The 72,089-nt window shown below is 37.8% G+C and overlaps 4 protein-coding genes across 4 annotated transcripts; all 4 read left to right on the top strand.

Moving 5' to 3' along the window:
- Positions 1 to 25,344: 25,344 nt before the first annotated feature.
- On the top strand, positions 25,345 to 26,967 carry LOC134854860 (apolipoprotein D-like). Its single transcript, XM_063871219.1, has 3 exons — positions 25,345 to 25,716; positions 26,249 to 26,411; positions 26,763 to 26,967. Exons 1-3 carry the CDS (start codon positions 25,488 to 25,490, stop codon positions 26,965 to 26,967), a joined length of 597 nt encoding a protein of 198 aa, XP_063727289.1. The 5' UTR covers positions 25,345 to 25,487.
- A 3,526-nt stretch (positions 26,968 to 30,493) lies between these two features.
- On the top strand, positions 30,494 to 32,182 carry LOC134854587 (apolipoprotein D-like). Its single transcript, XM_063870895.1, has 3 exons — positions 30,494 to 30,865; positions 31,398 to 31,560; positions 31,912 to 32,182. Exons 1-3 carry the CDS (start codon positions 30,637 to 30,639, stop codon positions 32,114 to 32,116), a joined length of 597 nt encoding a protein of 198 aa, XP_063726965.1. The 5' UTR covers positions 30,494 to 30,636; the 3' UTR covers positions 32,117 to 32,182.
- Positions 32,183 to 36,153: 3,971 nt separating this feature from the next.
- Positions 36,154 to 38,900, top strand: LOC134854859 (uncharacterized). Its single transcript, XM_063871218.1, has 4 exons — positions 36,154 to 36,203; positions 37,326 to 37,507; positions 38,040 to 38,202; positions 38,533 to 38,900. Exons 1-4 carry the CDS (start codon positions 36,154 to 36,156, stop codon positions 38,735 to 38,737), a joined length of 600 nt encoding a protein of 199 aa, XP_063727288.1. The 3' UTR covers positions 38,738 to 38,900.
- Positions 38,901 to 42,275: 3,375 nt separating this feature from the next.
- Positions 42,276 to 44,024, top strand: LOC134854614 (uncharacterized). Its single transcript, XM_063870952.1, has 3 exons — positions 42,276 to 42,631; positions 43,164 to 43,326; positions 43,657 to 44,024. Exons 1-3 carry the CDS (start codon positions 42,403 to 42,405, stop codon positions 43,859 to 43,861), a joined length of 597 nt encoding a protein of 198 aa, XP_063727022.1. The 5' UTR covers positions 42,276 to 42,402; the 3' UTR covers positions 43,862 to 44,024.
- The last annotated feature ends 28,065 nt before the right edge of the window (positions 44,025 to 72,089 follow it).

Genomic DNA, 72,089 nt, shown 5'->3' with positions numbered 1-72,089 from the left:
AGGCCGGAGCTTCTCGGTAACGCGAAACGGACTGTGTGTCAGTGTGTTGTTGAACACACTGGACACCACGGTTTCAATCCAGCGTGGAAAGAAGCTTGGCTACGCCTTGCCGATGAGGACCGACTACGAGGAGACAGAAAACTTGAAGAAATATAGTGTGAAAGACTGTCCTTATCATGCAAATAAAGATAAAATCTTAAAGAGAATTAATGAATTAAAATCTATTCATAAATTGTTTTCAATGAAATCCGAAACGGACGACGGCTTATCAAGCTGCTCGAATTTTCCGGAACGCCCCTCGTCATATGAACTAGATTCTGACAAACCGGTTTTGCCAGAAATAGAACATTTAAAAGGAAAAATAGGTGAGGGAGATTTTGAAAAATTGCGGGACCTCCTAAATCGGAACGCCGAGGTATTTTCAAAACATAAGGCGGACATCGGTTGCTGTAATTTCGTCGAACACGAAATCGAACTAGAAGAGGGCGCCGTTCCCCATAGGGAAGGCGCAAGGCGAATGACGCCACATAAATCGGAAGCGTGCCGAGCGGAAATAGAAATGTTGCTTGAATACGACATGATAGAACCCTCGAAATCGCCATGGGCTTGCGGAGTAGTAATGGCGAAAAAGAAAGGGGGCAGCTTAGATTTTGTTGCGACTTTCGTTACTTGAACGCGGTAACGATAAAAGATGCGTACCCGATACCGCGAATAGACGAGAGCCTATCTAAACTTGGTGATGCCAAGTTCTTCACCACATTGGACTTAGGTTCTGCCTTCTGGCAGGTTCCCTTGCGGAAAAGGATAGGGAGAAAACCGGTTTCGCGTGCGAATTGGGGTTGTACCAGTGGAAGAGGATGCCCTTCGGCTTGTGCAATGCAACAGCAACTTTTCAAAGGCTGATGGCTCAGGCTTTGACAGGAGTGACCAAAAAGTACGGGAATCTCTTGATGTGCTACGTGGATGATGTAGTCATAGCGACACCGACCCTGGAGGATCACATTGATCGGCTCGATGAGGTCTTCGGATGTATGAAAAGAGCAGGCTTGAAATGCAAACCATCGAAATGTGAAATCCTTAGGGATTCGATCAAGTACCTGGGAAGAATGGTGGATAGGCATGGTGTGAGGCCAGATCCAGAAGCAGTAGAGGTTGTGCTGACATGGAAGGCTCCGAGGACGGACACACAGCTAATGAGCTTCCTGGGGTTTGCCAATTATTACCGTGAATTCATTAAAGGATATGCGGACAAGGTGTACCCGATGCAGAAGCTGATGCGCAACAAAGGGAAAAAGTTCGAATGGAACGATGAGGCACAGGTTGCTTTCGAGAACATAAAGCGGGAACTGTGCGAAGCGCCAGTGCTGAGCATGCCTACAGAAAAGGGCATGTATGTTCTCGACACAGACGCATCGGTGGTGGCAATCTCAGGAATCTTGCATCAAGAGCAAGAATGGAACGGAAGAACAGTTCTCCGTCCCATTGCATACGGCAGCAAAGTCTTGAGTGACACAGAGATGAAATATGGCGCACCAAAAGCAGAAATGTTTGCAGTAGTCACCTTTGTGGAGAAGTACCGTGCATACTTGGGGAGCGCTCCCTTCAAGTTACGCGTGGACAACAGAGCGTTATCCTGGTTGAAGACCTACTCGATGGATCAGAGTTATATTGGTAGATGGATAGTAAGACTGGATGGCTACCACATGATAATCGAACATAGGATGCGTGATAAACACCAGAATGCTGACAACCTCAGCAAGAAAACTGAGTTCTATGAAAGATTGGAGCAGAAGCAGGCCAATCAGGCGGAAATAAAAGAGGGATTCTCGTTTCTGGACAAAGAAACTTATGAAGCGCTTCCCTTAACGAGATGGTTGGATAAATCAGGACATCCAATTCCAGGGCACCCTGAGCTACCTGTAGAGAAAGCAGCCGAGATAAAGATCCTGTCCAAGGAGGACCCGGTCCCCTTGGATTTGTTGCTGCGCTCGAATCTGGTCCAGCAAGAACTCTCTCGCATGAATATAAACAGCCTCCCAGTATTGGATAAAACGGTGCAAGTCGCACCACAAGTAATGCGGATGCTGGGTGGATTGTTAGAAAGAGAAGTGACCAGAGATGACCCCGAGTGGACAGCAGCAGTGGCATCGCTAACAGTCAGAGAGAAAGTGAAGATCATGCCGTCCAGACGACAGCACGAAGAGAACACGAGGGATTGTAGGACAATAGTTCAGCAACTAGTATCCTCAATACCCCAAGAGATTTTAACCAGTACTTCATACGGACAGAAAGAACAGGAGAGCGGCAAGCAAAAGAAAACCGTCACCTTTGTGGACCGGGATAAAGAGGGTGAAGTTGTAGAACAAAATCTGCTGCAAGACTATTTGTCCGGGGAGAAGGATAAGGAGAAAAACCAGCGATCACAAGATCAACACCCGGGACAAGTGAATTTGTCCGGGGAGTCCGAGATAGACGAGAAAATTCCTGATGAGAAACAGGACCTAGAGAACAAGGTTTTGTCCGGGGAGTTTAGATGGATGCGAAGGAAATACAGACATGATCTGGAGGAGCGTGCAGTCTCCAGCACAACACCTTCGACGGATGATAAGTCAGAAAGCTCAAGAATGAACACCTATTCAGACAGGGATTCGACCTCGGGATCAGAACTGTCAGAACTGGCGATACACACGCTACTAGTGGAAACTCGGGCGAGAGACCTGGACAGAGAGGTGTACCAGGATCCGGACAGCGATCGCTACCTTATACCGAGCGGAAGAGTCTTTGACAACGCAGCGGATGACTTAGAAACGATAGCGGTATCGAAACGTTCGATAAGCCTGTTGCCGCAGAAAGAGGTAGTCAGGACTGATCTTCAGCCGTTTCAGCAAGAAACACAACCGTTGGCGAAGATTTGGTGCGTTAAGATGGAAGAAGACACACATCAACCCAACGAGCTGAATAGTCAGAAGAGGGTCATGAAGACGTACTTGAAGGCGAGATACAGACTCTCGGACCTTCTAAGGGCGCAGAGAAATGATCGCATGACAAGCAACCTAAAAAGGTGGATAGAAAACGGTGCACCTGATAAAGGTGACCTAGAAGAAGACAGCTATAGGATCCTGAGACAATACTTCATGCAGAAGGAGGAGAGATTATATCTGAACAAGGACGGGATCGTGGCTTGCAGGAGAAGAGAAGAAGACAAGGTTTTATACAAATATAACGCGATAGTGTTGCCGCAACTCTATCAGACAGAACTATTGTTCAGGTCGCATGATCAGATGGGCCATCAAGGGATCGACAAAGTGTATCAGAGGATCCTGAAGCGCTTTGAGTGGCCTGGAATGAAAAAGGCATGTGAGAAATGGGTAACAGCGTGCCTGTCATGCCAACAGGTCAAGGATCCAAGGAAATTACGATTTCCTTTACAATCGATTGAGTCGTTTGAATTCAACGAGGTGGTGCAGATAGATCACCAGAAGATATGCATGACAGACAGCGGTTACAACCAAGTCTTGGTCATGATAGATCACTTCACGAAGTATGCAGAGGCTGTGCCCTGCATAACTGCCTCGGCGGAAGAGACATGCGACCACCTGATCAACACGTGGATAGCAAGACATGGTTGTCCGATGACGTTTCAATCGGATAATGGAACGGCTTTCGTAGGCGAGCTTACGAAAGAGCTTATGAGACGCTCACAGGTCGCTCAGGCTCACTCCACGACATACCACCCTCAAACGAATGGCCTAGTGGAAAGACAGAATAGGACGTTAGTGTCGATGCTGAGGGTATATTGTTCCAGGTACATGACCGATTGGGACAGATACCTTCCACAGGTGATGGGAGCTTATAATAGCACGCAACACTCCACCACTGGGGTCAGTCCACACATGATGCTGACGGGACACGAGAAGTCTTTACCCTTGACATTCTTCTACCCAGAGTATGAGGGAAAGAAAACATCTCCACAGGTTTACGTAAGGGATATGATCAGACGTCAACAGGAGTTGAACGATCTGTGTAGACGAAACACTCAGCAGGCACAGGCAAGGCAGATGAAAAGATTCGACAAGAAAGCAGCTGGTGCAAAGGCTCACTCGGTGGGAGACTACGTATGGGTATTTCAGAACGTTATACCACCGAAAGGGACAAAGAAGCTTCTAAAGAAATGGAGGGGACCCTTCATGATTACAGAGGTGCACCAAGAGGGACGCTTTTATAGACTGAGTACTGGCCGAGCCGCCCACTACGAGAACATCAAGCCACACAATCCATCGACAGAAGACTGGTGTATACCTGCAGACATGGAAGAAGGGGATTATCTAATGATGGATCCTGCTTGTGAGGTCAATGAAAAAGGCACCAGGGAGAAGAACGATGGAAACGAAGTCGTAGAGGAAGGTACGGATACACCATTGGACATGGATCCAAACGAACAGATCGAAGCGGACGATGAAACCTTACCCTACGCAGAGGAAGATTGGCAGGATCCCGAACAGACAGAGGTTCCCAAGAACTTCGAACCGGACCTTCCGTTCACGATGCAGACTCGTCAGAAGGACGGGACGAGACCAAGAAAGAAATACAATCCTTACGGTGACGACTTTGTAGTGGATAGGATAGATCTAAAGAAAATAGTGGAGGAAGTAGTGGGTTTAGAGGAAATAACCGTGTCACAAGACATTGACATAGTCAATGATCACAACGATGAGTGGGTTGACGACTGGTCGAAACCCGAGGTAGAATTCGACATTGAGCAACAGCAGTCAAATGAACAGGACCTGACGAATCAGCGTGTCTTAGAGTGGCTGAACGAAATGACATCAGACCCTAAAAAGTCCAGCGTTACGATTCAAGACGTAGATCGTGAAAGCGCGAAATACATTAAGACCGAACGAGATGATCCTTCCTGGGCTGCCCAGGAAGGACAACTTCTCATTCCAGCTTCTAACCTTGACTTGATATCCGGTATGCGATCGACGGGGACGCCGATGGATATTTTTGTCCGGGGAGTGGGGGTAGGACTTACCCACACTGAAAACCTGATAATAAAAAAATTGAGAATAGCAAGAGAAACAGGAGAGTTAGAAGCAGAAACAGGCGAAGAACCTAAGAAACCTGACATAGGCAGGGTGGTTGAGTCATATTTTAACTTACCAAATGAATATTCAAGTAACATAATACTAACAGACAGTGATTTCATACTCACAAACAGAACATGTGCGATAACAATCACCGCAGACATGAGTTTTAGGACAGCGTTAGCGGCAGACTTTAAGAGAGAATACAAAAACGTGGAATTCCTTTGGAAGCAAAGACCAGGGATAGGGGGCGTAGCAGCTTCTCTGTCGCCCTCGTTACCAAGAAGCATAAGTACTTTCCCGGTATCTGCGACACCGCCGGAGGGGTGTCGCAGATACCGGGAAAGTACTTATGCTTCTTGGTAACGAGGGCGACAGAGAAGCAGCACGTGGACCCAGAAAACCTAGTCTTGTCTTTGACGAGGCTGAGGGACTTCCTTGTGGAAATGGACGTGAAGGAGCTCTCGCTTCCAGTGTACGATCCAAACAGAGGAAGACTGCATCCTCGGGAATTGTACGCGCTTGTACACGTGATATTCTCTGATACAAACATACAAGTATATCTACACAAGAAATATTACTTAAGTATAGGCTGAGTGATGTGCGAAAGAGTGTTAGGCCAAAGACCAAGTTATGTAGGCATATGTAGGACCGATGGTAGATGCGATCTATCGTCGGCTGATCGAACGAGACTTCGCTCTGGAGGACCCAGAGGTGGTCATGTTGCTGACCGCCCTGATCAACATCTTGGGGCACGACAACCGTGGGGACCGCCCCACGGAAGTCCTGTTGATGGCAGCATATGGAGAAAGAGGAGTACTAGACCGCCCGAACATGAGAGTGATGAGGTGGAGAAACGGGGCTCTCTCAGGGAGTGACTTGGCGAATGAGCCTGGGTTGGGAAGTTCTAGGACTTACCAACCAGGTGAGATGCCAATGCCCTCTAAGCCTAAACCTGGGCTGACGAGAATGCATCGGGAGATGAACAGCGAGGCGACCTCGTCTGGTTCACCACTGAGAGCAGCTGTGCCACCAAAAAGGGCGAAAGTAACGCAGAAGGTTCAGACGAACCAAACCATACAAGATCTGGACGAGATGAACGATCAACTGAGAAGTACGAAGAAGGAGTTAGACGATATGACGAAGACCATGCTGGCGATGGAGGAAGACCGGGACATGTGGAGAAAGTTGTTTGAAGACTGCAACAAAAAGCAGGGTCAAGAGATCGAACGCTTAAGGCAGGAATACAAAGAGCGATCGGAACAGGTGGCGTTGACAACGGCCATGGAGAAAGTGATACCTGCAAGGGATTTTCCTCGTGGACAGTCCCCGATGGAGCTCTTGACACCTCGAGAAATGAGTCAAACAACGGAGACACGGCTTCCAGCAGAGACGAACCGAGTAACGATCCCGGATCCTAGTGACACCTTGGGTGACCCCGTCGTAGAACAGACATTGAGGAAACTGATAGAGACAGCTGGACGACTGGTCGCTAACAAGAATGCGCCAGGTTCCGGGGTGACTGCACCCTATGGAACGATTGACGATACGGGCAGAGTACAACTCTCCCAGACCGTGATCAGACAAGGGATAAGTAACGTGACACCACTCATGGGGAGCTCGAGAATCCCAGAAAGGAAAGTACGAAAGATGCCAGCGAAGAAAGTGTCTCGTGTAATAGACGTGCAGAAGAATAATCAATTGAAGTATAACTTCACGGGAGTTCCGGAGACAGATCCGAGGGCCTGCTTCAATCGAGCTACCTGGAGCCCGGCTGTGAACCTGCAGCAACCACCACTCGGGACATCTCACCTGATATTGGGAGACAGTTTAGTCAGAGTGCTATCGAATTTGAGGACCTCGTGGGTCACCACGGTGATGGCCTTTGGAGGCGCGACGATTGCCCAATTATATCGGATGGTGGAACTGATGAATCCAGGGAAGATTCCCAATGTGATGATCTTAGTTGGGACGAATGATATCTCCAGAGGATCAGACGAGCAGGAAGCACTGTGGGAGTCAATGATGGTGTGTTTGTTCACTACCCTCTGGCAAAAGTTCAGTTGCGCGGTACTGACCGTTTGCACTGTGCCAATGAATACGAGAAGCCTGACAGCATCAGGAAGGAGGCACAACGAGGGAGTCATGAGATGGAACAACATCTTGAGGAACCTAGCAAATCGAAATGCCGGCAGGATGATCCTCATGGACATTGAGCATGAGTTGAGAGCCATGGATCAGGCCAGACTGACCACGGATGGCATCCACTTCGACAGTATCGAAGGACAAGCTTGGTTGAATCGAGTCTTCCAAGAACGGTTGGAGGAGCTGGAGGCAGAACTCTTTGACACAGGAGTGCTGAAGGAAGAGGGAACGGTGAGTGATGCGGTGATTACCACCTTTGTGCCTCCTAGCCTGGAGACACGCTTGGGTACGGTCCCAGCCGTCACAAATTACCGGCAACAAAGCTCCAGTGAACCAGGTCGAAGAACAGACGTGCAGGATCGGTTGGGAGAAGCACCGATGAGGAGGACAATTCATCCTAGGAGAAGGATAGGACCTGTCAACCAACCAATCGAAGAAGTAGCAGGCACATCTAGATCGGACACTAGATCGGAGACGACGAGTACCAGCCGAGAGGAGAGACCGAGCAGAGGTTCGTTGTTGTGGTCTCGATCCATACCGTCTCCCTGGCATATATACAAAGACGAACTGATGAAGCTGGACCTACAGAGAGTAAGCTTCATTGAAGATGCAAGGAGGATGCTGAATGGAGCGACGCTATCTGTCAGCAGATTATACTCAATAACCGGCGTAGACTGGTTGATAGCCGCTAGCATAAATTTCAGCTCCAAGACGGCCTTGAGATTTGCCGATTTGGAGGGACTGCCCTCCAACAACACAATGGGACCTGTGAATGCAAGACCGTTGCAAGATGTGAGATTGAACCATGATGAGAGGAATCGTGAAGAAAGACCAGGAAGATTCCTGACGGCGCGAGCGCCGATTGGACAACACGTGAAGATATTTAGGCAACTGACGACACCACCTGGTCATGTGAAGGAGAGAGTGTACCCAAAACTAGTGAACCAAGATGGTGATGCCCAGAGATATGGCGGATTGACAGCGATAAAGAAAGATGAGACCATCTTCGCCGCCTATGACAAAGCAGAGATGAGGAAGGCCAAAATCATGGTAGTAGCGAATTCAGAGTTCGTGTACACCTCCAAGTCTTTGTTTTGGCCGGACGTCATAATGCTGGCCGCAGTTGACCTAGACCTATTGCAATCAGTGTCATTGGCTATAGGGGTACAAAGGCAGACAGAAATGAACCCGATAACGATTGTGTTTGCTGGCATCAATGACCATCTACACAGTAGAGGTTTTCTGAGCAGGCTCAGAGATCCTGCAACAGCAGAAAACGCAGTATGGCCAGCTATAAAAGACATCCTGGAGTCGATGGGTGAAGTGGTGGATGCGACGAAGGAAGGGTCATTCAATAAAGTGGCGTTGAGAGTAGTATTTGCGTTGTCTCCGGGATATGCACATCTCCCGGATGGACTGAAATTTGTGTATGCAATGGTAGCCTTACTTTCGGAAGGAAAATATGATGTGATCATATCAGCCCCGAATCGCATGATAGAAATGGAGAACCTGAGGCCACTTAAGGCTGAACTGCCTGCAGTATGGTCAGATATCTCAAACGCGATGAGAGGATTCAAGGACCACGCGCTACACATGTTAGTGTTGGACGAAGTGCTGGGGTTGGAACTGTCCAACTTCAGTCGGCAACTCAAACTGAAACCGGGAATAGACGACGACCATCGAGTGATCACGGCAATGTCCAACGACTTATGGTTCCGAGCAAGGGAAGTGGCGAGTGAAGACACGAGAAGAAAAAACTCACTAGAGACGAGAGCTCATCTGGAGGCGATGGTTCTGAGAACCAAGCCGGAAGCCAACCAGTGGCTACACCTGAATCCTAGAGTAGCGGCATTGGGTGCAGATGCTTTTCAGCAAGGCCCCGTAATGATCACGAAGATACTTGCCTACTTGTTGAAGGAGGTGAACCTGGCGGAAAATGCCGGAGAAAAGACCGCTGAGTTTGTGAACAGAATGTGTCAGATTACTCTGGAAACCTTCTGGACCCAGGAAGTAAAGGGGCAGGAGGGATTTGAAAGGACAGACAGCATGCTAGAAGGGTTGGGAGCCGGATGGACCGCGTCCTTCTTGGCAAAAGTTTACCCAAAAGTCTCGCACTATTTGATAAAAGAATTCTCCAAGCAGTAGTGAGAGTATCGATAGTGGAATTAATAGCCTTGTTCGTGACATTCGGAGCGGGGAGTTTCGTGAAAGGACCGGTGATACTGCTTACGGATGGAATACAGAACCTGCGGCTAGACGGACTTCTGACATCCTCGGGAATTGTACGCGCTTGTACACCTGATATTCTCTGATACAAACATACAAGTATATCTACACAAGAAATATTACTTAAGTATAGGCTGAGTGATGTGCGAAAGAGTGTTAGGCCAAAGACCAAGTTGCATGTAATAGGTGTTATGTTATATTATGTTATGTGTTAGGTTATTAAGATCATGGGTAAGTAAGCGTTAGTGACCATGAACAACTAAATGACGATCTTGGGATTAGATCCAAAGTTTGGACTGTCCAATCTTAGGTCGAATTCCAAAATTTTAGAAACCAATTGATTTTAATAAATTTTAGGATAAATATCTTTTTATCTGAACTGTTTTAAGCAAATTTTAACGATATATGTTAAGGTGAAACTGACAGGTGTGACAGTCGTGATTCCTTTTCTAGATCCTGATTGATCATTTAATTGCTCATTTGAGTCAAAACTTGAAATCGAAATCAAATCAAACTTGGAAAGAACAGTATGGACAATTTCAACCTGGATGAATTGATGGACCAAGCAGAAGGCGTATGGAACTTTGGCGTCGTCTGACGTACAGGCGGAGACGATCGAGCAGTTAGTGAGCCTTCCATGGAAAGCAGTAGTATTGAGGTATTTCGAAGAAGAAATGAGGACTACGCCAAGAATACATGCTCTCGTGGCAGTGCCTTACGTAAGGACAGAGTTACAACTCAGGTTCGCCTGGTGCATGATGGGACTGACTCGCGAAGAATATGATTCAGAAGAAAGGAAGAGATCAAAGGAGGAAAAAGTTTTCCTTATGACGAATCTGAGGGATCTGATAGTCCAGGAGGGAGCAGCAGTAGCGTGTGCAAAGCGGAGAGACGCTCTCTGTTTCATTCGATTCCTGATAGAACAGATTTCAGTACCTGCATTAAGCACTTGTGTTAAAATGTTGAGGGAAGGCGATGAGCGAACGAAAGCCATGTTCTTGCTAGCACTACTGGACATGCAGCAAAGTAAACCGATGAGGGTGAACATGAAAGAACCTGAAGAATTGGAACCGATGAGAAAGATAGATGAGATCAGAAGATTCTCAAACAAGGAGCTGAGACTCACAAAAGAATCTATGGGAGCATTGCCGAAATCCAGTGAATACTGTGGACCGATCAAGAAGAAGTCATATAGCTACGTATCCGGGATCTTAGGGATAGCGTACAATCCTTTCCTGAGTGAAGACATAAGTGATTGCTTCTTTGATTATGAGCAGGCGGTGTTACTAAGATTCTGGACGTCCAGAATTGTAACGATTAAAAGCGTCAACAATTCACAGGCCAAATTGGGACTGGTCTTGGAAGAAGAGGTGACTGCACCTTCAGTACCAAAATCCGACAAGAGAGTGGAGTTTGGGTTGGGATTCTCAGATGAATTACTGAGAACGAGCTTGATGGCAGTGTGGGAATTGATGAGACCATCATGGTGTCCTAGTCCCAACGCTGACTCAATATTACGGGCGACACAAGACATACAGAGGGAACTGAATGCAGACTGTAACCTGCGTGACCTCAACATCATATATAATGTGATGATAACAGCCTCTAAGAGCAACGGAGAAGATAAAGTGGAGTTGCCTGGCTGGGGACCAGAAGACTGGGTCAAACCTGGTAGCTGTCTGGCGGAAGTCTGTGGACTAGAGGGTCACGTTTGTGGAAGTCTAGACTGTGTGCAAACCCTGGAGAAACAACACAAGCAGTTGACAGTATTGTTTGGAAATGTACTGATGAAAGCAAGAACGGAAACGGAACTGATAGCAGATTGCCATGGAGGAACCGATGTGAATCTAGTGACAGCACTAGGATTCTACAGCATGTTTGGTTCTTTAGAGTCACTATTGAATCTGGAACAGAAACATGAGATGGTCACAGCCATCAGCGTAGAAATATTTCCAGGAGTTCTGCAGACTGAGCAGAAATATCTAGGAAAATGGAGGGAAGCAATCGAAACAGAGATGAACATCAGACACAGCGAAACTTATTGTAGACCATCAGGAGCACGATATTTGGTGGGTTCAACGTTGGCTCCAATGTGCAAGAGCAGGTACCCTGTACATTTCGTAGCTGTGGACGTGAAGAGTACAAGAACGATTGTGGATCAAGCCTTCTCAGTGCCGAAGTGTGTGAGATTGGCGAGAATGTCTGAAAAGTCTTACGAGTTACTATGTAAGATGTTCTCAGCAATTCCAGAGAGAACCAAAGAAGAGTTGGAGTCAATACTAGGAAAGAAGTTCATGGGATGTGTGAGCGGGAACTTCAGTGACTTCGAAAAACAGAAACAGAGAGGATCAACTGTCTCAGATTATAATGCAGTAGATGAGAATGATGAAATCCACCGAGTGATGATGAAAGTGGAACCATTGCTGGAAGCTTCGGGAAAACGTAATTGGAGGAGCATCATGTTGACACATGACGAGTTTCCTTGCCACTGCTTGCTGCAGACCTGGTGGTATCCCAAGCGTAGTAATCTGATGTTGATCTGGGACTCTGGAGAGCTGCTCTCCATGGGTTTACCAGATTCATCACAGCCCATAACAATAGTGATAGTGGGAGTTATGATGGCGATACGATGGCTGGAAGCTCATGTGAGAGAAAATAATAGACAGAAGGCGCCGACGAGAGAACAATTGCGGAAATTAGATTGTCTAAAAGATTGAGATCTTTTTGAGACAATGTGCAAAGTTCTAAACATTCCGATGGAAGTGAAGAAGATATGGGCGAGAAAACGATTGATGCCATGGTTCAGAGCCAACATGACTGCATGGTTGTACGAGTATGCGAAAAAGCATATGTCGAAGCACGGCAGGGTGTACAGTGAATATCAGCTGGACATTGGGGCAGGAGCTTTCAAGCGAGCTCTCGTGACTCATCGGAATGCAGTGACCACCGCCGTGAAAAGGATTTCCAGGACGAGTGAGCGTAGTGGAAATGAGAAGGCAGAGATGCTGAAAGAAGATTTGGAGAGAAACGTGACGTTGTGTCTCCACAATAGTTTCTGCAGAAACAGAGAATCCAACGTGGATCCCCTACCTTGCTGTAAACAGAGGGTAGAAGAGCAGAAGTGTTGGAGGACGGCTTCCAACAGCGTCAGGATAGCCAATGATGTGCTACAGGACACGGAAACCGAAAGTGCGGAGTCAGTATCACAGAAGGAAGAAATGGAACATTGATGAATGGTCGAGAAAACAAGAGGCAACAAGAAAGAAAATTAAGAGAATTTAGAAGTTTTAGAACTTCTAAACGACGAAAAAAGAAGAGAACAAAGGAATGATGAAGAAAAGTCAAAACTCAGAATTGTTTTATGTGTGTGAAAAACTCAAGTGAGAAGCCAAGCAACCAAGTTGTAATTGAAAACTGAAACATTTAGTTGAGTTTTGAAATTGTTGCATTTATAAATTTGCATTTTGATTTTAGTTGAAGTGGCTTTAGAGACACTCACTTATTATTTATTTAGAAAGGCTTGAGGGAAGAGTATATTTAAATATTCCAGCCTGCATGATTGTTTTTAATCACTTAGGAAGACTGATCACTTTGTGGTGATGTGGAAGGCTTGAGTAATCTCTCGAAGAAAGAGATTGTTTCATTGTTCTTTCTAACCACAAAGTTTCTTAGTTTTAATATTCAGGACAATAAACAAGCAAGATTTCCGAAGGGAAGGAGCATAGTAGGATAATTTTAGCTTGTTGGTTGGCAGGACTGTCCTGCAAGCCAACACCTTTTAAATCTAGGAGAAAAAGTTCTAATCGGGACATTGACACTGGAAGTCAGAAAAAATGTTTTATCTTAAGTCATATCCTCAATGTGCAGATTAATGAAGGAATTTGAAGGCTACAGTGATGTAGTATGATGCCATTTATATTCTGCAGTGAGTCGATGTGACGTAGATAAAAGTAATTTCGTGCATTTTGTAAATTCTGTTCGATGACACTGTAACCATTTAGAACATTGCGCGATTCAATGAGGACATTGACCGGACTGTCCGGGGAGTATGTGACATTCGACCAGAATGTGAAAAATGCAATCTCTGCAAAATTCGGAATTTTAGCAGTAAGCCTTCCGGATTGGTGGTTTTTAAGAACTAAGGGCGTTATTGGAACGTTTAGCCAAACGGTGAGGGCTGGAATAATCTAGTATTTTAAAATTTCAAAAATTCGAATGATGACGTCACATTTCTGAGAAATGCTGAAACGGCCATTTTAACAAAAAATGAGTGAGAAAACACAACAACATTAGTTGCGCTGACGAGAACATTTTTATCGAAATTGAAGAAGTCGGAATTGAAGAAAAACAGCAGCAGATTGCAGAGAACGTTCCGAGTTGCAACTATTGTGCTGCTACAATAGTTGCAAGGTCGTTGCGAACAACGGTGAAGGGTAAGAAACCAGCCTTCCGTGTTGTCGTGAAATCGAACTTAAGGAGCTTGATTCACCGGATTCAAGAATCCGGAAGGGTCTCGGGACGGAAAACTTTTATTGACTCATATGAACTTTTAGCATCCTGTCATGTCCTGACTTGAATTTAATTGATATTTGGATTAGTTTTGACAAGGATGAGGTGCTAAGAGTTGGGGGGGGGGGGGAAGGGTTGATCCATCTTCGATGGAGATGATGATTTTTATCTACTGAACAAAAACAATAGTAATATAATAAGTAGTAGCCCTGTTTTTAGGAGTGACCTCGTGGTCTGGGGATACTGAGACCCAGCCATGAGCTCACTATTTTTGCATGTAATTCAGTTAATTTGAGCGTTCTGGTCGAAGCCGGAGAACGCTCAAATTAACTGCTGACGAGCCTGTTTAGACGCTAGCCAGTCGTCTTAAAAAGCTAGCCAGTCGTCTTAAAATTAAAAAGCGTCTTAAAAAGCTAGCCAGTCGTCTTAAAAAGCTAGCCAGTCGTTTTAAGACGCTAGCCAGTCGTCTTAAAATTAAAAAGCTCTGTTTAGACGCTAGCCAGTTGTCTTAAGACTTAGTTTTGTTATCCCTCGATATGTATCTTCCGGGCGAATGTTACAAAGAACTAAAAAAAATCTGCTAATAACAATGAAAAAATGTTTTATCTTAAGTCATATCCTCAATGTGCAGATTAATGAAGGAATATCCTGGGGATACTGAGACCCAGCCATGAGCTCACTATTTTTGCATGTAATTCAGTTAATTTGAGCGTTCTGGTCGAAGCCGGAGAACAGTAACGTTTTTGTCGACCCGATGTTAGAAAAGACCACCGAAAAGTACTGGCTTGGTAGAGACGGTGAAAAACATGCAAAGCTCTGTTTACACGCTAGCCAGTCGTCTTAAGACTTAGTTTTGTTATCCGTCGATATGTATCTTCCGGGCGAATGTTACAAAGAACTAAAAAAAATCTGCTAATAAGGATCTACAAAGCTACGAGCTTGAAGTTTTTGCACCACCTAAATTTAGCACAACACGGAAGTATCCACGAAGCATTAGAAGAGCACCAAGGCTGCCATCAATAATGAATCTCGAAGGAAAATTACAAAGAACCGATACCGAGAAATGCAATGCTTATAATCAATTCTTCTGTAGCGTGTTCACAAAAACAGAACACATTACAGAAGGATCTCATTGTGAAAAGGCCAAAATTAACTGCATCGAGCTGAATAAAGATAACCTTGAAAAAAAACTATGGATGAACTTCATGTCAATAAAGCAACAGAGCCAAATAAATTGGGAAATCTTTTTTACAAAAATGTGCCATTACCCCGGATGGCACAGCCGAACCTTCCAGTGCACGGTGAAAAGGACGATAAGCGCCATATTTACGAATTTAGGGTGAAAAAGAGGCTCAACATATTCCATAAATGTAAATTTATGATTAGGATTTGAATATTTCTGAGAGCTAAAACGGACATTTTGACAAAACAAAGTGACAGACACACAACAGCCAAATACGAGACGAAAATTTGTAGACAAAGAGAAATATTAAAAAAATCGAAACAAAGCCTCCTAGCATGACACGTACACTCGAAATGGAGTTTACTTGTGGCAGAAAGCGGAACCGGAAGATCCAGTGGGGTATTCGTGACTGCTTCGATTCCTCCCGAGCAGCAGAAATTAGGAGATAAAGACGTTTTTCGGGCAGAAGTTGGAATCAGAGCCCGGTGCCCAAAGAATATTTTAACAAACATTACCACCTTTTAGCTGCTGTAATGCCCTGAACCCATTCAATTTAATTCAATCGATTTGGTATTTGGTAGCATGAGTAGTTGGTGGCGAGGAAAGAGTCAAACCATCTCTAATAGATCTAATATAAAACTGTCACTAAAATTTTTTTTAATCATAGATTCTGAACTTGATTTTTTTGCAACAATCACCTTGTCTGGGAATCCCAGAACCAGCTATGAGATTATATTTTCATATATTTGAAAGCTGATTTAAAGCGGTTTCATTGATGGCCTAAGCACGATAACATGATTGTTACCCCTTAATCACTCCAGAAAATCAATTGAAAAGGTCGAGACGGTAAAAACGAGAAAAGATAAGGTAATTGAAATCAGCCAGTTGTCAATAGTGACATTTTCTACGCTCCGTCACAGTGTAATTTCTGGGCGAATGATACAAAATCACGCGAAGTCGCTATCGAAATCGGTCCAATTAATTTTTCAAACGTGAATAACTACAGGACATGAATCTTCCCTAAAGACAGGAAATTAGGCAAATAAGTTCCAATTGTGTCGGTCATATTTGGAAGTTTGACCTTGAGAAAACGTTTGGTCTTGATTTTGAAGTGAAATAAAATTTTTCAAAAATTCAAATTGAGCATGTCATGCTCAAGTTTCTCGCGACAACTGAAAATATCAGAAAAATAAGATCAGAAGATTCGAAAAATGGGGGATATAAAATTTGAGATGATTAGGGCGGTCTCAAATTGAAATGCAGACGTTTTTTTTGGTATAAAACGGACATAGGTTTTTGTAACTTTGTCGAGCATGAGCTAGTATTGGAAAAAGGGACATTTCATCACAGAGAGGGTGCGAAAAACATGACGCTCTACAAATCAGAGGTTATGTCGAGCAGAAGTAGAACTGCTGCTCAAATACGACAATATAGAGCCCTCGAAATCACTGTGGACATGTGGAGTTGTCATTGCCAAATAGAAAGAAGGGCAACTAAGATTCTGTTGCAACTTTTGCTACCTCAACGCGGTAATTGTTAAGATGCGTATAAGAAACCACGCATAGATGACAGCCTGTCGAAACTTGAAGATGCCAAGATCTGCGCCAGCTTGAACCTTGGTTCTACCTTTTGGTAAGTCTCTTTGCGAAAACAGGGCAGGGAGGAACGGCTTTTGCATGTGAACTGGGCCCGTGCCAAGGGAAGAGGATGTCATTTGGCTTGTGCAACACCACATTAACCTTTCAGAATCTCATGGCTCAAGCTTTAACTAGCGTGACAAAGATGTGCGGGAACCTAGTGATGTGCAAGGCAGATGACGTGGTGATAGCAACAACCAACTGATTGTATGAAAAGAGCTGGCGAAAACTGCAGACTCTGGAAGTGCGAAATCCCCGAGGGTTCAATCAAGTACCTTGGCAGGATGGTAGATAAGCATTACGTGAGGCCCGATCCCGATGCGGTGAAAGCTGTACTAACATGAAAAATCCCCAGGACAGATACACAATTATTGAGCTTCTTGGGTTTTGAGAATTACGAGAGCAAATTCGTAAGGGTGTACGCAGAAAAAGTCTATCAGATACAGCAGCTGCTGCGCAACAAAAGGAAGAAGTTCGAGTGGAATGACACGGACCAAGCAGCCTTTAGGAACAAAAGACAAGAGCTGTGCGAAGCGCCGGAACTGATCATGCATACAAAAAAGGGCGCCAGTAGTTGCCATCTCCGAAATACTGCATCAAGAACAAAAATGGAAGAACTGTTCTCCGTCTCGGAGAATTTAACATATTGAGTAATACGGAGATGAAATATGATGCGCTAAAAGAAATGTTTGCGGTAGTCACGTTTGTTGAGAAGTACCCTGCCTTTTTCAGGAGCGCTCCCTTTAGATAGCGAACAGAAAACCGAGATTCTCCTGAGTAAAGACGTGTTCAATAGACCAAAAAGTTGCATCGGTCGTTGGATTGTCCGACTGGGTAGTTATGATAATCAAACATAGAATGCTTGATAAGCACCAGAACATGGACAGCTTCAGCAAAAAGGCTGAATCTTGTCAGAGATTGTACACAGAAAAAAGCAAGTCAGGCAGGGATAAAAGAGTAATTCTCGACCTTTGACAAGGACATCTATATGCACTTTTTTTCACAAAGTGGCTGGCAAACTCATGATAGCCTATATCGGGACACTCTAGAAAACCAGTAGAGAAGACAGCGAGATAAAGGTCCTATTCGGGAATCTGCTACTACGTTTGAGCTTGGTCCAGCAGGAGCTGACTCATCTGAACATAAACAGCCCTCATTGCTGGACAAAAGTTGGAATTGAACCCAGAAATGATCAAAAAGCTGGGTAAATTGTTGGAAAAGAAAAGATCAGAGATAATACAGAGTGGGCAGTAGCTATAACATCAGTAACAATCAGCAAAAAATTTCGGCTCAAAACGTCAGCATCAAGAGTACGAAAGGACATTATTTCAGCAACTAGTCTCCTCTGTTGCTCAGAATGTGTTGATAAAGGCTTCAAATAAAAGAGGACAAGAGAGAATCGAAACTCAGATATTGACCGTCACCTGCGAGACGCATGACCAACCAAAGAGTGAGGCTGCATCCAAAGACTCGAAAGAGGAAAATTCGTCCGGGTAGTCGGACAGCGAAAAGCATGAAAAAGCGCCTGGAAAAAATTTTGTAGACAGAGTTCTGTCCTGGGAGTTTGGATGGATAAGCAGATCGAAATATCGGGCTCTGCTATGGAGACGTTCACCATGGATGATTCACCTGGTCACTACCTGACTTCGAGTGAAAAAAGTTTTAGACAGCGCAGCAGCTGACTTGAAGACTATTACAATTTAGAAACGTTCCATGAGCTTGCTACAGCAGAGGGAATCAGTCAGAATTGACCTTGAGCCATTTGAACAAGAAACAAGGCCACTGGCGAAGATCTGGTGTTTTGGGATAAAAAATGACGCACACCAACCAAACGAGCTGAATTGTCAATTGAGGGTCATCAGAACATATTTGAAGGAAGATACAGACTCTCGGAATTACTGAGAGCAGAGAAATGATCGTATGACTAGCAGCTTGAAGAGTTGGATCAAAAATGAATGGAGCCTCAGATAAAAGCGATCTAGAGGAAGACGGCTACTAAATCTTGAAACAGTACTACATGCAGAAGAAAGGGCAAATATATTTGAAAAAAAAAGACAGGACTGTTGCCTCCTTCAAAGGGAGGGAGAAGGACAAGCTTCTGTACAAGTACACAAGTACAACGCAATAGTTTTTCAGCAACTCTATCAAACGGAACCGTTGTTCAGGTCACAACATCAAATGGGGCATCAGAGTATAGATAAAGTGTATCAAAGGATTTTGAAGTGCTTCGAGTTGCCTGGAGCATGATAGAGTCATCGTATAAAAATGAAGTGAGTATCAAAAGATTTGCATGGCAGACAAGGTCTATAGTCAGCTCCTGTGCTGATCGATCACTTTACGAAGTACGCAGAAGCTGATCCCTGCATAACAACTTCAGCTGAGGAGCTTGCGTTTATCTGATTAATAGTTAGATTGCCAGACATGGATGTCCGATGACGTTCCAGTCGGACAATGGGACTTTTTTTGAGAGTGAGCTGACTGAAGAACACATGAGACGTACTCAAGTGGCCCAAGCTCATTCAACAATCTATCAGCCAGAGACGAATGGCTTAGAAAAGAGAAAAAACTACCAATGGTATCAATGTTAAGGGCATACTGCTCCCGATACATGACGGACTGGGATAGATATTTGCCACATGTGATGGGGCTTATAACAGTACGCAGCGCTTTTCAGATATTAGTTCACAAATGATGCTGACAGGACTTGAGAAGGCTCTGCCGCTAAATTTTTTTTACGCCGAATATAAGGGCAAAGGGACATCGCAGCAGGTCTACGTGAGGGATGTGATAGGGCGTTAGCAAGAAGTTATTGACTTGTGCTGACGAAACACAGCAAGCGCAGGCAAGGCATAGGAAGAAGTTCGACAAAAGAGCGACGGCTGCCAAAACTTATTCAGCGGGAGATTATATATATATTAGTCTTATGTCACTGTACTTTGACATAAAAAGGCAATAAAAAGCAACTGAATCACATACATGACTTAAGAAACGTGAAAGAAATCAACTGCATCACACACCTAAATCTGAATTTGCCTCGTTCTCAAGAGTTCCTGGATCCAAAAACATTGGATTCAAAAGCAAGCTTTCACACAAAATCGAGGCTGCAATTTCAAAATACTAGACTAGGCGAGATTTCTACGGCTTGAATGGAATTGTATAATAGCAGCTGTTCCTTCAAATGAGAGGCCAACTTAATTGTATTCATAAATCGGTTTCTCTTCCAGAAATCGTGATGAAACAGTGCTCTTGTATTCTAACACTTGGTTAGGACTTTTTTTGGTTTACTTACGGTTTTGTTGCAGTACCGCTACAAACCAGAACATTTTTTCTCGTTAACTCATGCACTGTTAGGAAATGCTTAACTGTTGGAACTGTTTCAAATTTGAAACCATTCGATGATATTTTGGATCAGATTTGAAACTAAATCGACGAATTTTCTCATTTTGCTATTTTAAGTATTTGTTTTTCGAATAGACTATATGAAGGAAAAATAAATTCAAGCCTGCATAAATACATACAACGACAGCAAATGTGTTGTTGAAGCGTAACTGAAATTTCGAAGGTAACCAATACGTCATGAGCACGACTTATAGCGAGATTAATTACTCTATATACGTCTAGCCCCATAAAACATTAGGTTCTTAAATATTTTTGGTCATTTTCTCCCCTTCCCTTCACCCATTTCACCCCTATTTCCCACCCTACATGCTCGCCGCTATTTTTTACACGCTCATTAACTCACAGGCACTAAATATCTCAGAGGTACATCATGCCCTGAGGCAGGGACGCACCCGTAATAAGTGCCGTACCCTTTTTAGCTTTCCCTACATTGTTGGCTAGGGTAATTTCTGAACTCTCCATCATTGCATTTATCTGAAAACCTTTTTCTGTGAAAAACGGAAGTTAGGCTGAGAAATTAAGTTGTACAGTGCAAGTAAAGTTCTGATAGAAAAAATTAAGTCAAGTTTCTAAATTTCTAGAACCTGTACGCAGCCAGTAATCTCTCGTGCCACATGTCCGAGTTACTGCAAAAAAAAATCGTTTCATGAGGTTCAGTGACAAAAAGGCAACATACGTTTGCAAAAAAAACTGGCTATTTAATTTCCAACTCGCAATTAATTGATCCCTTCTCTCTCTCAGTGATATGTACTTCATCTTACCCTCAATAATTGCCGATAATTAAATGCACTTCATTGCGTTTCAATTAATTGAGGGTAACATCCTTGCTCACAGGTACTTCCTGCTCTAACATGTACTAATTCACTCTGCTTTTCGGCACAAAGTCGGAGCTGCAATTTCGCTCAGACAAGCGCGAAAGCGACAAAAAGGAGCTTTAAAATGCACAAAAGCACAAATTTGTCTCTAAATGCGCAGTTTGTCACTGAAACAAAATTTGGGATGTAATAAGCAAAATGCAGCCACACTGATTTTTCATCGTAATAATTTGGGCACAGAGGCAAAGATTTGCTTCACAAATACTAGCGAATTAACGACAAAAAAAACAGCTCTACAAAGTGAAGTACGAGAATTAAAAAATAAGTCTCGAATAGGTAAAATTTTTGCAGTGTCAGATTGGAACCCGCGACTTCGAGATTTGACGTCCCACGACCCTCCCTCTCGGCCACGGACGCTTAAAACATCACAAACCTTAGCCAAAAATAAAGCAGAGAACATATTCTATAAAATTGCCAAAACTAAAGATCGTGATTATAGCAAAACTGCCAACAAAGAAGGATTTTTATTTGAAAGTTGAACATGAAATTCGATAGGCTGTGTTCTTGTGCGACCACTGAAAATTGTAGGACCTTGTTTCCAGGTGTGTTTTAGCTCACAAAAACTATAACAAAAACATACCACGGACAATCATCAGAAAAAGTTGACTGAGATGTCATATAGAAGCCCCTCCAGTCGTGATTCGAATGACATAAAAAAGACGTCATCGCTGATCTGAAGGGACTGCTGGCCTCTCTAGGGGTAGAAGTGGGCAATATGTATGCTACTGTGCAGAGTGACTACTACTGCCCTGTCGCTTAGAAAAAGCCAAAACATGTGACCAATTTTTTAAATCTACAACTAAAAATAGCTTGTAAGCAATGTTGTATAAATAAATACATCAATATAATGTTGAATGGTTGTTTTATAAAAATAATCATCATTTAGCTGCACAAAAGGAGTGAAAAATTCTAATGCTAAAATCAAAAAATATGCTAATAGCGAAAAACCAACATTATTAAAATTGTCAACAATTATCACCAGCATCACAGAAGATTCGAAAAAAATTTCATGCCAATTTAAAATAAGCAAATTTGTGCTTGGGCCTCGTCCAATAAACAGTATTTATAATCACGCGAGCCTGTTAGAACCTGGATGTGTAATGAAAAATCTCAACAGTTTAAAGAAGCAAATTCAAGTTCACTTTGTGATCTTAGCGAATATGCAAGGAGATGAGATTAAGATATCGATGAAAGCTGGGTGACAAGCAGCTTCCACTGTTTTTTTCTCCAAACTGAAACTTTGTACTATTTTTAAAGACTATTAATCAGGACTAAATATAATTAAAAGATTTCGCCTTACTTAGACTAGGCGAGATTTCTACGGCTTGAATGGAATTGTATAATAGCAGCTGTTCCTTCAAATGAGAGGCCAACTTAATTGTATTCATAAATCGGTTTCTCTTCCAGAAATCGTGATGAAACAGTGCTCTTGTACTCTAACACTTGGTTAGGACTTTTTTTGGTTTACTTACGGTTTTGTTGCAGTACCGCTACAAACCAGAACATTTTTTCTCGTTAACTCATGCACTGTTAGGAAATGCTTAACTGTTGGAACTGTTTCAAATTTGAAACCATTCGATGATATTTTGGCTCAGATTTGAAACTAAATCGACGAATTTTCTCATTTTGCTATTTTAAGTATTTGTTTTTCGAATAGACTATATGAAGAAAAAATAAATTCAAGCCTGCATAAATACATACAACGACAGCAAATGTGTTGTTGAAGCGTAACTGAAAACTCGAAGGTAACCAATACGTCATGAGCACGACTTATAGCGAGATTAATTACTCTATATACGTCTAGCCCCATAAAACATTAGATTCTTAAATATTTTTGGTCATTTTCTCCCCTTCCCTTCACCCATTTCACCCCTATTTCCCACCTTACATGCTCGCCGCTATTTTTTACACGCTCATTAACTCACAGGCACTAAATATCTCAGAGGTACATCATGCCCTGAGGCAGGGACGCACCCGTAATAAGTGCCGTACCCTTTTCAGCTTTCCCTACATTGTTGGCTAGGGTAATTTCTGAACTCTCCATCATTGCATTTATCTGAAAACCTTTTTCTGTGAAAAACGGAAGTTAGGCTGAGAAATTAAGTTGTACAGTGCAAGTAAAGTTCTGATAGAAAAAATTTAGTCAAGTTTCTAAATTTCTAGAACCTGTACGCAGCCAGTAATCTCTCGTGCCAGATGTCCGAGTTACTGCAAAAAAATTCGTTTCTCGATGTTCAGTGACAAAAAGGCAACATACGTTTGCGAAAAAAACTGGCTATTTAATTTCCAACTTGCAATTAATTGACCCCTTCTCTCTCTCAGTGATATGTACTTCATCTTACACTCAATAATTGCCGATAATTAAATGCACTTCATTGCGTTTCAATTAATTGAGGGTAACATCCTTGCTCACAGGTACTTCCTGCTCTAACATGTACTAATTCACTCTGCTTTTCGACACAAAGTCGGAGCTGCAATTTCGCTCAGACAAGCGCGAAAGCGACAAAAAGGAGCTTTAAAATGCACAAAAACACAAATTTGTCCCTAAATGCGCAGTTTGTCACTGAAACAAAATTTGGGATGTAATAAGCAAAAAGCAGCCACACTGATTTTTCATCGTAATAATTTGGGCACAGAGGCAAAAATTTGCTTCACAAATACTAGCGAATTAACGACAAAAAAAACAGCTCTACAAAGTGAAGTACGAGAATTAGAAAATAAGTCTCGAATAGGTAAAATTTTTGCAGTGTCAGATTGGAACCCGCGACTTCCAGATTTGACGTCCCACGACCCTCCCTCTCGGCCACGGACGCTTAAAACATCACAAACCTTATTCAAAAATAAAGCAGAGAACATATTCTTTAAAATTGCCAAAACTAAAGACCGTGATTATAGCAAAACTGCCAACAAAGAAGGATTTTTATTTGAGAGTTGAACATGAAATTCGATAGGCTGTGTTCTTGTGCGACCACTGAAAATTGTAGGACCTTGTTTCCAGGTGTGTTTCAGCTTACAAAAACTATAACAAAAAACATACCACGGACAATCATCAGAAAAAGTTGACTGAGATATCATATAGAAGCCCCTCCAGTCGTGATTCGAATGACATAAAAAAGTTCACAATTTGTCGAGAAAAACCGGTTTGAAATCGCGGAATTTTTTTAACCTAACTTCGATCAAATAAAGCAATCGGGCAGTCTTATAATAGGGCAAAAAGCTTTTAAATTAGCAGTTTTATAAAAGTAGAAGTTCTTTTAAGGATTTCTTGGGAATAAAAAAATCGAAAAAACTATCCTGAACAAAACTATTGATGAATCAGCCTAATTTGCTATTACTATGGATTCAGTTTAATTTCTAGATTTTCTTTCGGATTGTTCCACCATACAACAAGCAAAAAAAATGATTAAATTTGAAAAAAAAGTTTAGGAAACTGAAAAAAGAAACTTAAAAAGAAATCTTGCTATTTGATCAACTTACTGTACTACTTGATCATCAACGGCTATCTTTGATAAATTTTGAATAAAAAAACTACAAAGAAAGCACAAAAAAGTGGATTAGAATTTTTGTGTGTGAACTTAGAATATAAAAAAAAATGTTATCACTTTTTAACTAGTTTTACAAAAAAAAAATGTCAGAATTTGTTATCATTCAAATTGTTTCAGTTTTCATAATTTTATAATATTTTTGATATCTTAATTTTGATGTCAATTTTCTGTCATTCGGCCCCAGTGTCAAGATGACTTCCGACGGCGAATACATGACAAATTAGTGGGAAATTCAGCAAATAACTTGAGGCCAGCAAGCCAATTTGATTTCACACGCGCCAGTGAGCAAAAAAAATAGAACATTACCTTGATTGATTAAAAAGAATCACGGATCATTGTTTTGGAATATTCAGAAAAACCCAAACCAAAAAAGCTGGATATTTTTTCATTTATAGGCTTCATTTAGTCGGCGTTCAGGGCAAATAAAGCCTAAATAGTTGAACGCTTTAGCAATACTAACAGAATCTTGCCCTAGGAAGGTTAACATAGCGCTAAATCAATTTTAACAGTAGCCTGGTTGCGGTGTTCTGTTTCGGCGCTCTGCCCCATTCCTCTCTCAGACAGGCACCTTTATGTTTCTTAATAAAATGAAATATTTTACCTTTTTTTGGTCTAATTGGAAAACAGATGGCCTTTTTGGTGACATTAAAAGCGCACTTCAAGAAAATGCCGTGTCTAATAGGTCATTGACACCTGGGAATATTGCTCTATGAATGGCATACAGTACACAACAGGAAGAAATATTACAGCATCCGCAAACATAAGAAATGCTCACATCATTTAAAGATCATACGTGTTTAAGTTATCATATCATCAATTTTACACTCAATCAGCAATCGTTCAGCATTTGTAAAACAATCAGCTGAATTTGAAACACAATAAAGATGTTCTCAGGTGTCCAATCCCTATTTGTGAGCCTCTTGGGTTTGAACTTGACTCTGACTCTGGCTGCCCCCTTCATCGGCGAGTGTCCAGACATCAGTGGGTTGATAGTGGACCTGCCCAACCTGGCAGACTACATGGGCAGGTGGTACGAGATATACAGGGTGCCCAACTTCGAAGTGGGACAGGAGTTTGTCTTTGCAACCTACACACTGGAAAACAGCCCATATGGTTGGCCTATTTTACAGAACAAATTCGAATATTTTCCATAACGGAAGCTTATTTTTACATGTTATCATTTCTCTTTTTTAAATTAGATCGAATAGCTTCTTTTTGTGCCTGTTTGCCTGGTATTTGAATAATCGTAATCAACATAGCGTTCAAGTATTGTACTTTAAAACGTCAAAAAATGAACCTCAGACAATACAGAGTCAAGTTTTCCAAGGTAATGGCTAAAAAACCGAGCAAAAGTGAAAAAGGTTGGCCGGTTTGCTTTGCTTGTGGGAAAGAAAGTTGCGGCCACGGAATCAAAAAAACTAGATTAGGCATATTCGATAGTTTTAGTAAATAAGGGATATTCGACAATTGTTTTCTCCTTTCTAATAAATAAGAAGCGTAATTGGATAAATGATCATTTGTGGCACCTGATTTTGCGTGGAAAAAATATTTTAAAATTAAGCCACACCCGAAGGCAAGATTCCTCCACGGTTTTAGTGGTCGGAACAAATATATTTAAGTCAACTTCATTTTGTTACTTGTTCAGGCACCTATGTGCAAGTGAACAACACTGGCTTCGGGTGGGTAGATGGCTACTCTGGCATAGTGGGCATGGCCATCCAGCCCAACCCCCCTATGGCTGCATTGATCGTCTCTTTCTCCGGATACCCATCCCAGAGCGCCACAGCTCCCAACTACAACATCATCAGGCTAGTTAACTATTGGAACGTATATTTATTCAATCAGAATTCTAAAAGCGAGTTCTGACTTCAAATAGACATCAAACTCTGTCTACGACAGCCAAAACGGCTTCCTATTTTTTACTCGAATTGCTCAAAAAAAATTGAAAAAAAATTTATTGGGTAACAGAAAAGATCAATTACATACGCTCTTTGTTGAATAAGAGATATTTTATGATAATTATAGACACATATAACCCACTCTTTAATTTTATTTAAGCATTTTGCAGAAATGAAATTACATCATTATTTTAATTTAAAAGTCAGTTTGAAGGCGAAAAAGTTTCTTACTAATCAATCATTAGTTAGGACTCATTTCAGTCTAGACCTCTCCTCCTATGCATTGATCTACTCCTGTGACCGTGAGGGCGGTCTAGGCTCAGTGGATGCATGGATACTATCCAGGACCAACTCCCTACCTGGTGACGTCATCGCTGATCTGAAGGGACTGCTGGCCTCTCTAGGGGTAGAAGTGGGCATTATGCATGCTACTGTGCAGAGTGACTACTACTGCCCGGTTGCTTAGAAAAAGCCAAAACATGTGACCAACTTTTTAAATCTACAACTAAAAATAGCTTGTATGCAATGTTGTACAAATAAATACATCAACATAATGTTGAATGGTTGTTTTATAAAAATAATCACCATTTAGCTGCACAAAATGAGTGAAAAATTCTAATGCTAAAATCAAAAAATATGCCAATAGCGAAAAACCAACATTATTAAAAATGTCAACAATTATCACCAGCATCACAGAAGATTCGAAAAAAATTTCATGCCAATTTAAAATAAGCAAATTTGTGCTTGGGCCTCGTCCAATAAACAGTATTTATAATCACGCGAGCCTGTTAGAACCTGGATGTGTAATGAAAAAATCTCAACAGTTTAAAGATGCAAATTCAAGTTCACTTTGTGATCTTAGCGAATATGCAAGGAGATGAGATTAAGTTATCGATGAAATCTGGGTGACAAGCAGCTTGCACTGTTTTTTTCTCCAAACTGAAACTTTGTACTATTTTTAAAGACTATTAATCAGGACTAAATATAGTTAAAAGATTTCGCCTTACTTAGACTAGGCGAGATTTCTACGGCTTGAATGGAATTGTATAATAGCAGCTGTTCCTTCAAATGAGAGGCCAACTTAATTGTATTCATAAATCGGTTTCTCTTCCAGAAATCGTGATGAAACAGTGCTCTTGTATTCTAACACTTGGTTAGGACTTTTTTGGTTTACTTACGGTTTTGTTGCAGTACCGCTACAAACCAGAACATTTTGTCTCGTTAACTCATGCACTGTTAGGAAATGCTTAACTGTTGGAACTGTTTCAAATTTGAAACCATTCGATGATATTTTGGCCCAGATTTGAAACTAAATCGACGAATTTTCTCATTTTGATATTTTAAGTATTTGTTTTTCGAATAGACTATATGAAGAAAAAATAAATTCAAGCCTGCATAAATACATACAACGACAGCAAATGTGTTGTTGAAGCGTAACTGAAATTTCGAAGGTAACCAATACGTCATGAGCACGACTTATAGCGAGATTAATTACTCTATATACGTCTAGCCCCATAAAACATTAGATTCTTAAATATTTTTGGTCATTTTCTCCCCTTCCCTTCACCCATTTCACCCCTATTTCCCACCCTACATGCTCGCCGCTATTTTTTACACGCTCATTAACTCACAGGCACTAAATATCTCAGAGGTACATCATGCCCTGAGGCAGGGACGCACCCGTAATAAGTGCCGTACCCTTTTTAGCTTTCCCTACATTGTTGGCTAGGGTAATTTCTGAACTCTCCATCATTGCATTTATCTGAAAACCTTTTTCTGTGAAAAACGGAAGTTAGGCTGAGAAATTAAGTTGTACAGTGCAAGTAAAGTTCTGATAGAAAAAATTAAGTCAAGTTTCTAAATTTCTAGAACCTGTACGCAGCCAGTAATCTCTCGTGCCAGATGTCCGAGTTACTGCAAAAAAAATCGTTTCATGAGGTTCAGTGACAAAAAGGCAACATACGTTTGCAAAAAAAACTGGCTATTTAATTTCCAACTCGCAATTAATTGATCCCTTCTCTCTCTCAGTGATATGTACTTCATCTTACCCTCAATAATTGCCGATAATTAAATGCACTTCATTGCGTTTCAATTAATTGAGGGTAACATCCTTGCTCACAGGTACTTCCTGCTCTAACATGTACTAATTCACTCTGCTTTTCGGCACAAAGTCGGAGCTGCAATTTCGCTCAGACAAGCGCGAAAGCGACAAAAATGAGCTTTAAAATGCACAAAAGCACAAATTTGTCTCTAAATGCGCAGTTTGTCACTGAAACAAAATTTGGGATGTAATAAGCAAAATGCAGCCACACTGATTTTTCATCGTAATAATTTGGGCACAGAGGCAAAGATTTGCTTCACAAATACTAGCGAATTAACGACAAAAAAAAACAGCTCTACAAAGTGAAGTACGAGAATTAAAAAATAAGTTTCGAATAGGTAAAATTTTTGCAGTGTCAGATTGGAACCCGCGACTTCGAGATTTGACGTCCCACGACCCTCCCTCTTGGCCACGGACGCTTAAAACATCACAAACTTTAGCCAAAAATAAAGCAGAGAACATATTCTATAAAATTGCCAAAACTAAAGATCGTGATTATAGCAAAACTGCCAACAAAGAAGGATTTTTATTTGAGAGTTGAACATGAAATTCGATAGGCTGTGTTCTTGTGCGACCACTGAAAATTGTAGGACCTTGTTTCCAGGTGTGTTTTAGCTTACAAAAACTATAACAAAAACATACCACGGACAATCATCAGAAAAAGTTGACTGAGATATCATATAGAAGCCCCTCCAGTCGTGATTCGAATGACATAAAAAAGTTCACAATTTGTCGAGAAAAACCGGTTTGAAATCGCGGAATTTTTTTAACCTAACTTCGATCAAATAAAGCAATCGGGCAGTCTTATAATAGGGCAAAAAGCTTTTAAATTAGCAGTTTTATAAAAGTAGAAGTTCTTTTAAGGATTTCTTGGGAATAAAAAAATCGAAAAAACTATCCTGAACAAAACTATTGATGAATCAGCCTAATTTGCTATTACTATGGATTCAGTTTAATTTCTAGATTTTCTTTCGGATTGTTCCACCATACAACAAGCAAAAAAAATGATTAAATTTGAAAAAAAAGTTTAGGAAACTGAAAAAAGAAACTTAAAAAGAAATCTTGCTATTTGATCAACTTACTGTACTACTTGATCATCAACGGCTATCTTTGATAAATTTTGAATAAAAAAACTACAAAGAAAGCACAAAAAAGTGGATTAGAATTTTTGTGTGTGAACTTAGAATATAAAAAAAAATGTTATCACTTTTTAACTAGTTTTACAAAAAAAAATGTCAGAATTTGTTATCATTCAAATTGTTTCAGTTTTCATAATTTTATAATATTTTTGATATCTTAATTTTGATGTCAATTTTCTGTCATTCGGCCCCAGTGTCAAGATGACTTCCGACGGCGAATACATGACAAATTAGTGGGAAATTCAGCAAATAACTTGAGGCCAGCAAGCCAATTTGATTTCACACGCGCCAGTGAGCAAAAAAAAATAGAACATTACCTTGATTGATTAAAAAGAATCACGGATCATTGTTTTGGAATATTCAGAAAAACCCAAACCAAAAAAGCTGGATATTTTTTCATTTATAGGCTTCATTTAGTCGGCGTTCAGGGCAAATAAAGCCTAAATAGTTGAACGCTTTAGCAATACTAACAGAATCTTGCCCTAGGAAGGTTAACATAGCGCTAAATCAATTTTAACAGTAGCCTGGTTGCGGTGTTCTGTTTCGGCGCTCTGCCCCATTCCTCTCTCAGACAGGCACCTTTATGTTTCTTAATAAAATGAAATATTTTACCTTTTTTTGGTCTAATTGGAAAACAGATGGCCTTTTTGGTGACATTAAAAGCGCACTTCAAGAAAATGCCGTGTCTAATAGGTCATTGACACCTGGGAATATTGCTCTATGAATGGCATACAGTACACAACAGGAAGAAATATTACAGCATCCGCAAACATAAGAAATGCTCACATCATTTAAAGATCATACGTGTTTAAGTTATCATATCATCAATTTTACACTCAATCAGCAATCGTTCAGCATTTGTAAAACAATCAGCTGAATTTGAAACACAATAAAGATGTTCTCAGGTGTCCAATCCCTATTTGTGAGCCTCTTGGGTTTGAACTTGACTCTGACTCTGGCTGCCCCCTTCATCGGCGAGTGTCCAGACATCAGTGGGTTGATAGTGGACCTGCCCAACCTGGCAGACTACATGGGCAGGTGGTACGAGATATACAGGGTGCCCAACTTCGAAGTGGGACAGGAGTTTGTCTTTGCAACCTACACACTGGAAAACAGCCCATATGGTTGGCCTATTTTACAGAACAAATTCGAATATTTTCCATAACGGAAGCTTATTTTTACATGTTATCATTTCTCTTTTTTAAATTAGATCGAATAGCTTCTTTTTGTGCCTGTTTGCCTGGTATTTGAATAATCGGAATCAACATAGCGTTCAAGTATTGTACTTTAAAACGTCAAAAAATGAACCTCAGACAATACAGAGTCAAGTTTTCCAAGGTAATGGCTAAAAAACCGAGCAAAAGTGAAAAAGGTTGGCCGGTTTGCTTTGCTTGTGGGAAAGAAAGTTGCGGCCACGGAATCAAAAAAACTAGATTAGGCATATTCGATAGTTTTAGTAAATAAGGGATATTCGACAATTGTTTTCTCCTTTCTAATAAATAAGAAGCGTAATTGGATAAATGATCATTTGTGGCACCTGATTTTGCGTGGAAAAAATATTTTAAAATTAAGCCACACCCGAAGGCAAGATTCCTCCACGGTTTTAGTGGTCGGAACAAATATATTTAAGTCAACTTCATTTTGTTACTTGTTCAGGCACCTATGTGCAAGTGAACAACACTGGCTTCGGGTGGGTAGATGGCTACTCTGGCATAGTGGGCATGGCCATCCAGCCCAACCCCCCTATGGCTGCATTGATCGTCTCTTTCTCCGGATACCCATCCCAGAGCGCCACAGCTCCCAACTACAACATCATCAGGCTAGTTAACTATTGGAACGTATATTTATTCAATCAGAATTCTAAAAGCGAGTTCTGACTTCAAATAGACATCAAACTCTGTCTACGACAGCCAAAACGGCTTCCTATTTTTTACTCGAATTGCTCAAAAAAAATTGAAAAAAAATTTATTGGGTAACAGAAAAGATCAATTACATACGCTCTTTGTTGAATAAGAGATATTTTATGATAATTATAGACACATATAACCCACTCTTTAATTTTATTTAAGCATTTTGCAGAAATGAAATTACATCATTATTTTAATTTAAAAGTCAGTTTGAAGGCGAAAAAGTTTCTTACTAATCAATCATTAGTTAGGACTCATTTCAGTCTAGACCTCTCCTCCTATGCATTGATCTACTCCTGTGACCGTGAGGGCGGTCTAGGCTCAGTGGATGCATGGATACTATCCAGGACCAACTCCCTCCCTGGTGACGTCATCGCTGATCTGAAGGGACTGCTGGCCTCTCTAGGGGTAGAAGTGGGCAATATGCATGCTACTGTGCAGAGTGACTACTACTGCCCGGTTGCTTAGAAAAAGCCAAAACATGTGACCAACTTTTTAAATCTACAACTAAAAATAGCTTGTATGCAATGTTGTACAAATAAATACATCAACATAATGTTGAATGGTTGTTTTATAAAAATAATCACCATTTAGCTGCACAAAATGAGTGAAAAATTCTAATGCTAAAATCAAAAAATATGCCAATAGCGAAAAACCAACATTATTAAAAATGTCAACAATTATCACCAGCATCACAGAAGATTCGAAAAAAATTTCATGCCAATTTAAAATAAGCAAATTTGTGCTTGGGCCTCGTCCAATAAACAGTATTTATAATCACGCGAGCCTGTTAGAACCTGGATGTGTAATGAAAAAATCTCAACAGTTTAAAGATGCAAATTCAAGTTCACTTTGTGATCTTAGCGAATATGCAAGGAGATGAGATTAAGTTATCGATGAAATCTGGGTGACAAGCAGCTTGCACTGTTTTTTTCTCCAAACTGAAACTTTGTACTATTTTTAAAGACTATTAATCAGGACTAAATATAGTTAAAAGATTTCGCCTTACTTAGACTAGGCGAGATTTCTACGGCTTGAATGGAATTGTATAATAGCAGCTGTTCCTTCAAATGAGAGGCCAACTTAATTGTATTCATAAATCGGTTTCTCTTCCAGAAATCGTGATGAAACAGTGCTCTTGTATTCTAACACTTGGTTAGGACTTTTTTGGTTTACTTACGGTTTTGTTGCAGTACCGCTACAAACCAGAACATTTTGTCTCGTTAACTCATGCACTGTTAGGAAATGCTTAACTGTTGGAACTGTTTCAAATTTGAAACCATTCGATGATATTTTGGCCCAGATTTGAAACTAAATCGACGAATTTTCTCATTTTGATATTTTAAGTATTTGTTTTTCGAATAGACTATATGAAGAAAAAATAAATTCAAGCCTGCATAAATACATACAACGACAGCAAATGTGTTGTTGAAGCGTAACTGAAATTTCGAAGGTAACCAATACGTCATGAGCACGACTTATAGCGAGATTAATTACTCTATATACGTCTAGCCCCATAAAACATTAGATTCTTAAATATTTTTGGTCATTTTCTCCCCTTCCCTTCACCCATTTCACCCCTATTTCCCACCCTACATGCTCGCCGCTATTTTTTACACGCTCATTAACTCACAGGCACTAAATATCTCAGAGGTACATCATGCCCTGAGGCAGGGACGCACCCGTAATAAGTGCCGTACCCTTTTTAGCTTTCCCTACATTGTTGGCTAGGGTAATTTCTGAACTCTCCATCATTGCATTTATCTGAAAACCTTTTTCTGTGAAAAACGGAAGTTAGGCTGAGAAATTAAGTTGTACAGTGCAAGTAAAGTTCTGATAGAAAAAATTAAGTCAAGTTTCTAAATTTCTAGAACCTGTACGCAGCCAGTAATCTCTCGTGCCAGATGTCCGAGTTACTGCAAAAAAAATCGTTTCATGAGGTTCAGTGACAAAAAGGCAACATACGTTTGCAAAAAAAACTGGCTATTTAATTTCCAACTCGCAATTAATTGATCCCTTCTCTCTCTCAGTGATATGTACTTCATCTTACCCTCAATAATTGCCGATAATTAAATGCACTTCATTGCGTTTCAATTAATTGAGGGTAACATCCTTGCTCACAGGTACTTCCTGCTCTAACATGTACTAATTCACTCTGCTTTTCGGCACAAAGTCGGAGCTGCAATTTCGCTCAGACAAGCGCGAAAGCGACAAAAATGAGCTTTAAAATGCACAAAAGCACAAATTTGTCTCTAAATGCGCAGTTTGTCACTGAAACAAAATTTGGGATGTAATAAGCAAAATGCAGCCACACTGATTTTTCATCGTAATAATTTGGGCACAGAGGCAAAGATTTGCTTCACAAATACTAGCGAATTAACGACAAAAAAAAACAGCTCTACAAAGTGAAGTACGAGAATTAAAAAATAAGTTTCGAATAGGTAAAATTTTTGCAGTGTCAGATTGGAACCCGCGACTTCGAGATTTGACGTCCCACGACCCTCCCTCTTGGCCACGGACGCTTAAAACATCACAAACTTTAGCCAAAAATAAAGCAGAGAACATATTCTATAAAATTGCCAAAACTAAAGATCGTGATTATAGCAAAACTGCCAACAAAGAAGGATTTTTATTTGAGAGTTGAACATGAAATTCGATAGGCTGTGTTCTTGTGCGACCACTGAAAATTGTAGAACCTTGTTTCCAGGTGTGTTTTAGCTTACAAAAACTATAACAAAAACATACCACGGACAATCATCAGAAAAAGTTGACTGAGATATCATATAGAAGCCCCTCCAGTCGTGATTCGAATGACATAAAAAAGACGTCATCGCTGATCTGAAGGGACTGCTGGCCTCTCTAGGGGTAGAAGTGGGCACTACTACTGCCCGGTCGCTTAGAAAAAGCCAAAACATGTGACCAACTTTTTAAATCTACAACTAAAAATAGCTTGTAAGCAATGTTGTATAAATAAATACATCAATATAATGTTGAATGGTTGTTTTATAAAAATAATCATCATTTAGCTGCACAAAAGGAGTGAAAAATTCTAATGCTAAAATCAAAAAATATGCTAATAGCGAAAAACCAACATTATTAAAATTGTCAACAATTATCACCAGCATCACAGAAGATTCGAAAAAAATTTCATGCCAATTTAAAATAAGCAAATTTGTGCTTGGGCCTCGTCCAATAAACAGTATTTATAATCACGCGAGCCTGTTAGAACCTGGATGTGTAATGAAAAATCTCAACAGTTTAAAGAAGCAAATTCAAGTTCACTTTGTGATCTTAGCGAATATGCAAGGAGATGAGATTAAGTTATCGATGAAATCTGGGTGACAAGCAGCTTCCACTGTTTTTTTCTCCAAACTGAAACTTTGTACTATTTTTAAAGACTATTAATCAGGACTAAATATAATTAAAAGATTTCGCCTTACTTAGACTAGGCGAGATTTCTACGGCTTGAATGGAATTGTATAATAGCAGCTGTTCCTTCAAATGAGAGGCCAACTTAATTGTATTCATAAATCGGTTTCTCTTCCAGAAATCGTGATGAAACAGTGCTCTTGTATTCTAACACTTGGTTAGGACTTTTTTTGGTTTACTTACGGTTTTGTTGCAGTACCGCTACAAACCAGAACATTTTTTCTCGTTAACTCATGCACTGTTAGGAAATGCTTAACTGTTGGAACTGTTTCAAATTTGAAACCATTCGATGATATTTTGGCTCAGATTTGAAACTAAATCGACGAATTTTCTCATTTTGCTATTTTAAGTATTTGTTTTTCGAATAGACTATATGAAGAAAAAATAAATTCAAGCCTGTATAAATACATACAACGACAGAAAATGTGTTGTTGAAGCGTAACTGAAAACTCGAAGGTAACCAATACGTCATGAGCACGACTTATAGCGAGATTAATTACTCTATGTACGTCTAGCCCCATAAAACATTAGATTCTTAAATATTTTTGATCATTTTCTCCCCTTCCCTTCACCCATTTCACCCCTATTTCCCACCCTACATGCTCGCCGCTATTTTTTACACGCTCATTAACTCACAGGCACTAAATATCTCAGAGGTACATCATGCCCTGAGGCAGGGACGCACCCTTGATAAGTGCCGTACCCTTTTTAGCTTTCCTTACATTGTTGGCTAGGGTAATTTCTGAACTATCCATCATTGCATTTATCTGAAAACCTTTTTCTGTGAAAAACGGAAGTTAGGCTTAGAAATGAAGTTGTACAGTGCAAGTAAAGTTCTGATAGAAAAAATTTAGTCAAGTTTCTAAATTTCTAGAACCTGTACGCAGCCAGTAATCTCTCGTGCCAGATGTCCGAGTTACTGCAAAAAAATTCGTTTCTCGAGGTTCAGTGACAAAAAGGCATCATACGTTTGCGAAAAAAACTGGCTATTTAATTTCCAACTTGCAATTAATTGACCCCTTCTCTCTCTCAGTGATATGTACTTCATCTTACACTCAATAATTGCCGATAATTAAATGCACTTCATTGCGTTTCAATTAATTGAGGGTAACATCCTTGCTCACAGGTACTTCCTGCTCTAACATGTACTAATTCACTCTGCTTTTCGACACAAATTCGGAGCTGCAATTTTGCTCAGACAAGCGCGAAAGCGACAAAAAGGAGCTTTAAAATGCACAAAAGCACAAATTTGTCCCTAAATGCGCAGTTTGTCACTGAAACAAAATTTGGGATGTAATAAGCAAAAAGCAGCCACACTGATTTTTCATCGTAATAATTTGGGCACAGAGGCAAAAATTCGCTTCACAAATACTAGTGAATTAACGACAAAAAAAACAGCTCTACAAAGTGAAGTACGAGAATTAGAAAAAATATGTCTCGAATAGGTAAAATTTTTGCAGTGTCAGATTGGAACCCGCGACTTCCAGATTTGACGTCCCACGACCCTCCCTCTCCACCACGGACGCTTAAAACATCACAAACTTTAGCCAAAAATAAAGCAGAGAACATATTCTTTAAAATTGCCAAAACTAAAGACCGTGATTATAGCAAAACTGCCAACAAAGAAGGATTTTTATTTGAGAGTTGAACATGAAATTCGATAGGCTGTGTTCTTGTGCGACCACTGAAAATTGTAGGACCTTGTTTCCAGGTGTGTTTTAGCTTACAAAAACTATAACAAAAAACATACCACGGACAATCATCAGAAAAAGTTGACTGAGATATCATATAGAAGCCCCTCCAGTCGTGATTCGAATGACATAAAAAAGTTCACAATTTGTCGAGAAAAACCGGTTTGAAATCGCGGAATTTTTTTAACCTAACTTCGATCAAATAAAGCAATCGGGCAGTGTTATAATAGGGCAAAAAGCTTTTAAATTAGCAGTTTTATAAAAGTAGAAGTTCTTTTAAGGATTTCTTGGGAATAAAAAAATCGAAAAAACTATCCTGAACAAAACTATTGATGAATCAGCCTAATTTGCTATGACTATGGATTCAGTTTAATTTCTAGATTTTTTTTCGGATTGTTCCACCATACAACAAGCAAAAAAAATGATTAAATTTGAAAAAAAGTTTAGGAAACTGAAAAAAGAAACTTAAAAAGAAATCTTGCTATTTGATCAACTTACTGTACTACTTGATCATCAACGGCTATCTTTGATAAATTTTGAATAAAAAAACTACAAAGAAAGCGCAAAACTCTGGCTGCCCCCTTCATCGGCGAGTGTCCAGACATCAGTGGGTTGATAGTGGACCTGCCCAATCTGGCAGAGTACATGGGCAGGTGGTACGAGACATACAGGGTGCCCAACTTTGAAATGGGACAGGAGTGTGTCTTTGCAACCTACACACTGGAAAACAGTCCATATGGTTGGCCTATTTTACAGAACAAATTCGAATATTTTCCATAACGGAAGCTTATTTTTACATGTTATCATTTCTCTTTTTTAAATTAGATCGAATAGCTTCTTCTTGTGCCTGTTTGCCTGTTATTTGAATAATCGGAATCAACATAGCGTTCAAGTATTGTACTTTAAAACGTCAAAAAATGAACCTCAGACAATACAGAGTCAAGTTTTCCAAGGTAATGGCTAAAAAACCGATCAAAAGTGAAAAAGGTTGGCCGGTTTGCTTTGCTTGTGGGAAAGAAAGTTGCGGCCACGGAATCAAAAAAACTAGATTAGGCATATTCGATAGTTTTAGTAAATAAGGGATATTCGACAATTGTTTTCTCCTTTCCAATAAATAAGAAGTGTAATTGGATAAATGATCATTTGTGGCACCTGATTTTGCGTGGAAAAAATATTTTAAAATTAAACCACACCCGAAGGCAAGATTCCTCCACGGTTTTAGTGGTCGGAACAAATATATTTAAGTCAACTTCATTTTGTTACTTGTTCAGGCACCTATGTGCAAGTGAACAACACTGGCTTCGGGTGGGTAGATGGCTACTCTGGCATAGTGGGCATGGCCATCCAGCCCAACCCCCTTATGGCTGCATTGATCGTCTCTTTCTCCGGATACCCATCCCAGAGCGCCACAGCTCCCAACTACAACATCATCAGGCTAGTTAACTATTGGAACGTATATTTATTCAATCAGAATTCTAAAAGCGAGTTCTGACTTCAAATAGACATCAAACTCTGTCTACGACAGCCAAAACGGCTTCCTATTTTTTACTCGATTTGCTCAAAAAAAATTGAAAAAATTTTTATTGGGTAACAGAAAAGATCAATTACATACGCTCTTTGTTGATTATAGGCACATATAACTCACTCTTTAATTTTATCTAAGCATTTTGCAGAAATGAAATTACATCATTATTTTAATTTAAAAGTCAGTTTGAAGGCGAAAAAGTTTCTTACTAATCAATCATTAGTTAGGACTCATTTCAGTCTAGACCTCTCCTCCTATGCATTGATCTACTCCTGTGACAGTGAGGGCGGTCTAGGCTCAGTGGATGCATGGATACTATCCAGGACCAACTCCCTCCCTGATGACGTCATCGCTGATCTGAAGGGACTGCTGGCCTCTCTAGGGGTAGAAGTGGGCAATATGCATGCTACTGTGCAGAATGACTACTACTGCCCGGTCGCTTAGAAAAAGCCAAAACATGTGACCAACTTTTAAAATCTACAAATAAAAATAGCTTGTATGCAATGTTGTACAAATAAATACATCAATATAATGTTGAATGGTTGTTTTATAAAAATAATCACCATTTAGCTGCACAAAATGAGTGAAAAATTCTAATGCTAAAATCAAAAAATATGCCAATAGCGAAAAACCAACATTATTAAAATTGTCAACAATTATCACCAGCATCACAGAAGATTCGAAAAAAATTTCCTGCCAATTTAAAATAAGCAAATTTGTGCTTGGGCCTCGTCCAATAAACAGTATTTATAATCACGCGAGCCTGTTAGAACCTGGATGTGTAATGAAAAAATCTCAACAGTTTAAAGATGCAAATTCAAGTTCACTTTGTGATCTTAGCGAATATGCAAGGAGATGAGATTAAGTTATCGATGAAATCTGGGTGACAAGCAGCTTCCACTGTTTTTTTCTCCAAACTGAAACTTTGTACTATTTTTAAAGACTATTAATCAGGACTAAATATAATTAAAAGATTTCACCTTACTTAGACTAGGCGAGATTTCTACGGCTTGAATGGAATTGTATAATAGCAGCTGTTCCTTCAAATGAGAGGCCAACTTAATTGTATTCATAAATCGGTTTCTCTTCCAGAAATCGTGATGAAACAGTGCTCTTGTATTCTAACACTTGGTTAGGACTTTTTTTGGTTTACTTACGGTTTTGTTGCAGTACCGCTACAAACCAGAACATTTTGTCTCGTTAACTCATGCACTGTTAGGAAATGCTTAACTGTTGGAACTGTTTCAAATTTGAAACCATTCGATGATATTTTGGCTCAGATTTGAAACTAAATCGACGAATTTTCTCATTTTGCTATTTTAAGTATTTGTTTTTCGAATAGACTATATGAAGAAAAAATAAATTCAAGCCTGCATAAATACATACAACGACAGCAAATGTGTTGTTGAAGCGTAACTGAAAACTCGAAGGTAACCAATACGTCATGAGCACGACTTATAGCGAGTTTAATTACTCTATATACGTCTAGCCCCATAAAACATTAGATTCTTAAATATTTTTGGTCATTTTCTCCCCTTCCCTTCACCCATTTCACCCCTATTTCCCACCCTACATGCTCGCCGCTATTTTTTACTCGCTCATTAACTCACAGGCACTAAATATCTCAGAGGTACATCATGCCCTGAGGCAGGGACGCACCCGTAAAGAGTGCCGTACCCTTTTTAGCTTTCCCTACATTGTTGGCTAGGGTAATTTCTGAACTTTCCATCATTGCATTTATCTGAAAACCTTTTTCTGTGAAAGACGGAAGTTAGGCTGAGAATTTAAAATGTACAGTGCAAGTAAAGTTCTGATAGAAAAAATTTAGTCAAGTTTCTAAATTTCTAGAACCTGTACGCATCCAGTAATCTCTCGTGCCAGATGTCCGAGTTACTGCAAAAAAATTCGTTTCTCGAGGTTCAGTGACAAAAAGGCAACATACGTTTGCGAAAAAAACTGGCTATTTAATTTCCAACTTGCAATTAATTGACCCCTTCTCTCTCTCAGTGATATGTACTTCATCTTACACTCAATAATTGCCGATAATTAAATGCACTTCATTGCGTTTCAATTAATTGAGGGTAACATCCTTGCTCACAGGTACTTCCTGCTCTAACATGTACTAATTCACTCTGCTTTTCGACACAAAGTCGGAGCTGCAATTTCGCTCAGACAAGCGCGAAAGCGACAAAAAGGAGCTTTAAAATGCACAAAAGCACAAATTTGTCCCTAAATGCGCAGTTTGTCACTGAAACAAAATTTGGGATGTAATAAGCAAAAAGCAGCCACACTGATTTTTCATCGTAATAATTTGGGCACAGAGGCAAAAATTTGCTTCACAAATACTAGCGAATTAACGACAAAAAAAACAGCTCTACAAAGTGAAGTACGAGAATTAGAAAATAAGTCTCGAATAGGTAAAATTTTTGCAGTGTCTGATTGGAACCCGCGACTTCCAGATTTGACGTCCCACGACCCTCCCTCTCGGCCACGGACGCTTAAAACATCACAAACCTTAGCCAAAAATAAAGCAGAGAACATATTCTTTAAAATTGCCAAAACTAAAGACCGTGATTATAGCAAAACTGCCAACAAATAAGGATTTTTATTTGAGAGTTGAACATGAAATTCGATAGGCTGTGTTCTTGTGCGACCACTGAAAATTGTAGGACCTTGTTTCCAGGTGTGTTTTAGCTTACAAAAACTATAACAAAACTATACCACGTACAATCATCAGAAAAAGTTGACTGAGATGTCATATAGAAGCCCCTCCAGTCGTGATTCGAATGACATAAAAAAGTTTACAATTTGTCGAGAAAAACCGGTATGAAATCGCGGAATTTTTTTAACCTAACTTCGATCAAATAAAGCAATCGGGCGGTCTTATAATAGGGCAAAAAGCTTTTAAATTAGCAGTTTTATAAAAGTAGAAGTTCTTTTAAGGATTTCTTGGGAATAAAAAAATCGAAAAAACTATCCTGAACAAAACTATTGATGAATCAGCCTAATTTGCTATTACTATGGATTCAGTTTAATTTCTAGGTTTTCTTTCGGATTGTTCCACCATACAACAAGCAAAAAAATGATTAAATTTGAAAAAAAAAGTTTAGGAAACTGAAAAAAGAAACTTAAAAAGAAATCTTGCTATTTGATCAACTTACTGTACTACTTGATCATCAACGGCTATCTTTGATAAATTTTGAAAAAAAAAACTACAAGGAAAGCGCAAAAGTGGATTAGAATTTTTGTGTGTGAACTTAGAATATAAAAAAAAATGTTATCACTTTTTAACTAGTTTTACAAAAAAAATGTCAGAATTTGTTATCATTCAAATTGTTTCAGTTTTCATAATTTTATAATATTTTTGATATCTTAATTTTGATGTCAATTTTCTGTCGTTCGGCCCCAGTGTCAAGATGACTTCCGACGGCGAATACATGACAAATTAGTGGGAAATTCAGCAAATAACTTGAGGCCAGCAAGCCAATTTGATTTCACACGCGCCAGTGAGCAAAAAAAAATAGAACATTACCTTGATTGATTAAAAAGAATCACGGATCACTGTTTTGGAGTATTCAGAAAAACCCAAACCAAAAAAGCTGGATATTTTTTCATTTATAGGCTTCATTTAGTCGGCGTTCAGGGCAAATAAAGCCTAAATAGTTGAACGCTTTAGCAATACTAACAGAATCTTGCCCTAGGAAGGTTAACATAGCGCTAAATCAATTTTAACAGTAGCCTGGTTGCAGTGTTCTGTTTCGGCGCTCTGCTCCATTTCTCTCTCAGACAGGCACCTCTATGTTTCTAAATAAACTGAAATATTTTACGTTTTTTTGGTCTAATTGGAAAACAGATGGCTTTTTGGTGATATTAAAAGCGCACTTTAAGAAAATGCCGCGTCTAATAGGTCATTGACACCTGGGAATTTTGCTCTATGAATGGCATACAGTACACAACAGGAAGAAATATTACAGCATCCGCAAACATAAGAAATGCTCACATCATTTAAAGATCATACGTGTTTAAGTTATCATATCATCAATTTTACACTCAATCAGCAATCGTTCAGCATTTGTAAAACAATCAGCTGAATTTGAAACACAATAAAGATGTTTTCAGGTGTCCAATCCCTATTTGTGAGCCTCTTGGGTTTGAACTTGACTCTGACTCTGGCTGCCCCCTTCATCGGCGAGTGTCCAGACATCAGTGGGTTGATAGTGGACCTGCCCAATCTGGCAGAGTACATGGGCAGGTGGTACGAGACATACAGGGTGCCCAACTTTGAAATGGGACAGGAGTGTGTCTTTGCAACCTACACACTGGAAAACAGTCCATATGGTTGGCCTATTTTACAGAACAAATTCGAATATTTTCCATAACGGAAGCTTATTTTTACATGTTATCATTTCTCTTTTTTAAATTAGATCGAATAGCTTCTTCTTGTGCCTGTTTGCCTGTTATTTGAATAATCGGAATCAACATAGCGTTCAAGTATTGTACTTTAAAACGTCAAAAAATGAACCTCAGACAATACAGAGTCAAGTTTTCCAAGGTAATGGCTAAAAAACCGAGCAAAAGTGAAAAAGGTTGGCCGGTTTGCTTTGCTTGTGGGAAAGAAAGTTGCGGCCACGGAATCAAAAAAACTAGATTAGGCATATTCGATAGTTTTAGTAAATAAGGGATATTCGACAATTGTTTTCTCCTTTCCAATAAATAAGAAGTGTAATTGGATAAATGATCATTTGTGGCACCTGATTTTGCGTGGAAAAAATATTTTAAAATTAAACCACACCCGAAGGCAAGATTCCTCCACGGTTTTAGTGGTCGGAACAAATATATTTAAGTCAACTTCATTTTGTTACTTGTTCAGGCACCTATGTGCAAGTGAACAACACTGGCTTCGGGTGGGTAGATGGCTACTCTGGCATAGTGGGCATGGCCATCCAGCCCAACCCCCTTATGGCTGCATTGATCGTCTCTTTCTCCGGATACCCATCCCAGAGCGCCACAGCTCCCAACTACAACATCATCAGGCTAGTTAACTATTGGAACGTATATTTATTCAATCAGAATTCTAAAAGCGAGTTCTGACTTCAAATAGACATCAAACTCTGTCTACGACAGCCAAAACGGCTTCCTATTTTTTACTCGATTTGCTCAAAAAAAATTGAAAAAATTTTTATTGGGTAACAGAAAAGATCAATTACATACGCTCTTTGTTGATTATAGGCACATATAACTCACTCTTTAATTTTATCTAAGCATTTTGCAGAAATGAAATTACATCATTATTTTAATTTAAAAGTCAGTTTGAAGGCGAAAAAGTTTCTTACTAATCAATCATTAGTTAGGACTCATTTCAGTCTAGACCTCTCCTCCTATGCATTGATCTACTCCTGTGACAGTGAGGGCGGTCTAGGCTCAGTGGATGCATGGATACTATCCAGGACCAACTCCCTCCCTGATGACGTCATCGCTGATCTGAAGGGACTGCTGGCCTCTCTAGGGGTAGAAGTGGGCAATATGCATGCTACTGTGCAGAATGACTACTACTGCCCGGTCGCTTAGAAAAAGCCAAAACATGTGACCAACTTTTAAAATCTACAAATAAAAATAGCTTGTATGCAATGTTGTACAAATAAATACATCAATATAATGTTGAATGGTTGTTTTATAAAAATAATCACCATTTAGCTGCACAAAATGAGTGAAAAATTCTAATGCTAAAATCAAAAAATATGCCAATAGCGAAAAACCAACATTATTAAAATTGTCAACAATTATCACCAGCATCACAGAAGATTCGAAAAAAATTTCCTGCCAATTTAAAATAAGCAAATTTGTGCTTGGGCCTCGTCCAATAAACAGTATTTATAATCACGCGAGCCTGTTAGAACCTGGATGTGTAATGAAAAAATCTCAACAGTTTAAAGATGCAAATTCAAGTTCACTTTGTGATCTTAGCGAATATGCAAGGAGATGAGATTAAGTTATCGATGAAATCTGGGTGACAAGCAGCTTCCACTGTTTTTTTCTCCAAACTGAAACTTTGTACTATTTTTAAAGACTATTAATCAGGACTAAATATAATTAAAAGATTTCACCTTACTTAGACTAGGCGAGATTTCTACGGCTTGAATGGAATTGTATAATAGCAGCTGTTCCTTCAAATGAGAGGCCAACTTAATTGTATTCATAAATCGGTTTCTCTTCCAGAAATCGTGATGAAACAGTGCTCTTGTATTCTAACACTTGGTTAGGACTTTTTTGGTTTACTTACGGTTTTGTTGCAGTACCGCTACAAACCAGAACATTTTTTCTCGTTAACTCATGCACTGTTAGGAAATGCTTAACTGTTGGAACTGTTTCAAATTTGAAACCATTCGATGATATTTTGGCTCAGATTTGAAGCTAAATCGACGAATTTTCTCATTTTGCTATTTTAAGTATTTGTTTTTCGAATAGACTATATGAAGAAAAAATAAATTCAAGCCTGCATAAATACATACAACGACAGCAAATGTGTTGTTGAAGCGTAACTGAAAACTCGAAGGTAACCAATACGTCATGAGCACGACTTATAGCGAGATTAATTACTCTATATACGTCTAGCCCCATAAAACATTAGATTCTTAAATATTTTTGGTCATTTTCTCCCCTTCCCTTCACCCATTTCACCCCTATTTCCCACCCTACATGCTCGCCGCTATTTTTTACACGCTCATTAACTCACAGGCACTAAATATCTCAGAGGTACATCATGCCCTGAGGCAGGGACGCACCCGTAATAAGTGCCGAACCCTTTTTAGCTTTCCCTACATTGTTGGCTAGGGTAATTTCTGAACTCTCCATCATTGCATTTATCTGAAAACCTTTTTCTGTGAAAAACGGAAGTTAGGCTGAGAAATTAAGTTGTACAGTGCAAGTAAAGTTCTGATAGAAAAAATTTAGTCAAGTTTCTAAATTTCTAGAACCTGTACGCAGCCAGTAATCTCTCGTGCCAGATGTCCGAGTTACTGCAAAAAAATTCGTTTCTCGAGGTTCAGTGACAAAAAGGCAACATAAGTTTGCGAAAAAAACTGGCTATTTAATTTCCAACTCGCAATTAATTGACCCCTTCTCTCTCTCAGTGATATGTACTTCATCTTACCCTCAATAATTGCCGATAATTAAATGCACTTCATTGCGTTTCAATTAATTGAGGGTAACATCCTTGCTCACAGCTACTTCCTGCTCTAACATGTACTAATTCACTCTGCTTTTCGACACAAAGTCGGAGCTGCAATTTCGCTCAGACAAGCGCGAAAGCGACAAAAAGGAGCTTTAAAATGCACAAAAGCACAAATTTGTCCCTAAATGCGCAGTTTGTCACTGAAACAAAATTTGGGATGTAATAAGCAAAAAGCAGCCACATTGATTTTTCATCGTAATAATTTGGGCACAGAGGCAAAAATTTGCTTCACAAATACTAGCGAATTAACGACAAAAAACAGCTCTACAAAGTGAAGTACGAGAATTAGAAAATAAGTCTCGAATAGGTAAAATTTTTGCAGTGTCAGATTGGAACCCGCGACTTCGAGATTTGACGTCCCACGACCCTCCCTCTCGGCCACGGACGCTTAAAACATCACAAACCTTAGCCAAAAATAAAGCAGAGAACATATTCTTTAAAATTGCCAAAACTAAAGACCGTGATTATAGCAAAACTGCCAACAAATAAGGATTTTTATTTGAGAGTTGAACATGAAATTCGATAGGCTGTGTTCTTGTGCGACCACTGAAAATTGTAGGACCTTGTTTCCAGGTGTGTTTTAGCTTACAAAAACTATAACAAAAAACATACCACGGACAATCATCAGAAAAAGTTGACTGAGATATCATATAGAAGCCCCTCCAGTCGTGATTCGAATGACATAAAAAAAATCACAATTTGTCGAGAAAAACCGGTTTGAAATCGCGGAATTTTTTTAACCTAACTTCGATCAAATAAAGCAATCGGGCAGTCTTATAATAGGGCAAAAAAGCTTTTAAATTAGCAGTTTTATAAAAGTAGAAGTTCTTTTAAGGATTTCTTGGGAATAAAAAAATCGAAAAACTATCCTGAACAAAACTATTGATGAATCAGCCTAATTTGCTATTACTATGGATTCAGTTTAATTTCTAGATTTTCTTTCAGATTGTTCCACCATACAACAAGCAAAAAAAAATGATTAAATTTGAAAAAAATTTAGGAAACTGAAAAAAGAAACTTAAAAAGAAATCTTGCTATTTGATCAACTCACTGTACTACTTGATCATCAACGGCTATCTTTGATAAATTTTGAATAAAAAAACTACAAAGAAAGCGCAAAAGTGGATTAGAATTTTTGTGTGTGAACTTAGAATATAAAAAAAAATGTTATCACTTTTTAACTAGTTTTACAAAAAAAATGTCAGAATTTGTTATCATTCAAATTGTTTCAGTTTTCATAATTTTATAATATTTTTGATATCTTAATTTTGATGTCAATTTTCTGTCATTCGGCCCCAGTGTCAAGATGACTTCCGACGGCGAATACATGACAAATTAGTGGGAAATTCAGCAAACAACAGTGAGCAAAAAAAATAGAACATTACCTTGATTGATTAAAAAGAATCACGGATCATTGTTTTGGAGTATTCAGAAAAACCCAAACCAAAAAAGCTGGATATTTTTTCATTTATAGGCTTCATTTAGTCGGCGTTCAGGGCAAATAAAGCCTAAATAGTTGAACGCTTTAGCAATACTAACAGAATCTTGCCCTAGGAAGGTTAACATAGCGCTAAATCAATTTTAACAGTAGCCTGGTTGCGGTGTTCTGTTTCGGCGCTCTGCTCCATTCCTCTCTCAGACAGGCACCTCTATGTTTCTTAATAAAATGAAATATTTTACGCTTTTTTGGTCTAATTGGAAAACAGATGGCCTTTTGGTGACATTAGAAGCGCACTTCAAGAAAATGCCGCGTCTAATAGGTCATTGACACCTGGGAATTTTGCTCTATGAATGGCATACAGTACACAACAAGAAGAAATATTACAGCTTCCGCAAACATAAGAAATGCTAGCATCATTTAAAGATCATACGTGTTTAAGTTATCATATCATCAATTGTACGCTCAATCAGCAATCGTTCAGCATTTGTAAAACAACCAACTGAATTTGAAACATCAAAAAAGATGTTCTCAGGTGTCCAATCCCTATTTGTGAGCCTCTTGGGTCTCAACTTGACTCTGACTCTGGCTGCCCGTTTCATCGGCGAGTGTCCGGACATCAGTGGGTTGATAGTGGACCTGCCCAATCTGGCAGAGTACATGGGCAGGTGGTACGAGACATACAGGGTGCCCAACTTTGAAATGGGACAGGAGTGTGTCTTTGCAACCTACACACTGGAAAACAGCCCATATGGTTGGCCTATTTTACAAAACAAATTCGAATATTTTCCATAACGGAAGCTTAGTTAACCTTCCGTTATGGAAAAGCTTAGTTATCCATAGCTTATTATCCATTTTCCACGATGGATTATTTTGCTACTTAGATCAGCTTTTTCTTTACTTTTGCATGCAAAAAATCCGATAACACTTTTAATTTGATACTGTTTTTGTGTTTTAGGTCAACTTAGTTTTGATAATTTTTTCAATTTTGTTTTACAACTGTGTTTGCTTCTTTCAATAAAACAACTTGGATAACGTTTTGACAATGTTTCCGTCATTCTGTTTCAAGGAAGATTTTGATTATAAGTAACTTTTGCTTTCAACTATGTGGTGGATTATGTTATGACTCATTTTTGACGTTTTGTTTGCTTTAAGTTCAAAGTTTTGATTGAAGTTTGTTCAATTTTGTTTCCAAAAAACTTGACTTATTTCCGACAATTTTTTTTACTATGTTTTAACCGCACTTCTTGTTCTATGAGTTGAACTAACTTCCGCCTTAAAGTTTCAAAAGCTGGAGTTTTTTGCTAGATGCATCTGTTTTAACATTTTTGCATGCAAAAAGAACTATAAAACATTTTATTATCAAATTTGTTTTGTGCTTTAAATCGATTTATTTTTGATGATTTATTCAATTTTGTTTTGAAACTGTGTTTGTTTCTTTCAATAAAAAAGCTCGACTAAGGTTTTACGATGTTGATGCCATTCTGTTTCAATGAATATATCGATTATAAGTCAGTTTTGCGTTGTGACTTATTTCTGACGTTTTGTTTGGTTTTAATTCAAAATTCTGATCAAATTTTGTTGAATCTCATTTCAAAAAAAGGTTTGACTATTTTCCGACAATGTGTTCGACCGAAAATGTTTGACCGCATTTCGTGCTCACTTTTGTCGTCAAATAAACTTTTGAGTTTATTTTTTTGTTGTTCCAGGTTGATTTATTTTCGATGTTGTGCTCGATTTTTTTTTAGTACTGTGTTCAATTATCTGCTCGAGTATGTTTTGACAATAAGCTCGACATTGTGTTTCAATAAAGAATTTGAATACTTTTGGAATTTACCCGGATTTTGAGTCAGAAAACATCCGCTTTTTTGACCAATGTTGGTCAAAACATATGTCAAACACATTGGTCCGGGGTATTCTATAAATAAGAGCCTTTATACGATGCCATGCAATTGGCTGCCAGTCTAGCTTCCAAACTATTTTAACTTTTTAGGTCTGGGAAATACAGCCATTGCAGACATTTGAAACCTTGATATTGGAAATTAAAGATCTAACTTTTCCGTTTTCAGACTTCTCAGTTCACGCTCTGTTGCGTTATCTATTAAAACATGTGAACCTTAGGAAAAGAACAGATTTTCGAGCAAATCTTTTGAAGTTTTATCCAGTGGCCCACCACTATTCTATTGTCTTTTAGAATTTGTATTCAAATCTATTGAATGGCTCACACTGACTTGTTTTAGCTTACCACTTGCTAGTAGAACATCTTTGTAAGTAGCATTCAGCAAAAATTAAGGGAACACGATAATGTAAAGAAGATTGCTTGTATGAAGGCAAAACTTTTAATGCTCCGACTGCCCTCAAACTGGTCTCAATTTATTTTAGGTATAGAAATTTTAACAAACTATGAGTTTTGGACTAAAATACCCAAGCGTTAAAATTTTAACCTTAAATTTTTAGCCATTCTGGAATTAATAAGACCAACTAGCCAATTCAGTTTCAAACAATTTTATAGAGCTGGTTAATTCGCCACACATTAATTTGAGTTATAGTTTCAGCAAGGAAGTATCGATTGAGTAGCTTATTTGAACTCGCTTCAGATTAATCTCATAGCCAGGTTAATAAAGTGCTGTGCGCGCCCGACGGGACCCACGAAGATCTAGACACAGCTTCACCTAAGTGAGCCAATAATCTTTTGGAAATTGAGCTGAATAAAAATAAGAATTCTAGTATAAAGAACGAAGTCTTGAATTTTCCGATTGCACCTTCAGGCTTGTTTAAATGTTTTGTTTTCTTCTGAAAAACTGACAAAGTAATACAAAAAAGTTTTTGTATATTGTTATTAATTTTTTTTTCAAATTATGCTCCACAAAAGCTGCTGTAAACTAGGCTGCTCATATCAAGGTAAACTAGGCCTCTCGTATCAAGGCGTATCAAGGCAAGCTCGTATCAAGGCAAAGTTCCGACTTCCTTTTAAGCTCTATGCAATAGTATTTGCTTTAAAAAACGATAAGTAAAAGGGATAATCTCTGATGGCAAAACGGAACAATTTTTCAACTTCAATACAATTTTTGAATTTTTTTAATTACTCTTGCTTTAACCTGAAAGATTTTTGCATGGTTTGATTGTTTTCCAGCGTTTCTTGTGCGACAATTTTTTGTCGCGAACCAAAAAATTGCATCTTTTTCATTTTGAAACTTCAAGGTTCAGGCATTCCCGTTAGTGATCTTGACGATGATTTACATGTAAAATGCGTGATGAACGAACTTCAAACTTAAAGTTCAAAGATGCTGGATTATTTTATTAGCTGTAAATTTTGTGCGGTTTTGCACGAACAATGGCCGATAAACGATTGAATCTAACAACTGTCTTGTGTTAGGTCGATGGGTTTTCAATACTGTGCTCGTTTTGGTTTCAAAACTGGGTTATATCAAACATAAATTTCAAGTTTGACATATTATTGATTTTTGTGTCCGACTGTGTTTTGACCACACTTCGTGATTGACAGTATGTTCTACTATGATTTGAAGTAGTTGTCGATTAAGTGTCGGCCAATTTATCGACTATGTTTCAAAATTCCCATTTTAAAATAATTTTTGAAAGAAATATTGACAAACTAAGATGTTCATGCTGATATTATCAACGCGTTGTAATTTTGAGCAATAAAACTTATTAAGTCATATATATTTAACCAAATCAATTAGATTGACTCATTTCAATTTAAAAAGATTCTGTTGGGCGTTTTTGTAAGATTTGTCGCATATAACTAATTACCCTCACACAATTTCAACAAAAAGCTGTTTAAAACGAGCTGTTTATCACGGTCCAGAGCGCCCGTCGGGGTGCACGAAGATCCAGGGACCGAGCCTCCAAAATGAGTACATTTTCTTTTGGAAAATGGTCTGACTAAAAATACTGCTCGTATATCACGGCAAAGCCCTGAAAGTTCCGACTGCATGTTATGGTTAATTTAAAAGTTTTATTTTAGAAAAATTGACAAATTAATCAAAAAATAGCTTAATTTTTTTTCAAAATTTACTGCACATATCGAAGTAAACTAGACTGCTCTTATCAAGGCAAAATTTTGAGTGTTCCGACAGTCCTATAAATGGTGCTGAAATTATCAAACCATTACAAATTTAAACCTTAAAACTTCAGTCATATCTGGACTTAACAAGACTAATTAGATCTTGCTTCATTTCAGTTTGAAAAGAATTTGGTGGATAGGTTAGTTTGTCTTTTTGCTAACTCGCTACCTTTAGCTAACTCATTACACGTTCAGTATCAAAACAAGCAGGTAGTTTGAAACGAACAGGTAGTTCAAATAGAAACAAAGCAAGCTTTTTTGTTAGTGGTTTGCGCGCCCGAGGAGTCCACAAAGATCCAAGGATCGATCCACAAATTACACTAACATACTTTTATACTCGTAACTTCAACTAATTTACTCGTATATCATGGCAAAGCTATGAAAGTTTTGACTGCACTTTAAGGCTAGTTTAAAAATTCTTTTGCTGAAAACTGACGAAATAATCAAAAACAAAATTAAATTTTTTGTTTCATTTTTTTAAAGTTTGCTCTCCTAAACCTGCTTAAAACTAGCCTCCTGGTATCAAGGCAAAACCAATTTTTTGTGCATTTTTAATTTCCATACAATAGTATTTGCAGAAAAAAAAATAACAAGATGGGATATAGGGCCTGTTAGCTAGTTCAAAAATCTCAAAAACTTTGCAGATCAGCTTTTCAGCATCAAAATTAATTTAAGAAATACGAATTCAAGGTTAAGAGATTACTTATAACAGTGAAGTTTTAGATTTTTTTCGATGACTTTTGTTTTGCTACGAATTCTTCTTGGATAATTTCATGTATTCGACTTACTTTGGTCGCAGCATCAGTCGAACATCTCAAGCTTAGCTTAGCATACCCTAGCTTAGTGTTTTGATAAAAAGCAATCGGCTGCAAAATTAAATTCTAAACTACTTTTTTTAACGTCTGGAGATACATTCATCTTAGTTTTATGACGTAATTGTTGGCTCATACGTGACATTGTAAAAAGAATATTCAATTTTTCCGCTTTCAATTGATTGGAGAAATCTGGGCGCTTTAAATATTTTAGACTATTTTTCGAAATCCATGGTATGTTGCACTAAAGCGCGTCATGTTTAGCAAAAGGGCGTCAATGATTTGTTTCAGCTTTTCATTTAGCAGTACAGCATTTTATTTATCATTCAGCGAAATTCAAAGATATATAGTTAAAGTAATTCAAGACTGTCTTTATCAGGACGAAGCCTAGATGTTTCGAATCCCTTTTCAACTGTCTCAAAACTTGATTTTTGACTGATAAAAACAACGCGTTATGGTTTTTAAACGTTGTGCCATTTCAGTCATTTCTGGAATTAGTACGATCAATTATCTTTCCTCAATTCCATTCGAAACGATTTTCTGAGTGCTGGTTAAACAGCCACTACTTATCGATTAAATTTCAACCTTGATTAAAAGTTGTCGAACATGTTTCAAAATTGTGTTCGGCAGAAAAGTTTGGCTTAGACCATTTTTTGTAAGAATTTTTAGAAGAGGCAATTGGCTGCAAATCTAAATTCTAAACTATTTTTCTTCGTTCCAGGTTTGGGAAATGCAGTCTCTTCAGTTTCATGGCGTAATCGCTAGCTTTCACGTGAAGTTGGAGACTAAATATCCAATTTTACTGCTTTCGATTTTTCGGAAAAAACAGACTACAACTTCAAGTTTGCATTTTAGACTACAACTTCAAGTTTTTGCTTTAATTTGTTCTTCACTAAAACATGTCATGTTGAAGAAAAGAACAGATTTTGTTAGCAGGTTTTATCCAGTTGTGTACCCACCCCCCCCTCCCCCCACTTGCTATTCTATGGCTTGTTAGAATAAATACTCAAATCCATTGAATTGTTAGCTCTTGTATGTTTCTGTTTAGTAGTTATTAGCAGAAAAGCGCTGTAATTAGCATTCAGTGAAATGCATTTCAGCAAAAATCTTATGGAACACTTTAATGAAATACAAAACTGTTGGTATCAAGGCAAAGCCCTGAATGTACCGGCTGCCATTTCCTTGGTTTCTAATAGTTTTAAGTAAATGCAATGTTGACAAACTATAAAATTTAGGCCGACAATATTAATTAGGTTTCAAAGTTTGTGCGTTATAATTTAAGTCATTTCTGAAATAAACAAGACTGCTCGTATCAAGGTGAAGCCCTGAATGTTCCGACTGCCTTTTAGGGTTTATGGAGCAGCAGTAATAACATAAAAAAATTGAATGAAATAAAATAAAATGAAATTTTTTTTTAAATTTGAAATTTTTAATGAAAATCATCCCCCCACACGCCATATAAAGTACAAAAAGAGAGATTTCGTTCCTTGTAACAAATCAATTATGGCAAATAAGCTTCGTTCAACCACGCGTTAATAGCGCGAATTATATCGCTCGTTAATTGTCCCAAATTGGTCAAAATGGCGATCTTTAAACCCTCATAACTTTACGAAAAATGGTCACAGGTGAAATATCTTTTCAAATTCAAGCTTAGGAGAACAATAGCTTGCGAATGATATAAGAAAAACCACCGCGAGCACAAATATTCCGTTACTTTCGTATCTAAAGTCGGAACATTAGGACCAATTAGCTTACCTCAATTTAATTTGAAACAATTTTGTAGTGCTGGTTAATTCACCACAGATAATCAATCGCGAAAATTGATAAGTGTTTATACAAATAAATTTAGCATTTCATGATGAGTCATAATAATCTAACAGTGTCTGTATTCTTGAGTTCACTGTTCAATTTTTGTCGTCACTACAAATTGGAGGCCGATTGCTGCGATAATAAGAAGAGCTCCTAAGAGAGAAAAAACAGTAATCATTTCGGGAAAGAAAATGAGTTGCAGTGCTAGAGCCATAACCGAAGCCATAAGCTGGAAGACAAAAGCGGCCGACGCTTTAATCAGCAGAAAACCCTTGACAGCTGTTAGTCCACAAATGGATTGAGATATCGCAGCCGTAACTCCACAAAGCGTAACTAAAAGAGCTCCTTTCCAGTCTCGGCCCAATTTCTCAGTTTTTACCAAACTCATTTTTTGTTTTAGCCTGAAGATTAATCATCGACTTCTTAAACATAGAAAAAATGCAGTCTCAAAATTTTCTCGTGTGCAAGAAGTATATGTTGTTTTTTGCATGTTGCATTTTGCAAGAAATTTAATTATTCCTTGTATTCTTTGCTATCTTTTTGGTTTTTTTTTTTCAGTATTATTTATTGTAGCAACTTTTTAATTTTTCAAATTATCGAAATACACTTTTTTGGTAAGTTATGCATGTTAAACTGAAAAGGAGCCCTGATAGGTCACAAGAGGGCGAAGCGAAGTTGAAATAGATCAAAGGCGCGCTTGGAACCGCACAACCGACCATGTAGGCAATCCAGTGCCACGAGTCAGGGATGTCATGACTAATAACTTTGATGAAGTGGAAAAAAGCAGCGCAGAATATTCCGGCTATTATTCCGTAAACAACTCCCAAAATATAATCTATAGAAAACGAATCGAATGATAACGAGTCGTTTTGACATAAGATCACCATGCCGCTAACTCCCAAAGCAACGGCTAAAACTGACAAAAAATGGGGGGCTTTGTTCAGTTTGAATTTTTCCAGGACGAAAGAAGCGACAATACTGGTGAATATCTGGATAACGGTGGCACCTGCCGGTCCTAACTTGTCCATGGAAGAGTAAAGGAAAAATATAATAGATCCACCGTTAATTGCACCGTTTAGAACTGCGAGACTGAACTTTTTATCGAGAATACTTCTGACTTGGTTGTCGATTGAGAAAAGAGCGACTCCTAGGAGTGTTCCAACGATCGAAGTCGCAAAGGACATTTGGGTTCCGTTGAGTAGACTCGAAGAAGAATCAGGGGTCAATTTTAATAAAGGCTTTTTAACTTAGCCAAAGGCTTTTTAAATTCTTACTACCAACCCCCCTTCCATTCTTCATCAACAAAAATGGCAAACAAGTACTAATAAACAGTGTTTAGTGAACAAAAAAATCTTTTTTTAATAATTTTTTATCCGTTTTTAAGGGTAAAGTGCTGCGCCTAGAAAACAACTTAAATAAGCTGCAAAAATAACCAAGTTAAAAATATCTGGGTCGTGGTTGCTAAACACCCAGAACGAAGCGTATCTCTGTAGTACCTAGTTTTCTGAGAATTGGACGGGTAAAAAAATGAGGCAAAATTATTGGAACTTTATTTAACGAGAAAAGTCATCAAGTTCAAAAGCCTAAAATTAGTTAGATCCCTGAATTCGAATAGGACTCCAGTTACAGCGAGAAGAGATGCGTTAATGGAAATATAGAAAAATCCTCTCATTTGGTCGCTAATTGGCAGAGGCCTCCGGAAGAATCGGTTCAATGCGCCAGATGAGCTGCAATTTTGGATTTTTTGGGATCCGGATGATAATCGCGGGTCGTAGTCGAATTGCTCCATGCTGCACTTTCAATAATAATATGACAGTCAGCTAGTAATTTGCGATTCAACTAAACATAAAAAATCATTCTAATAAACACAGAATATATTAAACATTATATAAAAATTCTCGAGAACTGTGTTTTGGACAGAATAATGGTCGATCAGCACAACACTGCGGTATACAGTGCTGATTTATAGTTCAGGCCAAATTGATGGCAATATCGGTGACCTTGAACAATTTGATTCAAAAACGATACCATTGTAAGTTAATGTGCTTTTTGAATACGGTTTTTACGAGTGGAAATTAATGAAAAACAGAACTACGGCATCGAAACGAGCAGTTTCGGTTAATTAATTTTGTTCAAATTTGTTGACCGAAAAAATATTACCAAGTTATTTGGCTTTAACTATAAACTATCCGGACAAAATGAAAAAAACTTGCATTTTAAACCCGTTTCTCTCAATTTGGGTTGATCTTAAGCAGCAAAAAAGTAATGAGGACAAAATTTGCCCAGAATTTTACCAAAAAAATTATAGTGCAACACTTAAGTTTGCGAATTTCGGGGCCGAAATTTTACCCCAAAATCGGACCATTGGCTTCTTTTAGTCAATCAAAAATTACACTAAAGGAACTCAGTCGATTGATGAGCGATTTATATCGTAGTCAGCTTCTTATACAGCGCAGCAAAGTCTTAGAAAAATATGACCTCCAAATAAAAACTCCAGTTCCTGCTTGAAAACAAAGTTGAAGTTTTTTTGTAAACTTTTTGAAGATAATTAGAACTATTTTTTTTTAAATTCTTCAAACTCCTCAACCCAAACGTGTCGACAGATTTTTTGTTTGGTCTTTTTTTGTAAATTTAGGTGTCAAAAAACAATTTTGGATGATTTTGGCCAAAAAATTGTATTTTTGGGCGCGATTGTATTTTCGGGCGAATTTGAAAGTAAAATCATGTTATCTTACTATAGCTATAGCTGAAAAAAGTTACAAGAAGAAATCAGATCGAACAATTAATCAAAAATAGCATTATTTCAAATTTGACAAAATTTAGCTGAACTTTACGCATCACTCGATCTATCAGATACAATTTTTTTTCAGAAAAAGCTTTGTGGGAGTTTTTATTCATCACAGCAGACATTTATGAAGTACATACATAAAAAAATGCCCTCCTTCACTAACGTTATGCATTAAGCGTTATTGGTCAGATTTAAAAAAGCCAATTTCGGTCACTTTTTTGATTTTGACTAAAAAAACTGCAAATTTTCAGCTCGAATTATACCTCAAAATTCTACTTACAAACGCTGCCCCCTAAAAACAAAAAAAAGTTAAGACTAATAAGTATAGAAAACCGTTGAAAGCAACAAAATTGAGTAACATGAAATGCGTAGCAAAAGTCAAAGTAGTGCAGCAAAAGTGAAACTGAGTAACAAGTTACCAACTTTAATTTAAAACGTGCAAATGGTTTTCTCTTCGTTGGAATTCGCATCTCAGTAGAGTGGAAAAATTGATTCTAGTTATGATGGAGTTTCATTGTCTTAACTTAAAAAAACTGATCACGATTTAATTACTATTAACGAAACAGATAAAAAGACTTTTTGTTCATAACTTACCATTGAAGGTGACCAGTAAATTTCTCGAGTGAACTAAATTTCTCCATGTTTTTCAAATTTTGTGTTGAAACTCATCTATCTGCTATTTAAACTACGAAGTGAAATATTTACATATAGCAAAGTAATATTTAGAAAAAGACTGCTCCTACCAAGGCAAAATCTAGAATAAAAAAAATCACCCTCTTTTTAAAAATCATCTTCCACACGCCATATAAAACATAAGTGATAGAATTTGCTTATAATAATGTAACAAATAGCCTGCATGAACGTAATTTCAATGGTTTCTGCCGGATTGTTTTGAGGCTTACGCTTTATGGAACGACAAATTGCTCCTTAATTAATGCAGATGGCCAAGTTGACTATTTTCAAACCTCCATTACTTTACAATAGAATCACAGTTGAAATATCTGAGTTCATTTGAACTCAGGACATCAATACATATCAGATGGTATAAACAATTCCGCCATAAACGGCTGCTATTTAACGATATCTGCTTTCGGCCTACCAACCCTAACTTTTTTCTAAAGGTGCCTTCTAATTCTGTCTAATAATTTTGAGGGAAATCGCAAAAAAACGCAAATCTTTAGTCGAAATTATCAAAAAAAAAATTGTAAGTTTTGCTATTTTTCTACTATTTTTTTGTCGACAACCTTTTCATTTTTTTTTGAAAAACTGAGTCTTCGAGAAAAACCTAGAAACGTCCTTGATTGGCTTCAAAATTAACCTCATTCGAAGCAGGAACTAAATACATTTTTACATCTGCTTTTTTGTTTTCTTAAGGAAACAACTGGAAAATTTATTGATTCGGTTTTTAAAAAGATGGAATATTGGTACTCGTGATGTGTTTTTTCAAAGGACAAACTTCAGTTTTTTAACTAGCTATTTTCGACAAAATTTTTAAAATGCATTCGAAAAATATTGTTTTAAGCTGAAATTTGAAAAGTTCACATGTGGTTTTTTTTTTCGTATGGGGGTTCAAAGATTGCCAATTTGGCCAATTCGCAAAAAAAATCAGTTGTGCTTGTAACGCGCAAGCGAAGTTTTAATATGGCTTAGAAATCGTTCCAATAGGAATTCAACAATGCTAATTTGTTTATAATGGACTTTGCTACATGCAAAATTGGCCAAATTGTACTTTACATAGCGTGTGGGGGATGATAATCAGAAAAAAAATCTTAAAAAAAATTGATATTTTTTTTGTAATTTTCATCATTTTTTTTAAAAATGAACTTTTTTGTAGACCTTAAAAAGCAGTCTTTTTTGCTTTGTCCGTGAGACGGTTGAGAGATCTATGAACTGAAGAACTGTTGTGTTGACCTTGTTGAAATGGATATGAGCATAAACATAATTCTAAAATGATTTAAAAATATTATTATTTCTCAGAGTTTCTTAAATTGCCACAGTAAGCTCAGAGGAGGTAACTTTGGGCTAACCTTTTTTGCGTATTTGTGCTAAGTACTTGAATTGAAGTGTTGAACTTAAAATATAAGACAATAAATGAATACTCCAGTTACTTTCAAACTATATCGAAGTCAAGATGATTGAATGTAAATTAGAGGGGCTGTCAAGTTAATTCAACCTCAACAACTAGTTTTTAAGTTCTTTTGTGTTTTGGGCTGTAATGATATTCTAGAGTATACCCAATAGTACTATTTGTTATCACGAAGGCCTGTTTCAAATACGGTCGTGAAGCTCAGTCCATCTATAACACCAATTCAGAAAATTCGGCTGAAGTATCATCTTCAATTTAATAAACCTTAATGAAAAATGATTCAGTACAAACGATCTCAAAATGAGGAGTTTTTTTAAGTAAATGAACCTTAATACGTTCAGGTTTTTTGCCAGACGTTTTTGGTGTGTAGTTGCGGTAGCCAGAAGCTATAAAAAAACTAACTGTAAGCAAAAACAAGACAGCTCGTCCCTGGCACACCACTAAATGTTCTGACACTCTTTTACGGTCTCTGGGGTAGTGTTTGCTTTGAAAAAATTGATGAGATTTTCAAAAAAACGGCAAAAAAATTCAAACTTTTGGCAATCTTGAAGTCCCATAGTTTCACAAAAAACTATCGCATGTATAAGATCTCTTTAAATTTGAGCTCAAAACAACAACACTTTTCGAAAGATAAGAATTAAATTTTGTCAAAATCTGCCAGTTAAAAGTCGAAAAGTCGAAATTCTGTCAAAAGTCGAAATTTGTCTGAAAATCGGTCATTTTCTTCAAAAGCCAAAACAATAAAATTTCCAGTTATTTCCGTAACAAAATCAGAAAAAATAAAAGTAATTAAAGTCGATTTAATTGCTGATTTAATCAAAATGAGATCAATTTCGAAGCCCATCAATGGCGCTTTAAGAATTTTCAAAAAGAAGGCAGATTTTCCAACGTTTCAAACATTTTATCGACTTTTTCTTTCAAAAATACCTTTTCTTTTTAAAAAAAACTTTTAAAATTAACTTTACTTTAAAATGTGACCTATTTTTCCAACAAAATAGCATTTTTCTGACATTTTTGACTTTTTTCTTAAAAGTTTTGATCAAAAATTTTAGTTTTTTTAAGATCGCGCTCTAACTCAAAATATGAAATATCAGATGAAGTTAGAAGGCACCGTTAGAAGAAAGTCTTTTCCAATTTGAGATCAGACTATCTCTGGATCAGAGATCACTAGCACATATAATCCGTCATTTTCTTCAAAAGTCGGGCCAATAAATGACAACTGTAAGCAAACAAATAGTTGCCATTGCAGCCTTCAGTAATCGTTTATTCCAATTAATGTTTCGACATTCGAAGAAATTGGTAGATATGGACTATTTATGTTCGGGGTGTTGTTTTCTCCAGACCAATTTCAACCTTTTAACTATCCAATTTTAAAGGTATTTTCTTAGCATCTGAAACCAGTGATCGCTTGATTTCAAATTTAAAAATACATTTTACTTGTGATCACTTTTTGAGCGTCGGGGTTTTAAAGTAGCCAACTTGGCTTGGGCTATTTAATTGGCTCATAAATCGTTCGAAAATGAATTGAGACAAGGTATTTGGTGCTATTGATAGGTTACTGGACGCTAAGAAAACCGTTTTGTATTTGGTTTAGTAGGTGGGAATTTTTTTTGAAATTTTTTCCCAAGATCATTGTTTTCAAGAGTCGTTTCAAAGACGTTGAAGGGCAGTCGTAACATTCAGGGCTTCACCCTGATATGAGCAGTTTTGTTTCAATTGATTGCAGTTTTCGATAATGTGCATCTCCAGGTTTTAAGGGGTCAATTTCTGATGATCATCGTCAAATAAAATCCATATTGTCAGAAAGGTGGAAAACCTTTCAACAAGATTAATGGAAGGCAAGATGATATTGTGTTTTTAAGATACATTCGAATTGAGCTAATGATTTTCAATTTTTGTTGCTTCAAAAATTCAGCTGTGATTAAACTAGTCGTCGCCTATGCAATACTGCACACCGTTGGTAGATTTTCTTTTTTCACTTTTCTTTTTTTAAAGAAATTTCTTTTTTTTTCTGGTTTTTTGGTATATCGTCTCCCTTATCTTGAATTTTTTCTATTCCAGAGTCAAACTTAGTTGAACGCACTATAACTGCATTCGGACCAAACACTGCGCCATATCGGGATATCTACCAAAAAATTAGTCGAACAAACTTCGAATTTCTGATAAATCAATTACAGGGTCTTCCGGAAGCACAAGGCTTCCATAATGAATTCAAGGCTTCCATTTTTTATTATTTCTTGAGCGCCTGTAATTCTACATGACGGCAACAATAGTGGCATAACCTGGTTGTCACTCGAAAACTGATTTTCAATCAGGTGCAGATGAAGCTTCATATATCTGTCAAGCACTTTCCATGTTTAATAATGGGCTGCTGTTTTTTTTCCAAAATTTTCAATGGAATTTCAGTGTATTCAATTTTCCAATAATTTCGGAATGGTTGTTTAAGCATGAAATTAAAATAAGAATGAGGCTACACAATGCGCATTCTTTACAAGATTTTCTGACTTGTTGACTTCTGCGTTCTCCGCAATTTTAGAAACAAAACTGCTCGTATCAGGGCAAAGCCCGGAATGTGTCGACTGCTCTTTAACAGGCCTAAGTTTAGGCTTAAGGCTTTGTTGCTCTCCCAAAAATTGAGAGGGTTCGCCTGCAGTAAATGAAGAAATTTAAGTTCTAACTTGTAACACTCTCTGGTTTTCCGCAAAGTTTGTTATCTATTCAGAGATTGCGCATCTTATGGGATGGGCACTAACGGAAACTTTGCCTCATTTGAGTTTAAAAAGCTTACGAAAAAATGTTTGTTATAGCGTTTTGATACATGACAAAAAGATTTATAATACATTTTCCATTTGGGAAAAAGTATTTATCATCTATTTTTCATTTATGTGTAGAAAACTGATTATTATTCAGTTTTCATAGATGAAAAAATGTTTATCGCAGAGCTTTCATAAAATGTTCAGTAACAAAATTGTATGATAAGTTTTTTTGTTCAACCCAGCTTGTTTTAGGTATATTGACATATAACTAGCCATGAATTTTATACTGATAATTTCAAATTGTAAATGATCGAAGTTGAGTCACAACTGGAATTAGGGAAAAAACATCAAAGTTGTTTGCATAAATGCAAAACCCGAGGTGATGCGAGTGTTGTATAATTGTTTTAAAACTAATGCTTGCTTTGAAAAATTATAATATACAAAAAACGACAAACACCCCAAGGATTTGAGGATGTATTAAGACCAGAAATTCTTGCAAGTCTGATTAATTGTGAGAAATGTTAAAATTTTGGATGATTTGAATGGATGTTATTAACTTTATTTTATCAAGCAAAATAATAGTGATATTTACCAAATCAATTTAAGGATAATTTTTGCTGTTCAAAATCACTGATATTTTGGTGATAATTCAGATGACATGAGGTGATTTTTTCACTTTCCAATAAAATATTTTAAGTCTATTTTTTTCTCACAGTTTTCTTGTCAATTTTGCATTTTTTGTCCGAACTTTCGAAGAAACGCAGGCGTATTCATGCTTTTAGAGTTTTTTACAATTCATTCAATTTTCGAATAATAAACTGACAGATCTTTTTATACCATGCAAAAGATACTGTTGTTAACAGTTCAAATATAAGCAGATATTTCAACTGCGATTAATTTTTATAAAGTCATAATGGTTTGACTTTGCGACTAATTGACGACTATCATTCAAGTTAGGACAATTAACTAACGATAGATTTCAATCCATCAAAATGTAGGCTGCGAAACGAATGCTTTCAAATTGAACTCAGCCAATTAAGTTGCACTTAACAAACTTTATGACACGCAAAATATCATTATGGTACTTCACATAACTTGTGGTAGAACGGATAAAAAAATTAAATTATTTTATAATTTTGAAAATTTCGAGCTGTTTTATAAATTTTTTTTAGAGCAAAACGCTTGTTATCGACGAGAACGCACAGACGGAATATTCATGGAATCGCTGTGATATATAAGCAAGGCTGTTTTGATTACTGCCAACCCAACAGTAATTGCTGAAGCTTGGCTGCTTTTTTTCTGACCAAAAAAAACATTAAGAAAAGCAAATCAAAAACGACTTACAAAAGCAAATTTTCGACCACTCGCAACGATTGTTTGATTTCTCACAATTTTTCGGTTGATTCCAAAACTGATTCCAAACCACCTTTTTAATGATATCTGCAAAATTTTTTAGTAATTTTTCGATAGTTAAGATAATTCGACCGATCGCATTAAAACCTGTCATCCAAAACTTTCTTCAACAGATGGAGTAAGCCCCATTAATGTTTAATTCTTGTATTCTGGGGAAAAAGATGCAATCTACGCCAAGATATATTGTCTTAAGGGGAAGAACGACAAAAAAGCATTTGAAAAAAATGGTGGAAACGAAACCAAATTTTTATGAGGGGGAGGGCACCTAAAAACAAGAAAATTGCGAGTCCACAAAAAAAAGATCAAAGAAAGCTCAAAAAGATCTTTGGAAGAACTACTAGACATGAGTGTAAACAGTTTGATTAGTGAGAACCACTACTGGTTCCAATATTATCAACGATATAGAAAGTTCTTGAAAACTTTACAATCTACTTTTTTTGCTGATGTTACGACGGTTTATACGGAAACTAAGGTATGTGGCCAAAAATTTATTGAGAAGTTGATTGCCACAAAAAATTGGTTTTCAAAAAGTGGTTTAACGTTGAATACCAATAAAATGTAGCCTTTTAAGTTTTGGGCGAAAACTTTTTAACGATAAATCATGTTTGGGTTGAGAAACTGAAATTAAGAGTACTTATAAGTGTTTAGATAAAATAACTTTTATGTAAAATTACTCTAAATTAGGTTTTCTGAGCACATTTCAACAATTATCAAAAAGTTGGCTAGCTTATTGGGTACAGTTTATGAAGCTCGGTTGTAATTTTCGAAAACTAATATGCTTGATTTTCATACTGCCGAAAAAATCGGAACTTGTCAGGGATATAATGAAACAAAAAAATTCTTATCGTTTATTTATATGATTTATGTAAAGAGCTTTTTCAAATTTTAAGACACGAAAACGGAGATAAATTGTGGATAAAATTTCCACGATGGCGCTACAAAAATTTCAAGAACCAATTTTATTTTAATATAAAGAAATTTTCATGGCTTGAAAAAAAATTTCACGGCTTATCATTTTATAGTAAGCATGCTCACTGCTTTACTCGCTTGAAATTCAACTTAAACGGAAAAGAAAATTGAACGAGCTTTTCTTGACGAAAGGACAAAAGTTTTTTGAAAGTTTTTTGATGCAGTTCGAATCTCGACTGAAAAGGTTTTAATATGATATATCACTCCACTTATTCCGATGATTGTTTGTGGTACTTGATTTTGCTCGGAAAAAACTAAAACACCCAAATACATTTTCGCTCCATTATTATCAAAATGTGTCTTGTATGTTTGGCTCTTCCACTCAGCTGTAAAATCGATAGGCAATAGATAAAAATAAGAAAATAAGATAAATGCAAAAACAGTAGTTATCGCCATTTGAAAAAAAAAATTGTCAAAAACTATCATTGTTTTTGCCGGACTCCAGAATGGTTTTCGCCGGGTTTTGAAATTTGAAAAATCTGGAATAATTAACAGCCGGATTCGGAACCGGACTTAATTTTTGTTAAAATCAGTGCCTTTTGATTCATAAATTGCTTTGCCGGCCAAACGATTGTAATGTTTGCACATAATACGCATGCTGGCTGCTTTTAGCTGTAGAGTAATTACATTGTTCGTCAATAGCTGGCTTCAAAAATCAAAAGCGGTTGAACCAACTGCTGAATAAAATGTAGTTTTGTTCGGCCATAGTTGATAATAGCCTAAACATAATGCGGACATTTGTCTGGTTTGTAGGAGTTCTGTCAGCGGAAGTAAACGTAAGATAGACGCAATTCCCGGGCTGATTTCCGAAACTCGGTCAAAGTCAGCCCTTGAACACTTCTTTTATTTGGGAGCTAGTGAACACACTACTTTGATTTTTTAAGTAATGCGAAAACTGCAATAAAAATTTTACAAACATTCCCTAGTTTTCTTAAAATTGATAGCTTGCAAGATTCTTGCTACCCGGGTCGAGGCCGTGGTTTTATGTTCAGACCGCGTGGACCAGAATTTGCCAAATTCAGGCCGTGTGGACCAGAAAATACTATGTTCAAACCGTGTGGACTGAGTGAATCCATTTTCAGACCATGTGGACCAAAGAAACCCGGTTTCAGACCGTGTGAACCAAAAGAATCCGGTTCCAGACCGTGTCGACCGAAGATATCCGAATATAGACTGTGGATCAAAAAGTCCGGATTCAGACCGTGTGGATCGAAGGAATCCGGATTGAGACCGTACGATTCAATTCGTTCAAGACCAAGGGGTCCAATTGCTTTCTAGCTTTCAATTTTTCTGGTAATGTTTTTTTCATCATTGCTCCAAAAACTTTGCTTAGAGTTGTAGTATTGAAAACACTACACAGACAAAAGACCATTGTCTTAATTGTTTATTTAACGACCCAATTCTAAATTGGAGCGTGCCATTTAAATTAAAGCCTCTTTTCACTAAATCAGATATTGACTGAATTACTCTTATTAGGACTATAAAATCTTGTTTTGAAAATCTACTTCTTTTTATACTTGTCCAATTTTTCTCATTTTTCATGCTCACTACTTTAAAAGGGCGGCGATTATTAACACGTCCCTTTTAAATTTAACTTGAAACAAAATGGATAAATATTTAGCAGTCTTGCCGGCTGCACTGAAATTTTCCTTGCTTTGATTAAGCAGAGATGCACCTGCAATATGATGCATCAGCAAGATTACCAAAAACCAAACCGAATGATTGTATTCACTTTATGATAATAACTTATCCTGAGAAAACTGTTCAAGAAATTGAAATTGACTCTTCAAACAAAAAATATGATTATATTTGTTCTTTACTTGAAGGAAAAAGCTCAGCAACTGTCATTACTAATTTCCAAGGAATTCACTTCTGTGTATAAGTATTAAACCAGTAACAATAAAATTGAATTGATACATTCCAAATATAAAATATGGAGAAAAATAAATGTTCCTTGACACACTAATTCAAAATTTCTGCTCAATCGTATCTTGTCCTCATTTCCCACAGAAATTTTATTCCCGAGTCACAACAGCAATTTTACCATCCGTAGCAATTGATAACCATTTACACTTAATTACCAAGGACTTTCACCATAGTCAAAATTACTTTTCACAAAATCAGATATTGACTGATTTCCTCTAATTAGGACTATAAAATCTTGTTTTGAAAATCCACTACTTTTTAAATACTTGTCCAATTTTTTTCATTTTTTCATGCTCAATATTTCAAAAGGGCGGCGGTAATTAACACGTCCCTTTTAACTTTAACTTGAAACAAAATGGATAACTATTTAGCAGTCTTGCCGGCTGCACTGAAATTCTCCTTGCTTTGATTAAGCAGAGATGCACCTGCAATATGATGCATCAGAGAGAGTAATATGAATTTTCAATCATACAAAACTGAAGGCTGCGGTTTTAATCAAAGAGGACCAATAATTTAAAGATATTTGATTTGAAAAAATCAAATAAAAACTAGTTGAAAATTCCCTTAGAAGAAAGGGAGAATAAAGGAGCAGGTGAAACCTGAATAATTAAAGATTGAATCAGCCGCCGGTTTATGCTTACGAGCAAAAAGACTGGCCTGAAGTCTTCAGTGTTTCATTTTGCTCAGTAAGCAGCAAGTCAGATCTCTTCAGCACAGCACCATTATTAAACCAAGCAATAAATACTGGCATTTAATACTATGTCTTGCAAATAGCCTAACATTTCCCATTCCCTGCGATTTAGACCAGATTGAATGAGCAGTGAGAATGGCGACTGAATGTCCTATACGTTTGGAAATTTGCGATCAATTGAAAAAATTACATAAAAAATTACCTCCACAACCACCACATTTAGTTTGCGTTAATTGTTATAATAAACTCAAGCTAAGAGCTAATGTAATTAATTTGACAGAATACGATGTCTATAATATCTGCAACCAATTAGTGTTATCCAGAAACAAACGAAAGGGTGAACATATGATGGCTAAACACCCTTATATTACTGTATGCAATAACTGCATTGAGAAATGCAAAAACATCTGCCCTATCTCTTTTTCAAAAATTGCTTTTGTTGAGTTTTGGGCATAACTTCCTATAATACAATGGCAAAAGAATGCCCTGGTTGTCTAGAATTGAAAACAATCCTTCAATTAAGAAAACTTCCCAAAAGTAAGTATCCACAACCCTATCATCTTATTTGTAATGAAAGCTACATGATTCTTAAGTCCAAAACTAACTTAATTGTTGACAAATTCTTATGCCAATATGCCGCCAGAATGTTCACCTACTAAATTTAGAACAAATTTATGAAAGTCAGACCTGTAAAGGCAATAAAAAACGAGTAAACAATTATGCTGTTTATTTAGGAAGTTACAAAATGTTCTGCTTGGAAATGGACATTGAATTTGTCCTTGATTACAATCTTCTCGTCCAAAATGATGGATACCAAGCGCGTACAAATCGTATTTATATTCATCCCGAACAACAGCAGTTGGATATTTTTCGCAAACGTTATAGTCCTGGCTTCCACGATGAGGAAAAATTTACTGTCAAAAGCAGTAGTAGATTTTACAATATTATCGTATATGCGTTCAACAATGACGAAGATGTTATCAACATCAATTTTCAAACCTCGAATCGACTTATGCTCTAATCTTTCTTCAATTAAAAATAATTCAGATAACTTAACCAGTTTTTATATGTAAAATTTTCCAAGCTTGTTATTTTTATTTCCAAAACTTTCTTTATGTTTCTCAGCCCATTTTACAGTACTTTCGAAAAACCATTACATAACCCACTCTTGAATGCCCGATTTGCTACTTACCAAAATTCAAATTCAAGAAACAACACAATAACCAGCCACATCATCCACCACACTTCATCTGCATAGACTGTCATGAGCAAATTGTAGCTCATTTTTCTAAATATGGACAAAATTTATGCCCCATTTGCCAAGTCCAAGTCCCAAATTATACCCGATCACTTTCATATTATTCCCCTTGTTGTTTATGCGATAGTATGGTTAAAACCGCAAATTGGGGAAATACACAGACCCTAAGTATGGCAAGCTATCAACATCTTACTATTTGCCATCAAGGTATCACTATTTGTACAAGATGCCTCCCTAATACTGCAAAATTTTGTCCCTTATGCCACATCCCTTGTGATTTTTCCGACCATGGGAATTAATTCTCCACACTATACGATGTCCATATACGATTCCTCTACACTCCTACATTTGGTAAGGTCTCAAAACTTCAGTAATCCGCTCACAATTTATATATCTTTTTAAACAACAATAAACACAAAAATCTCCTTTGAATATGCTATATTATATACTATTTACCCCCCACCCCCGGTTTTTTCTAATCCTTTTTACTTATAAGAGGGGACCCCATGGTAAGCCTGTGGATGACCCCAGGTGGACATATATTTAAGATTAGGGGTTAATTAATGCCCAAATGTCCATGTTTGCTTTAATATCTGAGCTTAATTCAGTACCGTATAATGCTTTGTTCCTGTGGTTAAAAAAAACCATGATCGTCTTTCTTCATTTGTTTTCCGTGGTGGGTTTGTGTGAAACCACAAGATTATATTTTCCATCTTTTATATATATACAATTTTACACTTTTATAAAAGTCCTTCATTGTTCAAACATTTGATAATAAGCCTTAGTATCCGAAAGTAATTCGAGATTTTGAACATTTGCTTATTTTATATTGATGTTTAGCAAAATGGAAAATGAACCAATTTTGAATTAGAACTGCCGAAATGCTGACCCAGCACCCGAGGAGTTTAAAAGAAAATTGCCTCTCAGAAAGAAGCAACGAAAATCTGTAGTTGTACAATCCTTGTCAATCGACGACGGGTTAAATAAGAACCCTCGAAATTTCTGGAAATTGAAGAAGAGAGAAGAGCAAGGCTACATCTAGAAAGCAGGGGGAACGCAAGTTACCATACCGTTTGAGGGAATAACTGCCTTCCCGAATTATGTAAAACCCAAACAGGAAGAACCAGACGATATTCAAGAACTTACGGACGTGATGAGCAGACTGCGAATCAAGAACAAAAAAAAACATCGTCAAGTTGCCACAAAAACTCGAGGCTTCACAGAGGAAGATAGCGATCCTCAGATCGTACAATGTGGAGCCAGAAGCCGGAAGGAAGATCTAGACGAAATTTAGAGCTATTGAGAACAAAAACCTTATTTAAATTTGAGTCCATTAACTTGGCCTATCTACATAACTTTTTCATTTGATGTTCTTTTTAAATGTTATAACTATAGTATTTAACCATTAAAGTGTTTAAATTTTCACCATGGTAACTGTAAGAATCGTACAGCTTATTTTCTTAAAAAAGGGGTGTTGTAGTATTGAAAATACTACACAGACAAAAAACCATTGTGTTAATTGTTTATATAACGACCCAATTCTAAACTGGAGCGTGCCATTTAAATTAAAGGCTCCTTTCACAAAATCAGATAATGACTGATTTACTCTAATTAGGGCTATAAAATCTTGTTTTGAAAATCCACTACTTTTTAAATACTTGTCCAATTTTTCTCATTTTTCATGCTCACTATTTTAAAAGGGCGGCGATTATTAACTCGTCCCTTTTAAATTTAACTTGAAACAAAATGGATAAATATTTAGCAGTCTTGTCGGCTGCACTGAAATTCTCCTTGCTTTGATTAAGCAGAGATGCACCTGCAATATGATGCATCAGAGAGAGTAATATGAATTTTCAATCAGACAAAATTCAAGGCTGGCGGTTTTAATCAAAGAGGACTAATAATTTAAAGATATTTGATTTGAAAAAATCAAATAAAAACTAGTTGAAATTTCCCTTAGAAGAAAGGGGGAATAAAGGAGCAGGTGAAACCTGAATAATTAAAGATTGAATCAGCCGCCGGTTTATGCTTACGAGCAAAAAGACTGGCCTGAAATCTTCAGTGTTTCATTTTGCTCAGTAAGCAGCAAGTCAGATCTTTTCAAAATAAACAATTTTTCTTTTCTGCCTTTACAATAAAATTAAACTAGCCTTTTTCACAAATAAAATAGAGAATAAATTCTCATTTAAAGTTCTATAAAATTATAAATCGAGATACTCGAGATACCCACACCTGAGGAAGTCTGGACTAAAGGAAAAAAAAGACTACGGCAAGACGATACTGACGACCAAACCAGAAGTGCCGACGTGGACACAATCAAGGGCAACCCTAGAATACTAATCAGCCATCGACCTTAGTAAGAAGATAAAATATTGATGAACAAAACAAGATTAACTCAACCTTCCCTCATAGGTATATTTCTTTGAGCTGTTCGATTCGTTTATATAATCTAATCACCCAGTGCTTTGTATTTAACCAACTAATTAATTCATACCTTTTCTAACTATTGTTTCTACTCTAACTTTTGTCAAGACAACTTGACGATCTAAGGTGAGACTTATAACTTAAGATAAAATTACTAAGCATTCAACCAGCAATGAGCGCTTAGTAAAGAGTTTACTTCGGAACCATGTGCAGGCCTTTTTATAGCGGTTCTGCATATGATCAGCAATTATGCTGTTATGCTGTTCTAGCAAACTGCACTTTAAAAGTTTATATATACCGGGTTATTTTGCTAGTTGCAATTGTTTAACAGTTTTGCAGGCAAAAAAAAATCGACAATAAGATCAAAGCCTTGGCGAAATTTTCTTTCTCTCCGATTTTGGATCGACTGACACGCGGATCGATTCAGACTAATTAAGTCTGAACATAAAACCACAAAATCGTTTTGCAGACTTTAAGTTCATACTTTGCAGACTTAAGTTCATACTTTGCAGACCAGACTTAAGTTCAGACTTTGCAGACTTATCTTCAGACTTTGCAGTTTTATGTTCCGACTTTGCAGACTTAAGAGCAGACTTTGCAGACTTATGTTCAGATTTTGCAGACTTGTTTAGACTTTGCAGACTTTGACCTGCGTGGCGACTATGAACTTTCGGTCCCCACGCGGAGCGATTCAGACTTATTCAGTCTGAACATAAAAGCACGACCTCGACCCGGGAACGGCTGTATCGAAAGTGGGGCATTTGTGTAGCAACAGAAAACCACCAGTGAACCAACTAGCGTCGCTATAGTGTCTCAGACTTAAAATGTTTTTTTTTCAGAGGTTTTATACATGTTTATGTTGCGAGACTTAAGACAAATTAGCAAATGGGATTGCATTCAAAATATTTTGGTTTGAGCTCAAGAAAAAAATATTGCACGTTTCGCCCTACACACACTTCGCCCCTCTCAAATTTAGTGGCATATTTTGCCCCTCACACGCCTCGCTCCTCATAATTTTACACATGTAGTCATCACACATTTCGACCCTAGCTTATTACGAAATTACTCAATTGCCCTCTCTTAGTTGACGATTCAAGGGCGGAAATATGTGCAGGCTAAATATTTGTTGAGCGAAATGTGTGGGGCGAACTGTCCAGGATGTCGTTTCCGCTCTAGAAAAAGTACTCCTATATCCAGTACTGTGCAGCTATCTACAAAGTGCCTGTATACAGAGCTTCATTCCTAATTAGTCAAAAAATAGATAAATAAATCTGGTTTTATCTAAGTTAAAGATATTAGTACTATAACAAAAGATGGTTAATGAAGAAAATTGATGCTGCACACTCGTGGATCGGAACATTTTTTTAGTCTATCAAAAATTACTTGAAAACGATTCATTTAAATGCTGACATAAATTTATCAAAGTGAGCCGCTCATATAGCCCAAAAAAACTTAAGAAGTGTATAATCGTCTCAGTTTTGTACAATTAAACTTATTTTCGTTTGACATCCAAAAAATGTCAAGTTTACTTTATAAAGTACCACTTTTTTATTTTAAAACTCATTTTAGACGTTTTGGGCCAAATTTTGCAACATTGGTTTCTTCTTAAACTTTGTTGGGCTACAGAGGCTCACTTTGATATATTTTTGTCAGCGATTGAAACAAGTTTTGGCGTAATTTCTGATAGAGTTCTGATTGAGTAAAAAAAAACGAAAATGATAAATTTTGGGGTTACATTTTAGTGGAAAATTTCGTAAAAACAAGGAGCGCTGAAATTCTAAGCAAGATTTGCCTTCATCGTTTTTCACCTTAAGTTAAACCAATTTGAAAAAAACGCGTTTCTGATAAAATATTACTTTGTTGCAGCTAATTCTACTTTATACAATTAAAAAGAATAAAAGAATAAAAGCGAATTAGTCTTAAGTTAAAACATTAAAAAGTGAAGAGAACATTCTCTCCGCCGGAGAGAATGGCAAGTGAAGGTCATGTGTAAGTGACCTGTTAACTGATTAAGTTAAGTAGTGTTTGCAGTAAGTGCAAGGTAAAGTACGAATCACAACATTCCTCTAAGCAGGAAAAATTTTAACTTGCACCAATAAGTAGTTACAAAC

Source organism: Symsagittifera roscoffensis, chromosome 9 (genome assembly GCF_963678635.1).
Source record: "Symsagittifera roscoffensis chromosome 9, txSymRosc1.1, whole genome shotgun sequence".
Classification (NCBI taxonomy): domain Eukaryota; kingdom Metazoa; phylum Xenacoelomorpha; order Acoela; family Convolutidae; genus Symsagittifera; species Symsagittifera roscoffensis.
This window is presented reverse-complemented; position numbering and strand designations above follow the sequence as displayed.

Excerpts from the sequence above, each read along its gene's own strand:
- LOC134854614 (XM_063870952.1), top strand. The coding sequence starts at position 42,403 with ATGTTTTCAGGTGTCCAATCCCTATTTGTGAGCCTCTTGGGTTTGAAC. Across the intron at positions 42,632-43,163 it reads ACTGGAAAACAGTCCATATG|GCACCTATGTGCAAGTGAAC; the intron begins GTTGGCCTATTT and ends TTACTTGTTCAG. Across the intron at positions 43,327-43,656 it reads CCCAACTACAACATCATCAG|TCTAGACCTCTCCTCCTATG; the intron begins GCTAGTTAACTA and ends GACTCATTTCAG.
- LOC134854587 (XM_063870895.1), top strand. The coding sequence starts at position 30,637 with ATGTTCTCAGGTGTCCAATCCCTATTTGTGAGCCTCTTGGGTTTGAAC. Across the intron at positions 30,866-31,397 it reads ACTGGAAAACAGCCCATATG|GCACCTATGTGCAAGTGAAC; the intron begins GTTGGCCTATTT and ends TTACTTGTTCAG. Across the intron at positions 31,561-31,911 it reads CCCAACTACAACATCATCAG|TCTAGACCTCTCCTCCTATG; the intron begins GCTAGTTAACTA and ends GACTCATTTCAG.
- LOC134854860 (XM_063871219.1), top strand. The coding sequence starts at position 25,488 with ATGTTCTCAGGTGTCCAATCCCTATTTGTGAGCCTCTTGGGTTTGAAC. Across the intron at positions 25,717-26,248 it reads ACTGGAAAACAGCCCATATG|GCACCTATGTGCAAGTGAAC; the intron begins GTTGGCCTATTT and ends TTACTTGTTCAG. Across the intron at positions 26,412-26,762 it reads CCCAACTACAACATCATCAG|TCTAGACCTCTCCTCCTATG; the intron begins GCTAGTTAACTA and ends GACTCATTTCAG.
- LOC134854859 (XM_063871218.1), top strand. The coding sequence starts at position 36,154 with ATGCACTTCATTGCGTTTCAATTAATTGAGGGTAACATCCTTGCTCAC. Across the intron at positions 36,204-37,325 it reads GGTAACATCCTTGCTCACAG|AAAGCGCAAAACTCTGGCTG; the intron begins GTACTTCCTGCT and ends AAAACTACAAAG. Across the intron at positions 37,508-38,039 it reads ACTGGAAAACAGTCCATATG|GCACCTATGTGCAAGTGAAC; the intron begins GTTGGCCTATTT and ends TTACTTGTTCAG.